Source organism: Gymnoscopelus braueri (assembly GCF_963280865.1).
Source record: "Gymnoscopelus braueri genome assembly, chromosome: 10".
NCBI lineage: Eukaryota > Metazoa > Chordata > Actinopteri > Myctophiformes > Myctophidae > Gymnoscopelus > Gymnoscopelus braueri.
Genome location: NC_137611.1, coordinates 49,408,931 through 49,481,019, shown reverse-complemented (window position 1 = coordinate 49,481,019; position 72,089 = coordinate 49,408,931). Strand labels below are relative to the sequence as shown.

Below are 72,089 nucleotides of genomic sequence, written 5' to 3'. Positions count from 1 at the left end.
CTCAGTGCAGAATTTATCGCCCTGTCTGAAGTATCTACTTTGTGATAGGGAGAGAAGTTTTGTATCCAGCGCGCTGTTATTGATTGGTATTGTATCTTTATTGTTTGTTTGATAATTCATTCTAATAGTTCATAGGCTCATAAATAATTGTATACTTAGTTAAGGATAATAAATGATTTGATCTCACAATTGTTAATCTCCTGTCACTTTCATTTTAAGGGTGTTAACGTCTCCCCATTTCACAGAACCTCTGAACTTTGCACCTGGGTTATTTCTTAAGTATTTCAACCTTATCTCTTATGGTGTGAAGGTACTGGTGAATCATTCCAATTGGTGACCCCGTCGTACCGTTCTGTGGGGGGACGCCATCCTTGGCAGGTGACCGCCTGAACATCATTTCAGCTGTGACGGTCGCGACGTTGCTTTCCGGTTGGGCAAACGTTCCTCCGGAGGTTTAAGAGAAAAGGTAAGCTGAAACCTGTTTAAACGAATTCAGCACATTGGGCACTCTAACCTAAGTTTGTTTACCTGTGATAAGCAATTGTCGTAATCCAAAAGCATTGATTTAAATTTAGCGATTGTAGGACATTGATTTATAACCAAATTTAAATGAATTGTCATTAAGCTGTGTGTTTTAACTGTGCAAAATCGGACTCAGGGAGTTTGACGGAAGACTATTATTTATGGGTATTAACAGTAGAGAGATTACCAGATTTTAACGCACGAGTGCAGCATTTACTTTGATCCAGTATCTACGTTGTCACACAAAGTGCGGTTAATATCAGGTATTACAGTTTATGACTGCCGAGATATAACAGCGATATAGCTGCCGAGACATTACAGTTCATAGCTGCCGAGATATTAACAGCGATATAGCTGCCGAGACATTACAGTTTATAGCTGCCGAGATATTAACAGCGATATAGCTGCCGAGACATTACAGTTTATAGCTGCCGAGATATTAACAGCGATATAGCTGCCGAGACATTACAGTTTATAGCTGCCGAGAGATGAACAGTGATATAACTGCCGAGATATAACGGATATAGTCTTGACATGTGGGTGGGTTCCTTATAGCGTGCCGCGCTGTAAGTTTGTTTTGGGGAAAAAGTATTTGGGGTGGTGTGTGCTCGCGACAATCTATTAATTGTCGCATCTCTTCTGTCTATCTCTTTCTAGTTCACTATTAAATCATTGTATAATATACTACAGTTCATTGCGCTAGGAAGTGTGTGCCTTTTTAGAAAGTTGGAAGTGTGTTGGAAAAAACTAAAGATTCTTAAAAAGCGTGAAACGATTTTTTGACACATCTAAATAATTTTGCAAGATAGTACGGTTCTGGGCGATAGGAACTGTGTGTTTTTTATACATTTTGGCCACTTATAGCGATTTGTAGAATAAAAACTAAAACGTGCACGGGCACTGTTTTCTCTGTGCGGCTGGTTAGCTTGTCATTGAAGATTAACAACATACTGCTGTGTGTTGGGGGAGCTTGTTTGATCTGTTGTGATAATTATACTTTTACTTGAGTATTTTTTTGTTCACTACTGACATATACGCACACGCATGTAGACTCATAGAAAGCCCCAGTAGTATATCATTTTAATCGCCATAGGGAGGTTCACACAGGGAGACAGAGAACAGACAGAGGTAGGGGCTGTCTGCTAGAGTTAGCTCACGCAGCATAAGAACACATGCACACACACACACACCCATTAAACTAGTGTGAGGTTGTAACAGTTAGAGTAAAAAAGAAACGTGTAATTTGGTAACAATATTGCGCAGTGCATCCTGCAACTCACACAATCAATAGAAGCATGGAGTCATTTAGGAAACAGTATGAGTACATAGTCTCTCAAATTCTGGCAGGGGAGACTGATAATAAAGTTAAAAAACTAAAAGAATCAGCTTTTCTCAAACTGAAAAGTGATCTGCAGCGAGCTGGGACGTGCCCGAAAGACGATGGAGAGCCAGATTGGGGTGGCATTTTTGCCCACCACACGGCTCTCACTCGTCAGTTGGGCAGTGTCACCGAGCGGTTGATAAAACCAGGCTTGTTGCAGAAAGGCAAACTAACTTCGGAGTTAAAAGACATAAATACGAATCTGTCTCTAGTTACAGCCCTTATGAAAGAAATACAGGCTATGAGACGTGCTACAGGGAGAGGTTCACACACCATGAAAAGAGGTTATGGTCAGCAGCAATATTTTGGTCCTCAATGGCCTCCGGTTCGCACCATGCATTCAATGTATCCTGTACTGGAAGACTTAGAAAAAACGCCCAAAGCACCGGAAAAGCCTCCTCCCTATGAGGATGGTGTAGGACTCCAAGCTCCTCTTTTAACAGGGGAAACTGGAGTGGTCAAAATCACTGGTGGTTTTCTTGAATGTAAGGCAGAAAGCAGGTCCCTAGATGCTCTTTTCCGAGATGACATGTATGCATTACAAGACACAACACAGGATATAATAAAACAGCACCCTCATGGCACGCACTCTACACCAGTAGCTAGAACAGAGGGGTGGGTACAATCACAGCAAAGCCAGACTAAAGACCAACAGCTACAGCGAGGACAGGCTCATGTTTTTTCCTCCCAGAAAGAAGTGAGAGAAAGGGAGGAAGATATCAATAAATATCCTTATACAGTTGAGGCACATATGGGCGCTTGTGGGGGCCGGTCTGATTCTGAGAGTAAGGGGTATGCGCTCTCATCGCCAGGCAACGAACACAGGTGGAACCAGAGCAGCCAGTATCTCGGGAGCCCAGAGCAGTATAGAGAGGACAGAGAAAAAAGGCAGGAGGGGATTAGACAGGCATGGTCAGAGGTGAGAAAGTTAGACCATAAAGATGAGGAAATAGCACAAGCCGGGGAAGAGGCAGAAAGACTACATCATAACCAGGCCATGAAAGTGCAGTTACAGGGGGGTGAGGATAGAGACGGCAGTCAACATTGTGCATCAATCACAGGGTCTCATCACTCAGGGGTAGGCTCTCACGTCAGCAGTATGTCAGACACAGGCCAACATGTTCAGATCTCGGGAGCCAACATCACGGGATTCATTCACGCTGTCACGACACCCACACACGCTACACGTGTCACTCGGTCCCAAACCATGACTGATCCGACTCATCAACACACAAGCCTAGGTCAGACACTTACTGCACCACCCTCACACCAACTGCACCCATCCCAGGTCCACGCCCCAATAATAGCAGTCTCAAATCCTGTAAGCACAAACCCATTTCAATTGCCAGCCATGACAGGGCCTCAAGGTACTCAGATGCCACTGTACTCTGTGGCTGGCCACCCACTCCTAGAGCATTACATTCCATTTAAACAGACCACATTTGAATTAATCAAGCAAAGGCTCCCTGACATCAGTGCTGGATTCTTGGCGTGGTATAGAACCTTTGACTCAGCTACTCAGGGTGAAAAATTAGCATTGGGGGACATGAGGCACGCTATTGCATCTTGCTCTTCCGCAGGTCAGTTACAAGCCATTGAAACAGAAGCATTCTCCTCCATGGTGCCTAACACCACAGCCTGGCATCACTGGAAAGCTCTCTGGTGTCAGATTATGACCCGCATTTGGCCCAACAAACACGTATCGGGGGAATCTGTTCGTATGCAGCCAGGTGAGACAGCTCAAATTTTTTTACTGCGCTCCACAGACGACTGGCTAGATCAGACAGGGGCTCAACCCACAGATAGCCCAGCCAGTGAAATCTTATTTAGACGCGCTGTGCTCTGCCTAAAGAGGCCCAAGAAAAACTTGACGACACACCAAACATGGACACATGCACCTTCACTGACTGGAAAAACATTGTGATACACCATGTTGACAGGTACAATGCCAGACAGCTCAAAGAAAAGGGTTCCATTTCTGACATGACCACGAGACTTCTTAAACTACAGCTCAAACAGATAGAGGAGCAGACTACCACGGCAAAGAAAAGTGCAGTTAAGACAGTGCCTACGCAGGCAGTGGTACAGGAAGCAGCTCCAGTAGTAACACCAACACCACCAGCTCCAGTAGCAACACCAACACCCACCTCCGTACAGCAGCTACAACCGCAGACACCTACCACACACTCTACACCCATGTTTTCATTTGAGCAAATGCAACAAATGTTGTCACAGCAGCAGAATAACGATTATCAACAGGGGTACTATAGAGGTGGAGGAAGAGGAGGAGGATATGGGGGAGGAAGAGGTAGAGGGCGTGGGGCTCCGCGTGACATATCGCAGGTCAGGTGTTTTAACTGCAATAATATGGGACACTTTTCTCGCGATTGCACTCAACCAAGACGAAACACACAGGGTGCCTACCAGCAGGGGGGTCAGGGCCAGCAAAATGATCAGCAGCACGGGGGCTATGGGCACAGTCAGCAGCACCTGCAACAATTTCAGCAGGGCCAACAGGTCACTCAGCAGCAGCAACCGCAACCACACTCTGCTCCGAACCAACAGCTCATGCCGGCGTTTCAAGCACCGCAGCACTGGTCAACATAGGGCTGCCTAGAGGTTCCTAGTGCGGGGGCATTGGCAGAGCCCCTGCTGGAGGTTGAGGTGGGAGGACGCATTGTGACTTTTATGCCGGACACTGGCGCTCGTTTTTCTACGCTGAACAGCGGTGTTTCCACAAGTGATCTATCCACCACAAACATTCCTGTTACGGGTTTCTCAGGACAGCAACAAACAATGCCAATGACTAAGCCTCTACTCACTAAAGTAGGCTCACAAGTGCTTCACCACCCGTTCATGTACTCACCCAGTTGCCCAGTCAATCTACTCGGTCGGGACTTGTTGTTGGCTCTAAGAGCATCTGTTTTGTGCTCACCGGATGGTATTGTGCTACAATTTCCAGATGGAACGATTATACATTGCTCTGAACGTCAAATGATTCATGCCCAAATGCCCCTGATGTCCTGCCCCGGTGGGGGAAATTGTTATGCTGCGGATATATTTTGGGGCCTTTTACAACCAACGCTGGTAGGGACCACTGGTCTTTTGACACAATTCTGCTATTGGAAAACATGGATATGTACTATAGCCCCATATTTGACACCCACATGTCACACTTAATTATGAACGCGATGACACAGAGGAAAGTCTAGATTACATAGCACAATTTGATGAAATACTGCACAACACACACCAAACCATAACATGCACACACATATATGTGGGGAAACAGGGCGTAGTCGCCAGTGTTGGGCTACCACCCCTCCTCCAAGAATTCTACAAATTGTCATCTTATGCAAGACCACATGTATCACTGCTACTGTCTGCTGGGCATGCTGCCAAGGAACTAGGTTCAATGACTAAAGAACTAGATGACCTGCTTGACTCTGACTGGGAGCCACTTGACCATCCTTCACTTAGTTATAATCATAAAACCCAGGCTTATCGCATACAGTTTGACACAGTGACTGACGAAGTTTTTATGGACTACACTAGCCTGGAGAGGCATCATGGTAGAGAACTGGACGACCATGATGATGCTAAAGCGCTCATGGCCTCTCTACCTGAGCGTCTCTGGTCTAAAGGACCAAATGACTTAGGGTTGTGTGACATGCCTCCAGTCACGTTCACAATCAAAAAAGACGAACCACCAGTAAATGTAAGGCAATACTCCATGAAGTATGACGCATACGAGGGCATCAAGACCGTCGTGCGCGACATGCTTCAGGCTGGAGCATTAGAACCTAGCTTTTCTGCGTGGAATACTCCGATTCTTCCTGTCCCGAAGGCGGGTAGGCCTGGACAGTGGAGGATGGTACATGACTTACGACGGATTAATGACATAGTGACTACCCCACTCTCATCAGTACCTAACCCTTATGTAGCTATGGCAGCTCTGACGCCGGGACATACATTTTATAGCTGTATCGACCTGAGTAATGCATATTTCTCAATGCCACTTGCGGAGGAAGTACGTGACATATTCTCTTTCACGTTTGACAATCAGAAATTTTGTTACACTGTGACACCGCAGGGATTTAAACTGAGTCCTGGCCTTTTTAACCAGCTTTTGAAACATCAACTGTCTCGGTTTTCCCTTCCACCTGGTACGGTATTGATAATGTACGTCGATGACATTCTTTTGGCTTGTCATACGGCACAGGAATGCTTAGACACTACTACATCTTTGTTGGCATACTTGTGTGAATGTGGTTATAAAGTTTCTGCTAAGAAATTACAGTTCTGTCGTCCCCAGGTCTCGTTCCTGGGTCGGATTGTTAACTGTGCGATAGCCTCGGAAACCCAGGCTTTTTTTTTTGTTACAAAAGAAAAAAAGCCTGGGGGAGCGATGCATGAACGATGGTCTTGGACCTTGTTATCTCCTAACCAATCAGAGTGCAGAGGGGCGTCGCTCTAAATTTGGTGACGTCAGCGTGCTCCGTGCACAGGCCGAGGGGGGGAGGGGAGGGGAGGCGGGGACATAGATTGGTGAAGCAATAGGAAGCCACGCACAAATCCAGGCGGCTGTGTTTGGGTCCGCCCTTCAAGACCATGGATTGAGCTCGTAGCCTCAGGCTAACTGTGCGATGACGTCAGTGAATCCCTCACAGTTAGACTCCATTTTGCACCACAAGCAACCTGTAACTGTGAAGGACATGATGTCCTTCTTAGGTCTAACGGGCTACTCGCGTCACTATGTCCCCAGTTACATAGATAACACGTGTCACCTTCGTGCCTTAATCAAAGAACATGGTATGAGAAATGGCCATCTTAAACTGAACTGGACGCAAGAGGCAGAGGAACAGTTTATTACCATCAAACAAATGTTGACCTCTAGTACCACTTTGGCGGTCCCAGATTACCTGGAGCCCTTCTTTCTAGATGTTTCTGAAAAAAGGGGGGTGGTAAATGCAGTGTTGTTTCAGAAACATAAGGGGGAGAGAAAGATCTTGTATTATTTTTCCAAAACACTTTTAATACCTGAGATGGGACTCCCTCCTTGCGCACGATTCGCCACAGGACTTGCAGAGTCCGTTCAAAAGACAGCACACATAGTTCAGCTCCACCCACTTACTGTACTCACTGATCATGGCACTACAGCATTCATTGAATCCAAATCTTTCACACTGACATCGATCAAACGCACACGGTTGGAAAAGATTTTATTGGCACCTCATATCACATACCAGCATGAAGGGGTTAACATGGCAGATCATATGGACTCAATGCCACCACACAACTGCGAAAGTCAAACATACACAGATCTCAAACTCAGACCAGATTTGGAAAATGACCCATTGCATGACGCTACACGCACACTATACACTGATGGTTGTTGCTACCGAGATCCTGACACTGGCCTAAGAGCAGGTTATGCTGTAGTAGAACGACGGATTTTGGAAGATTTGACATGATTAACAGTGGAATAGTTGAATATGCACCATCAGCTCAGAAAGCAGAAATTATGGCAGTCACAGCAGCTCTTAAAGCATCTATAGGAGACAATGTAAACATCTACACAGATTCTGCGCACATGGGGTATGTCATTATGAGCTAGCAGTGTGGTATCGAAATGGATGGTTGACCTCAGCAGGCAAAGATGTAAAACACAAAAAAGAAATCCAAGACCTAGCATTTGCTCTAGCACTACCCAACAGAGTAGCAATAATGAAGTGCAAAGGACATGACAAAAGTGACACAGACATGATGCAGCAGATTTAGCTGCAAAAGCAGTCACAGGGTATCAAGGGCCAGCATTAATAATGTCATCCAACCCATCTAAAGTAGCCACCCTGCCCACATGTTCTCTAACAGATCTAATACAGGCACAAGCTGAGGCACAAGTGTACGAGCAACAGGCTTGGATCACAGGGGGAGCTACAAAATCAGTTCAGGGACTGTGGCGATCACAGTGTGGTAGAGTAGTACTCCCGGCAGGGTTAGCTCCAATCATTATTAAAGAAGCACATGGGTTAGCACATTGCTCCAGAGCTCAGACTAAGAAGAATCTTGACCTATGGTGGCATCCTTATCTGAAGGACATGGTAGATAAACAGTTGTCTGAATGTCAAATATGTGTTGAACATAACCAAAGAGCAACGTTCAAAACTCCTATGGGATATTTCCCAGTACCTAGTGGACCTGGAGAACATATAGTGATCGATTTTACTGACATGGGCAAAGAAAACCGCGTCGGTGGTTATCGATACATGCTGGTTGTAACTGATTCGTTCTCTAAATGGCCAGAAGCCATACCCTGTAAAAGAGAAACAGCTGATGTGGTAATTAAGTATTTGATTAACACACACATACCATTTCATGGGTTTCCGTTGGTCATACGATCGGACAATGGAAGCCATTTTAAAAACGAGGACTTGGCAACAGTAGAACGCTTGATGGGAATAAGGCATAAGTTTGGTACCATCCAGAGTCTCAAGGTCAAACGGAGGTAATGAACACGACTCTTAAGAATAAGATAGCTAAGATATGTGCTGACTCATCTCTCACCTGGGTGCAGGCGTTGCCTATAGCTCTGGCCAGTGTACGCGCTTCTGTTAACGCTACTACGGGGTTCTCTCCATTTCAATTGACTAGAGGTTATCCGTTCCCCGGCCCGGCTACTGCAGCCATCAGGGGGACAGAGGTCGATCACTCTAGAATCTCTCATGCAGGGTTTTATAGCGCACTAACTACCATGATAGCGTGTATCTCTCAACAGGCATTGGAAAAACGAGAAGAGGTGCACCAGAAGAGAGAGGACCTACCAGGCCCAAAAAGGACCGTTCAAATCGGAGACTGGTTACACATTAAAGTGATAAAGAAAAAGTGGGGAGAACCACGTTGGAAAGGACCATACCAAGTGATAAACAAAACAAAATACTCAGTCCTGTTAGACGGCAAAGGCTCCACATGGTATCACATAACTCAGTTAGCCCCAGCTGAACCTCCAGGAGAGAGGTCCCTGTCACAAGTCAGAGAAGACCTTAGGGAAACTTTGATAATAGATTGGAGAGACGATCCTGAAGCTGTCAAAGAAGAGAGAGAATCATTCAAGAAATACCCAATAGAGTCAGAATTAGAAGTGTCCAGTGACCAATTGTTCTAAGAGATTTTATTCTTACTTTTATTTTCCATGTTTATTATTTTCTAAGACAATTGAAATATTGTCTATTCTGTTTATTTCTGATCTTTTTGTTATAATCTAACCATACTAACCATTTATTTTTAGGCATCTAAGACCTAACCAGATCCACAAAGATCTAAAACCTATATTATTCATGCCTCTTTTAGCTAGACTAACACTTGAGTTATTTGGAGAAATACTTTTAACTACTTACTATAGTGAGGACTGGCGTATAGAATTAGTCATCTGGGATTGCGTAGTAGAGGAACGAATTTGTGGAACTCAGGAATTGTGGCAACAGGGAATCCAAAATATCTACGATAGAGACATAGTAGACGAATATTTTGAGGATTAATAATCACCTAAATTGGGACAGATCAAAGGGGGACTCCAATATGGGGGAACCTGATGTAAGGTATCAACCATTTGTAACCTATGACAACAGAATGAAAAGACTTAAGAAAAAAATGTGAAGCCAAATTATGTACCACAAAGGGAATAGCTTTACTGGGTGGGGGAACAGCACTGGGAATAATGGTACTTGTTATACTGTTGATGGAAAATAGAACTCTTCCAGAGAAGACTCAGAGCCTAACGACCCCTGCTAGCCTAAAACAAATCGAGAATGACCTTCTGACTAACCATGAGACTGATTCTACTGCTAACTTAGGATTGCATTGTTCCAGACGCTATGTACACCTAGGAGCCTCCAGTGATTCCCACACCCCTGTTACATCTATAGAATGCTATGCAGAGGAAACATGTACATTCCTATTCCCTGACACGCGCTCTTGGTACTCTTACTATAACGGACCCTCTGTGTCCTACCAGGCCTATGTATGTGTTTCCCCATGTGAGTTCGACTGTGAAGTAATAGCACACTCCCAGAAGTTACCCGCTAATACCTGTAAATTTGCTCCACAGGCCCAAACTCTTGCACAAGACCATCGTAGAAAATGGCAAATTAACCCTAAGGCTAATCCAACCTCTTTTATTGAGCAGAGCATTAATCAACCTAGGATATTGTTAAACCGTTACAATAAAAACCTAGGAGTCACTATCCTAAACCCAAAACAGTCAGATTCAGGAACTCTAATGGCAGGGATAGAACGATCAGGGAAAGATTCCCTGTCTCCAAGACTTAGACTTATTGTTTATCCACCTAAAAGAGTTGTTTATCCACCTAAAAGTACCCGATTAGAGAGACTCTTAGACGATGACTCAGCTGACCTGGATGAGTCCCAATTAGAGATATGGATGAGCAGAAACCTGGACGAAAATGTAAGGACAGGTTTTGGGTTATCCAGAGCACATATAGCCCTAGCTATATGTCATAGTAATCTGGCATGTTCACAGGCTTTCCTACACGCCAGATCCCATGGGAACATGGCCTCATGGGTGGGTGTCCCTATGGACACACGTCCTCGTACAATCCCACTGCATTACTTAGACTTACCAGAACTGATGGCTACTAAGACTTGTCCAATCCCAGTGGTTATGCTACAATTCTTAGACGTAGCACAGACTATGCACTACATTCACCAACACACCGACTCTGTACATAGTATGGCTAAGTGGACTACAAGTATTAAGTGCAACCCGGCAGTTACCTCAACTAGGCATGCTTTAGTTATACAGGTCACTCAAAAGATTGCACCTACCTGCCTCTGCCAGAACTCAACAGGAAAAGCGTCCATTGGATTTTCCCTCTGTGACAATTTTCTTCATATGAATCCAAATGTTAGCCCGAACTGCTCTTTCTCTGCTGAAAACACTACCTACAACTTTACCTGTCCTTTCCTTGCTAATTTGTCTGCTCATTCCTCCCCAGGCGTGGTGTGGGTGTGCGGGGACAAGGCGTTTCACCATCTCCCTGACGAGTGGATGGGCTGTTGCTACCCTTCTCTGCTTACCTCTGGCTATGACTATCGCTTGGCATATTCCACCCCGTTGATGACTCCGGAAACAGATAAAGTAAATGTACCCCTTGTTCCCTCTAGCCTCACTCTCATTCCCCCAGGCAACCACACTTCCGCTAACCTCACTGGGGTTATCTGGAGACATGGGCCAGACAAAGTAGTAGAATGGTACAAAGGTTATGGTCCAGATGTAGACTATTATGGAACATACAAGAACCGCACAAACATGTGCCAGCGTACAGGTATTTTAACCATATCTCCTGTATTTCCCTCTGATGCAGGTACCTACTTTGTGGAACTGAATGGACAAGTTCAGAATACAGCCATAGTAGTTATGTTTAATCACACCTTGGTTTCCCAAGCAAATGCCCACGAGCCCCAAGTGTCCTCAAGTGCATCGGTACACCGAGCTGCCCGCTCACTGACACCTCCTCAGTCCACGGTACCGGTCAAATCCTTGATTGACCAAGTCAGATACAAGTACCCGAACCTAAGGTTCACGGACCCATGGACCACAGTAGGTGAGTCTGTAGGATATGCCATATTTCCCCAGATATCAGTACCAGACATTTATCGTAAGATTAACATGGTAGCTGCTGAACTCTTAGAAATAAAGGGAGCACTCACTGACACTGATCAAGCTATTGCCTTGCTTAACCAAGAAACTCTCCATGAGCGTGATGCCATATTCATGCTAAAGCAGACCCTTGACCTGCTTACTGCTAAAGCCGGGGGAATGTGTAAAATGCTGCTTAACCACTGCACTTTTTTCATTCCAGATGTTTCTACTAATGTAACCTCTCTATTAGCTCATTCCAAGGCCATTCTTGACTCATTGACCCCACCACCAGAAGGCAACGACCCCTGGGGTTGGTTCTCCTCATGGGGCTCTTCCTGGATGGTTTGGGTGGCTAGTGTGATACTTCCCATTCTTATCCCAGTGGCTGTCCTCCTGCTTTGTGGTCCTCCATTGATTCGTTGCTGTGTAAATCGCTCACTAGCTAGCATCACCTCACATGACTCCACTGCCCGACAACTTGCTCTGACTAAGGTATTGACCTATGACACTGACTTTGATCCAGCCAACCTTAGAGGGTTGCCTAGAAACTTGAGAAACCTCATACCACATGACGGACAGTACATACAGACCCATGATGATGTGCATGACGACCCATTTGCAACTTGTGACACAACACTGTAAATCTAGGTGTAATAGGTCCTTCTAATTTCCCTTCTAGATTCCACCTACCACTATGGGAGGTGGAAAAGGGGGACTGTTAGGAAAATTAGATTTAAAGTCTATAAGTATGATAAATGTGTCTGTAGAAAACTGCATAAATGTAGGAGTTTACAAGAGTAAAAAAGGGGGAACTAACACATAAATGGTCATATGATGTTTTGACATTTTTTATAGTGGCTCATGTTTATATCCTGGTATTTACACATATAACTGCTCTAAGTTCAAATATTCTGATCACTTAAGCCACACATTGATATATAGACCTTTATACTGTGTGTATATTTTAATCACTGGTATGACTAATAGTGTTGAGTTTTAGTTTAACTATGTCATTATAACCTTATTCAAAGAAAATGTGTTTACCAAGATCATAGTATCAAGAGGCCCTGTCTCTCCATCTCTCATTCACTCCCTTTTCTTCAAAGGAATGTCTCACTGGAAATACAAGCACTAGTGGTGCTTAAAAATTAATATTGGGTCATAACAATCGTATACTCTTGTTGTAATACTCTTATAGTAATATACTAAAAGCTTTATATGGATAACAATATGACATACAATTACACAGCAGTATTCAGAGTGTTAGTTCCCAGGAAATAGAAATTAAAAAAATGCCATAAAGCTTGGCCAAATTATCAGACAGAGGTCTCATAGAAGCTTATCAGCGCCTAAAAGTTAGGGAGGGTAGCCATCGAGGATGAAGAATGCCAAGGCTACGGCGTGAGAACTGCAGGAGGAGTGATCAACCAACTTCTGCAACCAACAGCGACACCCATCTATTGATAATGTTTTTTATGAAAATGTATATTATCGCTGGATAGGGAAAGGATGCTCAGTGCAGAATTTATCGCCCTGTCTGAAGTATCTACTTTGTGATAGGGAGAGAAGTTTTGTATCCAGCGCGCTGTTATTGATTGGTATTGTATCTTTATTGTTTGTTTGATAATTCATTCTAATAGTTCATAGGCTCATAAATAATTGTATACTTAGTTAAGGATAATAAATGATTTGATCTCACAATTGTTAATCTCCTGTCACTTTCATTTTAAGGGTGTTAACGTCTCCCCATTTCACAGAACCTCTGAACTTTGCACCTGGGTTATTTCTTAAGTATTTCAACCTTATCTCTTATGGTGTGAAGGTACTGGTGAATCATTCCAGCATCCATGTCCACGTAACGCGTGTGGACAAAGACATTGCATCCCCGGTAGGCACAACGCCAGTAGATCCGATTCTGCATTGTTTTATTCCGCAGGTAGCGGAACTCATCAATGATTAGCGCTCTCCCTCCTCGACTACTGGCAACTTGTAAATAAGCCATTTTGTAAAGAACTTAGGTCAAGTTTGTTTGTTGAAGACTGAATCTGTAGTTGGCAGCTCACTCTTGCGAATTCACTGTCAAACTCGTTATGGTTGATTGAGTCCTTTTTATAGTAGCTGCTTTTTCATTGGCCATTCAATTAGTGTGCTTTGAAGTTCCCCATGTACAGAGCTGGTGTTAGGTTGTGGTTGATTAGGCTAGGCTACTTGTTTCCTCTAATTCAATGGACATCGACACTTTCGCAAGACATTTTGCCCCCCGAACCCCGACTTCAGTAACAAAGGCTACTGTAGTTGTCACGGGACCGTACCTATGTTCCCCAGGTTCTATGTTCCCCAGGTTCTATGTTCCCCTCCCCCCCCAAAAAAGGTTCTATGTTCCCCGCTCAACCAAAAAAGGGTTATATGTTCCCCACTCATCCAAAAAAAGGTTCTATGTTCCCCACTCAACCAAAAAAGGTTCTAAAAAAGGTTCTATGTTCCCCACTCAACCAAAAAAAGGTTCTATGTTCCCCGCTCACCCAAAAATGCAGGAAATGGTGAGACATTTAAAAAGGTTTAAATACATGTATTTATACCCATTAGTTATTTGTAATTTTTCAGTTTTTAAAGTGTCAAAATATCATGTTTTGAAAACTTCTTTGACATGACTCAAAATCTATTTAGGGGTGTCACGATACATTAATTTCACGGTACATATGATACGATACACGATATTGGGCTCACTATATCGATACGATATTATTATCATTTTTACTATCATCAACATTGGCCATCATCTTCAGTTTCAAAGTGCTTAATTTAAAAAGCATATAAAAAAAGTTACTAGAAAAAGTGCTCCTCGGAGCACAGGTCTACGCCAGGTCAGGTACGTTATTGTGGCCTCCTGGTGGCGGTATAATAGGCCAATGTGAAAAGGGTGCCATTTCTTCCTAGGCCTTTCACGGCAATCGGACACTGCATTTATGATTTGTGGCATTTTGTTCCAAAAATGTGTTTTGCTAAATTAGACCTGCTGGTGGCGCTATAACAGGCCAATGTGAAATGGGTGGCATTTCTTCCTCGGCCTAGTGGGAATGTGCGTGTGAAATTTCACGGAAATTGCAAGCTGCGTTCATGATTCGAGGCATTTTGTTCAAAACGGACCAATCCTGCAAACTTTGGAAGCCAACCTTAGCCAATCAGGATGGAATATGGGAAATCGGACAGATCCGGGTTGATCACATGACTATAGAGATACTGTGTACCGATTTGCATGACGTTTGGATAAAATCTGTAGGAGTAATGTCAAAAAATGGGTTTTGCACAAATTGGCCTCCTGGTGGCGCTATAACAGGCCCATGTGAAAAATGGTTCTGAATTGGTATCGAGGGAGTGTGTGTGCACAGTTTCGCAGCAAGCGGGCCAATGGTGCCGGAGATTAGCTGGTAAAACACGGACAGGACACACACACGGACGGACGGACGAACGGACGGACAGGGGGTAAAACATACTCTCTCGCCATGCCTTTCCATATGACCATGATCACATGGTCATATCATATGACCATGATACTGACATGATACTGACTTGATACTGACCATGATACTGACATGACACATGATACTGACATGATACTGACCATGATACTGACATGTTACTGAACACGATACTGACATGATACTGACCATGATACTGACATGATACTGACATGATACTGACATGTTACTGACCATGATACTGACATGATACTGACATGATACCTCATGTTTAACCGCAATACAATCAGGGCCACAGAGATCTGCCTTCATACTGGAGGGCTGTCAGCCGTATCATTTACATGGGCTAGACCGTGTACATTTTTGATTTTGCCAAATTTGATAGGCATATCTTACATTTTTTACTGGAATTTCTTCAATTTTAGTGTAGTTCTGGTGTTGTTTTGCTTTTGTTGTTGTTGTTGTTGTTAATGATGCATGTTTTTTTATTGGCTATATCCCCCAACCCCCTTGCCTTTTTGACAGGCATTTCCTCTTGTCTGACAAGTTTTTTTTTTTCCCTACATTTTGGTGTAGGCCTTTTATGGTGTTTATATGATGTTACAAAAGTTGATACTGTCATAACATGGGCATGATGCTGACATGATACTGACCATGATACTGACCATGATACTACCATGATACTACCATGATACTGACATGATATTGACATGATACTACCATGATACTGACCATGATACTGACCATGATACTGACCATGATACTACCATGATACTGACATGATACTGACCATGATACTGACCATGATACTGACCATGATACTAACATGATACTGACCATGATACTGACCATGATACTACCATGATACTACCATGATACTGACATGATATTGACATGGTACTGACATGATACTGACATGGTACTGACCATGATACTGACCATGATACTAACATGATACTGGCACTTGCCATGAAACTGAGCATGATGCTGACCATGACACTGACCATGATACTGATACTGATTATAAGATGTAACACTTTTCTCAACAATTTGACCAGTTATGGCCCGGACGGCTGGCGTGGCGGTCCGGGCACAGCGTGTCGCGGGTTCGACTCCCAATCCCGACGGACTTTGCTGCGTGTCACTTCCATCTCTCTCTCCCCATTTCCTCTCAGACTACTGTATACTATCTAATAAAAGGCAGATAAAGCCAAAAACAATTATATAAAAAAGAAATCTTAATGTAAGAAATTATTACGTTATTATATTATGCAAAAACCTGTTATTGCGCTATCGCTCATGATTTTATTACATTATGACCTTTTATGACATTTAGTTTATTATATTATGAACTGTTATTACGCCGTTATTACATTATGAGTTGCTACAAGGTGCTCTATATCACCAAGATGGCCGCCAGGGGAAAGGGGCGGGCAAGTTTTGATAGTAATTTTTCCCCATTATGTTCAGTTGTGTGTGTTCAGAGATGTTATTAATAATTGGAAATTAGAAATGTATGTTTCCTGCATTTTTGGGTGAGCGGGGAACATAGAACCTTTTTTTGTTAATGGGGAACATAGAACCTTTTTGGGGGTAAACGGGGAACATAGAACCTTTTGTTAGGTAAAAGGGGAACATAAAACCCAGGGAACATGGAACCTTTTTTGGTAAGTGGGTAACATAGAACCTTTTTTGCGGGGAACATAGAACCTGGGGAACATAGAACCTGGGGAACATAGGTACGGTCCCGTTGTCACCTCTGTCAAGTGTGGTTGTCAGATGTTTAACAATTTCACTATTTGGTTTAATTTTACGCTCAAGAGCTTAATTAGCAAACAAATTGGTCCTGGAAAAAAACACACCAGGAGATATTTTGCGTTAATTGTTTCTGAGAATACTTTTCTGACAGACTGGATATATATATAATTAACAGGACATCCAGACCGGTTGGCAATGACCAGTGGTGGAAAAAGTACTCAAATGTTTTAGTAAAAGTACCAATACTGCAATTTAAAAGTACTCTGTTACAAGTAAAAGTCCTGAATTCAAAATGTACTTGAGTAAAAGTACAAAAGTATTGGTATCAAAATGTACTTAAAGTACCAAAAGAAAAAGTATTAAAATATTTGATAATAGCAGAAAATAAAATAGCAGAAAATAGCAGATCTACAAGCTCACAACGCCTCGCGATGCGACGCGTTGTAAGCTTGTAGATGTGCTATTTTCAAATATTTTTGTAATTTTACTTTTGGTACTTAAGTATATTTTGATGCGAATACTTTTGTACTTTTACTCAAGTAAATGTTTAATTCCGGACTTTTACTTGTAACGGAGTAGCCTACTTCTACATTGCAGTATTGATACTTTTACTTAAGTAAAACCTTTGAGTACTTTTTCCACCACTGTCCACTTCAGCCAGTTATGAAAGTAACTAACTACACTTTAGTTAGTAGTTAGGCTACTTTGCAGTTGCAGATGTCAACTATTAGCCATATTAACCACTCCAGACATATTTTATAGGCTTGAAAATAGCCGATCTACAAGCTCACAACTTGAAAGACAGACAGACGTTTACCACCGATCTACCACAGCCTGGGTGTCTGTATGTCTGTCTGTCTGTCTGTCTGTCTGTCTCAAAAGTCAGCGGTCATAATGCACACACAAACACACGCAGTTAACCCTGACGTTACTGCCGCATGCGTCCCCCCTCCAAGGTGAATAAATCATTTTAGAAATAATAAACGCAGGTGGGGGGGGTGAACAGCTGCGCCAGAAGACTTTAATATTGCGCGCGCAAAAAAAATAATATATATTTTTTGTATATCTATTTTTCGGAATGGCAGGGTTTACTTCAAATTTTCAAAACCACCCCACTCCTAGGAGTGGGGGGGGGGGGGGGGGGGGGGGTTTCGGAATGGGGGTGGTTTTTCGGAATGGGGGTGTGTATAAGTGGGGGGGTTTAGGAATGCGGGGGTGCACCCCTTGGTGCCACCCACCCATACAGGCTCAGTAATAATATGTAATGAATGTTTAATATGTAAATGAATAATTGCAAGTATAAGTATGGATTACCTCTTCTTTGATTAATTGAGAGACGCAGGTAATGAAGGCTGTTTTTGCTGATTCGATTCCAATGAGTACCCTGAATAATTTAAGCCATTGGCTATGGCGTAAATAGCTGAAGGCTTGGGCTTTGGGTCCATCTCCCATGGGAACCCATGGCCAGTCTTGAAGGTTTTCTGGTTCACTCCCTGTTGGAACCTCTCCCTCCATAGGAGAATTTGGGGTTGATCTGATGTTTGGGTTGGGTGATGGAGTTGATGTAGAGGGTGATCCTGTTGGTTGTGAAGGAGAAGGTGATCCTGTTGGTTGTGAAGAAGAAGGTGACCCTGTTGGTTGTGAAGGAGAAGGTGATGAAAAAGTACTCTGTGGGGTTGATTTTCGTTTTGGGCTGGGTGATGCTGTAGATTTTGAAGGTGATCCTCTTGATTTTGCAGGAGAAAGGAATGTAAATTTACTTTTTTTCCCCCCTTTTCTGCACACATTTCTTTTCAAGGAAATAGGTACAGACTTTGCAGATGAAGGTATTTGCATCAGGAGAGACTTGTGGAAATACTCTTTTTACTGTCCTAGGACTTGCCAGGTTAAGTATTTTTCTTCTGCTGTATCCTCTTGAAGCTTTAACAAATTCCACTGCACAATTAGCACATTTTAAGTCACTAGCAGACTCCATGGTTAATTTGCATATGTAGTCCTTGCTGATGTTCTTCAACTGAGCTGTGAAACCTCTGTGAGGATGAGGTCAGCAGGGTAGAGATGTGTTGGTCGTGAACGAATCGAGTCCTTTGAACAGCTCTTTAAAACAAACGATGAGATAGGGAGCCGTTCCTTTACACACACACACACACACACACACACACACACACACACACACACACACACACACACACACACACACACACACACACACACACACACACACACACACACACATGTGTATGTGTTATTTAATGTATATAAATGTTAATATGGATATTATATGGATATTTATATATGAATTATATACATATGATATACATTGTTTGGTATAAATACATTATACATTATATTATTTTAATAAAATGTTATATATTATAATATTACATATTATTAAATGCAATAATGTATTATAGTATAATGTTGCATGTTGTATAGTATAGTATCTAATATGATATAACGTCAATTATATCATATTTATATAATATAAATATATATATATATATATATATATATATATATATATATATATATATATATATATATATATATATATATTTTTTTTAATACAAATGAGCCATAAATGAGCCAGCCTTTTCCTTTTCTCTTTGAAAGGAACGGATCCCCAAGATCCGGCTCCCTTAAAAGAGCCATAAATCCCAACAAGCAGGGTAATAAAATGTGTTTGTGTAAACTGGCACACACTCTGAACAATTGAGGAGATAAGAGAAATATCAGGTTACAGTGAAATTACCACAAGTCTATTGAATTGACACGGTGAAACCAGATGTTATCCTTTTTCCGACCAGGGGTGGCAGCACCGCTGAGAAGTTCCGGGTGGTATAAAAAAAAAAAAAAAATTGGAATATCATGGGACCGGTCTGAAGACCGAGGCAAATTAAATACTTTCTTCAACTCGTTGGATAGCTATTATGGTGCGCTAGAACTTAAAACATCTGAGAGAGTGGCGGAAATGCTTTACTTTTTGGATACGATGTGCAGAAAGGGGTAAGAAACATGTAAAGTGGAAAATGTGCGAAAATGTCTACCGCAGACGGCAGAAACTAACGAGGAACCTCATCTCGGAGCTACAAAGCGGAGGGAGAGGTTCCGTCGGAGCTATCACAGACCATGATAGCAGAGTCATACTGGTTAACAGAAACAAACTTACCCTAAAAGCGGAGGATTTCAAAATAAGAGCCGCTTGTAAAGATTAGTCGACAGTAGTTAAATTTTTTTGTCTACTTACAGGAAGTAGAAGTGACACATCAGTACCAGCGACGGTATGCAAGAGGTTTGCATCTGTTCTGCCACGCAACATTAAAACCAAAGCAACATATGTTTCTAAATATATATAATTCACACAGCAGGGCCCGAATGTATACATTTTTTATAAATAATAAGAAGAAGAATATATATAATATTATTATAAAATAATATAAATAATAATAATAATATATATATATTTTAAATACATAATTCACACAGGGCCCCTGCAGGCTGCAGGCCGTGGAACACAAGTTCCACTAAGTTCCGCGGTTAATGCGGCCCTGAGCGTCTCCTGGATGATAGCAGCCGTTTGTAAATGCTATTTGACCTTTCCACATCTGCTGAGTTAGTGACACAGTCCTTGTACCTCTTTGCCAACCTGGACAGCTGAGGTAGTGGCTCTTGCGTCTGGTTCAGAGAAAGAGTCTGTAATTACATCGACCAAAACATAATTAGTCTGATCTGATAGCGTGTGGTCTAGTACAAATTATGGTCATCTTACAAGTTAGCCTCAACTACCATGTTAATTTTTTCAAGAAGTGGGCAGAAAGATACGTTATTTAGTCCCCCCAGGAAAGCGCGGAGAAAAAGTCTAGATTCCACGGAGAGCAAGTCTTGATTCCGCGGAGAGCAATTCTTGATTCCGCGGCTTATCGTTAATATTCCGCGGGTATTAAAAAACAACCTGAAATTACCAGTTATGAAGCAACGTTATTATTTCATGTAATAATGAAGTAAAAATACATCATCTTATGAAATCAATCGCAATACCAAAACACTGTGAAACATTGTGGTTTTGAAATAATTAAAATAAAAATGTTCTTTGTCCCTCTTGGGCAGATTTATTTGCAGCAAGTTCAAGTGCATATGTGTAATAAAAACATACTGTTATGAGTTTGAAAACAGTAAAACAAAAAAAACCTGCTGGCACTTGGATTGTTAAATGCAGCAGTGCTTTCTCATTCCCTGAACACTGGTAAAACCAGAAAATAACAATGTTGTAGCCTACTGTGTAGCACAGAACAGGACACAGAGTAAACATGACTGCATACAGCAGTCAGATAGTAAATGTAAACAATTAACATGCAGTTACAGCAATGAAATGCTGACATAAAAAGTGCAAACCAAACTATGGGTGCTGTACTGTTATGAATTTGAATACAGTAAAACAAAAAACAAACAAAACACCTGCTGGCACTTGGATTGTTAAATGCAGCAGTGCTTTCTCTTTCTCATTCCCTGAACACTGGTAAAACCAGAAAATAACAATGTTGTAGCCTACTGTGTAGCACAGAACAGGTCACAGAGTAAACATTACTGCATACAGCAGTCAGAGTAATGTAGTAAAGTAGTAAATGTAAACAATTAGCATGCAGTTACAGCAATGAAATGCTGACATAAAAAGTGCAAACGTGTCACCAAACTATGGGTGAAGGCTTAGGAACCGAACAAGTGCCTGGAGCTGACAGGCAGGGCTGTGTACATATAAAATACTGGTTTCAATAACCAAGTTTAAACTATCCACTGTATCCAGTGGATATGGAAAACATTACTGCATACAGCAGATAGAAAATGTAAACATTCAGACAGTTCTAGCAATTAAATGCTGACATAATGCAATCAGTCAAAACTATATACATTTCACAGTTTATTTTCTTTTTTAAACACAACAAAAACAAATCTGAGATACGATACTTAACACAACTTAACACAACAGTCTACCCATCCCTCAGTGTGAGCCAGATGCCATTACAGCATTTCATCAACATCCTGCTCACTATCTGAGTCAGGAGCACACTGCACTTTCAAATTAAAATACAGGAACACCAGTGCTTTGACGTTGGGCTCAGACAGTGAGCGTCTCCTGGATGATAGCACCAGTTTGTAAATGCTATTTGACCTTTCCACATCTGCTGAGTTAGTGACACAGTCCTTGTACCTCTTTGCCAACCTGGACAGCTGAGGTAGTGGCTCTTGCATGCTGTCCCAGAATAGATCTGTGTCAATCACTCCAGAGACTGAGGCCTTGACTGCAGCTGGTCCAAACTTTGTGAAGTAGAGGTGGATTTCTTCCTTATGTATATCTTGGAAACCAGGGATGCTGCTCAGATCCTCAACCTCGCCGAACAAGACGACACATCTGGGATTGAAAACCCTGCATTCTCTTAAGAACTGCATGGCCGGCTGGGCACCATCCATGTACTTAGACAACTTTGTAACAATCGGCCTTTACCTTGAAAGGGAAATTCTTAACTAAAGGAAAATCAACAGGATCGACAGGTATTTAACTTAAATTACTTTAATAATTAAGCCACAAAATAAACAATTGACAAATTAAATGGTAAATAAACAATACACTTCGGCTTTAAATCAACTTCTGTCCCTAACTCTTTCCCTAATAAACAAAATAAATAAACAGATAAACAAAAACAGTACTTCTTTCAACAACCCCTTCCCACCCAAATCACAGCTTCCCCCGTAAACAATAAACAAAGGTACAACAAAAGTTACTATAGTCAGAGCGCCGCACAGACGGTCGGTTACCCGCTTTCCAAACAATAACAAACGTCCCACGTTATAGTCCGAACGGCTTCTTGTAACCGCGGCCTCGAGAGTGTCTATTATGTCCTTTAATCCAAAACGGAACGTAAACGGTCTTCCGCACCGGCGATCCAAATGATAACTTAAGTTTGGGGTACCCCGTGAATTGTAATCCAACAGAACAGAAAGCTTGGTTTTATCTCACCGCGGCGGCTCCGTCAGAATCCTTCCGCTCCTCTGCGTTTCATTCATAAAACCGTCACTCGATTCCCCACGGCGTCGCAACGACTGTCCGTTGTCCGCAGGGCTCGTCTGTTCTTAATTCTTGGCTGCAGCTTACACCCGAGTCTAAACTTTGTATAATTTAAACACGGTAACGCTGGCGCCCAGGAGATCTCCTCTCTCTTCCTCCTGTCGCTTCTGATGCACAGGTTGTTTGTTTGATTCCCTCCCCCCTGAACCGCACCCTCTATTAGTAACGTCGGGTGGCACAAATCATTCAATCACCCACTGATCAGACCCATTACCTTTCACGTGAATAGGAAATGTTCATATTGCTTATAGTGTCCAACATGTTACATATCACTCGTATATAATAACATGCATAAGTCGGGCCTATGTTACATATCACTCAGATAAAATAACACCCATAGATCAAGCAGATAAATATAATAATATAATGTGCATTTTGTCACAACTTCTCTTCTGCAAGTTGGTAGGCCTGTTCAAATATGGCCAGGGTCTCCTTCTTCTTGGCATAAGGGACATTTGGACCAAAGAAGTGATCACATGATTCCACCTTTAGCTCTTTGTTGGCTGCAAATGTGATCTGCAAATCTTCCCATATGTCAAAAACCTTCATTGTGACAGGCCTGTGTCATAGAGAGATCTTCATCTTGTGTAATGGCATACAGTTGCTCCAGTGAGCCTGCAGGTCTCCATCTCCTCTTTGATAAAGGACTTGTACAAGGGATAGTGTTCTGCATGGTAAGCTGCTGCCCTGTACCACGAGTTCCATCTTGTGCCACAAGGATTTGGAGCCATTCTTGATGTTGTGTCTGAGGTTCTGAGAAAGCTCAGGTATCTCCTCTTCCTTGCACCTGCCATGTAAAACACCTGTGAGGGAATATCTCATGAAGGTGTTCACCTCCGCAAAAGGCTTCCTAAAAGCTTCTCCAATAAGATTCATGATATGTGCTAGGCATGTCACATGGATGGAATTGGGAAACAGGGCTTTGAGGGCAGTCTTGTAAGCCTCAAGCATATATGCAGAATTGTCGTTATAAAAATAAATCACATCCTCTTGTTTCACTTTAAAGTCACTTAGAGCATTGACTGCTGCATTTGCCACTGTAGAATGATTGCATTTGTCTAGGAAAACAGTGTCAACTAGAACAAGTGCTCCTCGGAGCACAGGTCTCCGCCAGGTCAGGTACGTTATTGTGGCCTCCTGATGGCGCTATAATAGGCCAATGTGAAAAGGGTGCCATTTCTTCCTCGGCTTAGTGGGAATGTGCATGCATTCATGATTTGAGGCATTTTGTTGCAAAAATGTGTTTTGCTAAAGTAAACCTGCTGGTGGCGCTATAACAGGGCAATGTGAAAAGGGGGGCATTTCTTCCTCGGCCTAGTGGGAATGTGCGTGCAAATATTCACGGAAATCGCACGCTGCGTTCATGATTTGAGGCATTTTGTTCAAAACGGACCAATCCTGCAAACTTTGGAAGCCAACCTTAGCCAATGAGGATGGAATATAGGAAATCGGACAGATCCGTGTTGATCACATGGCTATGGAGATACTGTGTACCGATTTGCATGTTTTTTGGACAAAATCTGTAGGAGTAATAGCAAAAAGAATGTTTTGCAAAAGTCGGCCTCATGGTGGCGCTATGACGGGCTGATCTGAAAAATGTGGGGCAGAGGTTCTGCTGTGGTATCCAGGGAGTGTGTGTGCACAGTTTCACAGCGACCGGGCCAACGGTGGCGGAGATTAGCTGGTCGCAGACAGAAGGACGGACACGGACACACACACACACACACACACACACACACACACACACACACACACACACACACACACACACACACACACACACACACACACACACACACACACGGACGGACGGACAGGGGGTAAAACATACTCTCTCGCCATGCCTTTCGGCCTGGCGGAGACAACCAGGTAGCTGCGGATTTGACCAGATTCATCCTTGACGAGAGGAGACCCCATTATGTTGAGCACGCAGCGTCCTTCTGCATCAGGCGTTTCATCAAACATGACAGAGACAGGCATGTCTTTGATAAGGTCTTTGATGACATCTTTTTCCACCTTGTATACCTCTGGTAGATACCTCTCTTGTAGTTGTGTATGGCCAGGGATGGCTCCACCATTCACTAATCTGTTGCGCAAGAAACTTCTCATCATGGGATTGTCAGATCTGGACAGTGGTGTGTTTGTTGCTGTACAAGCCTTGATCCATTCAGTGCAAACCTGCCAAAACAGAATGTAAAACACAATACATTGATTAATTGTACATCATGTTAATTGAATGAATAACTAACAGTTTTCAAATAGTACAGTGGTACAATTATACACTGGTGCTAAAGTCAAAGTATTCCATTCCTGTGTATTTCATACATAGAGAGACATTTAATTACATACAATAAAATACAATAATTTACCCTAGAAATAATCAATACTAGTAGCAATAAAAACATGTACTGTAAATAAGTAATTTAAAGAACATTATTTATCAAATGCACTGTAAATATATCTGCCTACCCAGCCTGATCGCCAGAGATATACGTATGTATGCACGGATCGAGTGCACTTAATTCCGTGGATAGTCGCCTAGAAACCCCGAAATTGCGTGCATATGTACGGCGAGTCCCACGGTGGGCGTAACCAGTCGCAACCCGCAAAAACCCGGAAGCAGAGCAGTCCCCACAACAAAATTTACGATTCTGTGCCTATCGGTACATAACTCAAACGGCGCTGAGTAGGCACAGGCGAACGTCACACCGTTCAGGACGGCAACTCGGTCGCCTTAGCTCCCTCGGTGGTCCTTCACGGGGTGACAGTTCGCCTGTGACTGCGCGCCTCCGAAATGGTTTTGTCAGAAAGGGAGCGCCGTACATATGCACGCAATTTCGGGGTTTCGAGGCGACTATCCACGGAATGAAGTGCACTGGATCCGTGCATACTTACGTAGTTCTCTGGCGATCGGGTTGGCCTACCTTGACTAATTCATGTTAGATCAGAGACCATCTTAACAATAAACACTGACTTTCTCTCTCACACACAGAGAGAACCAGAGAAGTTGATGTGACACAAACTACTGACTGTATTGTACTGACTTTCTCTCTCTCTCACACACACACACACACACACACACACACACACACACACACACACACACACACACACACACACACACACACACACACACACACAGTCCAGGGAAGTTGACGTGACATAAACTACTGACTGTATTTTGTATAGCCTATAGCCGTGGTTCTCAACCTTTTCAGGCTGTGACCCCCAAAGATAATCATATTTGAACTCGGGACCCCCCACCCACTTGGAATTGTAGGATGAGGCATTATATTTAGTTTGACTCAAAGATATTGTGAAAATAGCAGATCTACAAGCTCACAGCCTCGCCACTTGTAGATCGGCTATTTTCACAACTTTTGCCTCTCTCATATTATTTGACAATTTGGCCATTGTTTGACAATTTTTTTATACTATAGTTTGTTGACTAATTTTGATGGAGTAATGGACTTTTTTTCATTTATCCCCCCCCCCCCCCTTTTTAGGTATTAAAATTGTCACTTTACTGAATTGTCAAAGTCATCTGGGGACCACCTCAAAATCATTTGGGGTCCCGACCCACAGGTTGAGAACGGGGTCATACCTATGTTCCCCGGACCTATGTTCCCCCACTAAGGTTATGGTTAGGGTTAGGTTTAGGTTAGGTCCTATATTCCCCGCTCTCCTAGGAAAGCGGGGAACATAGAACCTGGGGAACATAGAACCTGGGGAACATAGGTACGGTCCCGTTGAGAACTATTGGTAAAGTAAGGCGCAGTCAAGTCAAGAATACATTGCTTAAAAAAATTACAATACAAGCAGCCACGGATTTACTGGCGATAGTTGTTGTGATAGTTTTCTGTCTTTTTAAAGCTATGTCCGCAGGAGTTGCTTTTTTTCTCTTCAAATGTTGACTGGAAGACAAGTGATCTTTGATTGTAGAATTTCGTCGGTGATCAATGACTTTATTGCAACTTGTGCAAAAGAGCTTGCCTCCATCCTCATGCAATTCTGCATACGATTTAGCTCTTCCAGCAGCTGTAATGTTTCCTAGCTTTGATTTATTTACCGTCGGGTGATTCGGTCGGACAAATCTCTCCATTATTATGTCCGTCGCTATCGCTGTCAATCAAAACACACAGTGTCTATTCCATTTATTAATCAGCACCATCCGCTGATGCACAGCCCGCCTTCTCCAAAAATATATCTGGTAGACCTGATAAATTCGTCGCACACAATACAGCACTTGCACGTCAAACAGCCATTTACGTATCCGGCCGCCGTTCCCGTATCCGGCCGGACCGGCTGTGATTAGATCCCGTCTATCTGACCTCTAGCGGCCGGGATGAAAACTACATGTAAAATGTAATATTCTGCACTGCACGTTGTATTCCGCGGATGGCTTTGAAATCCACGGACGGCCTCGAAATCAGCGGTAATTTCCGCGATCGCGGAATTGCGTATTCCTGGGGGGACTAGTTATTCCCTCTGGTAAGGAGGACTCACCAGTGTATTCAGCTGCGGAATTGTCCATGTACTCGACGACCACGCCACCCACGTTATCGGAGGAGGAGGAGTCTTCCCTGGCCCGGGCCCTGGCCTTGGCCTTGACCTGTGCCTTCGCCTTTCCTGCTGCCTGCTCTATCAGGGTCCTTGCTTCCCAGGACTCCTCAGCGTTAATGTGGGAGGCATAGTAGATGTCAGCGCTCTGTAAACTATGTTTCATGCCTTTGGCGACCACCCGTCGCTCCCGGTTGTTGAGGGTCCTCGATGTCTGTGAATGGAAGACAAGAGATGTAAGTGAAACTACTCAACTTACATTGACACTTAGCTGGGGACTTTGAAACATTTCTGAAAAAAATATTAGCGTTATGGTCAATACTTCTTGGAAGGGTTAACATGGGACTTGATCCCATATTATACTTCCAAGATGGGATCAGATCCCATTCTAAAATGTCCAATAAGTAGCAAATGGATTAGGGTTAACAAATCCTACTTCTTGGATATATTGACATGGGACTTGAAGCTGCCATGGAAATGTACCTTGGTTTGAAAGATTTACCTGGCTGACATTGGAGCTCCTTATCAGCGTTGCTGTCATGGCTCCATCCAGTCCAGCCTTTTCCCACTGCCGCTGTATCAGCTTGGTTAGGTCTGGGACCTGATGGCCCATCGAATTCTGGAAGACCCACGGCTCGTCGCTGTCCATCTCCTTGTGGGAGATATTGATCAGGGCCTCAAACCAGCTGAGTTCGGCTGCACTGACCGCCATGTTGGCTGGCCCAGAGTAGCCAGTCTTGTGCTTTCCGACCTACAAGAGTACACAGGTACAAGACAGATCACTATGAGTGGAAACAACATGGAGCAAACTGTGTGAAGACTATCAAGCATTCAATCTTGACTCACCACAATCACAAATCACTATGTCACAGCTTGGTGAGTGGTCACATCGACAATAGTCATGTTGGTCAGCACACAGGGCCGGTGACCGGTCTTGGCGATCATCAGGCCGCCCAGCAGGCCCTGGACGGCTTTGAGTGCCTCCACTGTGAACTCTTCCTCAAGTTTTTCTGAAAAGATATGAAAGATTAGTTTCAATTGTGTGGAACAAACTATATGAATGGGTGTTGGGTTAGGGTTATGGACACAATAGCATCAACTCCCATGTTAGAAGTGGGAAAATGGAATAGGTAATTCCTTTTGCCGCCTCTTGGAAAAATGCACCTGGGTGTCAAGGCTAACTTGGAAACAATTTTACTTACCAAGCAGTCTCCGGATCATTCTCTCCGCGTTTTACGGAAGGTGGCAAGGTACTCCAGATTCAGCTCCTTCCCTGTATATAGAAATATATTTAAGTACATGCTGTATTAAAAAAAATAATAACTGAATTCTCTATGGCATCAGGGTGTGGAAATGCACTCACTTGATTTTTCATCCACACTGAACTTCCGCACCTTCACGTCCTTAAAGTTCTGCACTTTCAGAGATTGCAGGGTGTAGAGCAGCTGTCCAACTGCCTCCGTAGACAGTTTTGTGCCCGGCTTGCCGGTAAATCTCACCCGCACGTGCTACAGGAAAGACTTCATGTGTGTGTATATGGCTTTTTTGGAGGTGGGCTGGAACTCTTTTTCTGGTTCCCCGAGATTAATTGACCATCTGTAAACAACAAGAGTCACATGAGTAAATGATCTCAGGATTTAGTTTTTGGTGAAAACTCTACCTACTGTCTCATTCTTTCAATGTTCCTAAGGGCGCTTCGGTTATTTTGGCCCTGGCAGCCCATGAACTTGCAGAATATTCCTTCTTCGTCGTCTTCTGATGGGCGTTATCAACCCCTCTCTTGTCACCTTTTTTCAACATGACTATGTGATCCAGGAAGTCCTCGACCACCTTAACTGTAGACAGAAACATATGCGAGTGCTTACAACTTTTAACTGTATTTTTTGCAATGAAAAGATGACTTTGTTGAGTCCTTACCCCACATGCCACTATCCCGCCCCTCCTTCCTCTTGGACCTGCTGGCGCGTCTCTCGCCTAACTTGGTATCTGTCTGTAATTGGTGAATTGACATGTGTTGTCTATGAGTCATTGTCATCTGTTACGACCCCCTGTCTAGGGTAGGGGAGGTGACATAATAATGGAGGACAAAGTCGCTTTCAAAAAATGAATTGATTTTATTTTCCTTTTTTTATGCAGAGATCTCAAACTCTTTTTGTCTTTTTTTCACCAGTGCCAGAAACTTCAGGGTGCCGGTTTACATTTGTAAAAAGGCTAACTAATAAAGAAAATTACCCCTAACCTAAACCTAACCAAAGAAAAATATACATTTACTAAACTCACTTACCTAACTAAAGAATATACAAAAACAAGTAGAGAAGTGGTTGAACCAAACAAAAAGACCAAACACCCCTACAAGGCGAGTGAACAGATAAATACAATACTTAATGGAAATGACAAATATATACAGAAAACTTAAAATAATAAACTGAAATAAGTCAACTGAAGGGCAAACAAAATAACTGATCGTATCAAAAGTCACTGAAGGACAAATGAACAAACAGAACAAAGCAAAAACAAAACAAAACACAGGCTACATGGGTTCGGGGAGACAGAGGGATTGAATCTCTGCTAGCTCTTTCAAATGAGAGCAACCAGTCCCCCTGACAGTCAGGGCAGAATGAGCTTTTGTAGGTGAGCTTCAGAGAACAGCCAACCCTGGCTTGGGCGGAGACAAAGGGACGACTAATGGGAGCAGGGTAACAGGGCCAGAGGCTGGACCTGTCAAGCTGGACAGCTGGAAGTCAATCACTCACTCACTCATACCAGCACCACACCCAGACTCACACTCACAGCTTCCACCACCACTCATGACCTTATATGGAACACAGAAACACAACAATATAATACAAGCCACACATAGCACAAAAATATACCCAAAATATAACCACACATAACATAACCATACGGCTAGGGCCGTAACACCCCCCTCCTTAAAGAAAACCCCCCCCCCCAAAAAAATAAGTTTTTCAAGCTGGGGCATAAACACGAGAAAGGGCATCTGCCAAGACATTATCAACTCCTTTCTTGTGACGAATCTCTAAGTTGAAATCCTGTACCAGTAATGACCATCGCATGAGCCTTTGATTCAAATTTTTCATCTGTCTCAGAAAGACCAAAGGGTTATGATCAGTATAAACAACTACAGGCAATGGGCTAGATCCCACGTAAACCTCAAAAAATTGCAGAGCAAGCAATAAAGAGAGAGCCTCTTTTTCAATAGTACTGTAATTGGTCTGAGGTGCATTACATTTCTTTGAGAAATAACAGTTTGGATGGTCAATACCTGCGCCATCCTCCTGCAGCAGTACTGCTCCGGCTCCACTTCCACTCGCATCCACCTCCAACTTAAAAGGCATTTTGAAGTTTGGGGCAGCCAGGACAGGAGTGCTGCAAAGGAGAGCCTTACAGGACTCAAAAGCATGCTGGCAAGCAGGCGACCAGACATAAGGCTTTTTCACACTGGTCAAACTGGTAAGGGGAGCAACTACATCAGGGAAATTTTTACAGAAGGCACGATAGTAGCTCGACATTCCTAGAAAACGGCGAAGACTACGGCGTGACGTAGGTACAGGGTAGTCCACTATGGCCTTGACCTTGGCATCGATGGCCCGAACTTGACCCTGACCTACCTCTTTGCCTAGATACGTAACGGTGGCACGACCAAATTCACACTTTGACAAATTTAGAGTTAGATTAGCGCCCGCCAACCTACCAAAGATTAAACCAAGAGTGTGCATGTGCTCAGGCCACGTATCAGAAAAAGCAACAACATCATCGAGGTACACCTCACAATTTTCCACCCCAGCCAACACATTGTGCATAAGCCGTTGGAACGTAGCAGGTGCATTACGGAGTCCGAATGGCATAACAGCATACTGATATAGACCATCGGGGGTAACAAAGGCAGAGATATCTGAAGCACGAGCAGTTAAAGGGACCTGCCAGTACCCTTTAAGTAAATCAAGTTTTGTAACGAATTTAGCAGCACCAACACGGTCTACACAGTCCTCCATGCGAGGCAGAGGATACGAATCAGGTTTGGTAACATTATTTACCTTCCTGTAATCTGTGCAGAAGCGTTGACTGCCGTCTGATTTTGGCACGAGCAGACAAGGCGAACTCCACGCGCTAGAGCTGGGAATGGCAAGGCCATTATCTAGCAAATAATCAACCTCCTTTTTAAACAATGAGCGTTTAGTAGGATTCACCCGATAAGCATGTTGTTTAATAGGAGGATTCACACCTACTTTCACATCATGTGATAGGATAGTAGTGCGGGAAGGTATGTCTGAAAATAAAATGGGGTTATTTTCAATCAAATTAACTATGTCTGCTTGAGCTACTGAATCCAAGTGCTGCAAATAATCAGGCAGATTTTTCAGAATTTCAGAATTTTGCATACGAGAGCCAGCAGAGCTCTTTGAACGCAAGCCATCACTCTCTGGGGAATATAGAGAAGGCGCTATGGACACAACTGAAGCTACCGGGGTGGGTAGAACTGAAGGCGCAACACTCTCAGAACGATCAAAATAGGGTTTGAGCATATTAACATGGCACACTCTGGTCTTACTCCGGCGGTCTGGGGTCGCAACTACATAATCAGTCTCACTTAGCTTTTTTTCTATGACATATGGGCCACAGAACTTAGCCTGAAGGGCTGAAGTGAGAAACGGAAGCAAAATTAGCACCCTATCACCCACATTAAACGCACGTTTAACCGATTTGCGATCAAATTTTTTTTTCATTTTCCCCTGGGACGCAGTCAATGCGCTGCGTGCGATGTCACAGGCCTTGTGCAGGCGGTCTCTAAATTTTGACACATAATCCAACACATTTGAGGATGGAACAGTGGATTTCACCAACAAACGATCACGGAGCACCCGGAGAGGACCACGTACACTATGCCCGAACACCAGCTCAGAAGGGCTAAAACCAAGTGATTCTTGTACACTTTCCCGCACCGCCATGAGCAGAAAAGGTAAACCCTCATCCCAAGACTTGCCAGTTTCAGAACAGTACTTTTTCATCATAGACTTGAGCGTTTGATGGAACCGCTCAAGAGCGCCCTGAGATTCAGGATGATAAGCACTAGACTGTTTGTGTTCGATGGACAAGGAAGCGATAACCTGAGCGAAAACTTTAGAAGTGAAATTCGTACCCCTGTCCGATTGGATGGACTTGGGTAGACCGAAAATAGAGAAAAAATTAACCAGAGCTTTAATCACAGTTTTTGCCTTTAATGTGCGCAATGGAATCGCCTCAGGATAACGAGTGGCAGCACACATTAAAATCAACAAATACTGATGACCCGACTTCGTTTTGGGAAGTGGGCCAACACAGTCAATAATGATATGTTCGAAGGGCTCTCCCATCACCGGAATAGGTAATAAAGGAGCAGGAGGAATAACCTGATTAGGTTTCCCCATCATTTGGCAAACATGACACGAACGGCAAAAATTTGACACATCAGATTTTAACCCTGGCCAATAAAAATAACGCAAAATGCGGTGATACGTTTTATGAATACCTAAATGACCAGACAAATTGTCATGTGCGAGACTAAGGACTTGAGAACGAAAAGGTTCAGGTACAACTACCTGCTGAACGGAGTTCCACCCGAGGTTGCCAGCGCCGGGCGGGAACCAAGTGCGCATCAAAATGCCATCCACTACCACTGTACGCACTCTGCGCATCCTGCGCATGAGCGGCTCCCCAGCAAACAGTGAGGGATGGATCATTTTGCTGTGCCGAAACGAAAACGTCTTTATCGACATCAAAGACAAATTCAGTCTTTATTGGCATCACATCAACCATCTTCTGCTTAACCATGGCGGCAGGAAAATTCACTGGTTGCTCAGAACACATAAAAGTGTCCTTCAAACTAATGTTCTCATCACAGCCCTTCCTTGCCTGTGCACGGGTCACAGCGCAGGCAGGGAACAATACCGAGGTGCCCATAGACTGATCCAAATCGATCACAGGATTCTCGACAATTTCTGGCGTTGGGAAAACTTTCTCCCCTGCCAAGTCATTGCCGAGAATTAACGAAACGCCGCCAACTGGTAACTGAGCGCGAGTACCCACATGCACAAAACCGGAGACCAGGGGCGAACGCAAAAACACAGAATGCAACGGAGCGCGTAATGAATTCATCTCCACCCCCAACAGTAGAGCATCAGATCCACAAAAGGACTTATTCGAGAAAGGCAACACATCATATAAAATGAGAGATTGTGACGCTCCCGTATCACGTAGGATTGTGATCGGCACCTGATCTATATCCTGACCTGATAGGGACACTGAACCTTTCAGAAGGAAGGGCCCAAAACATTCCTCCATTTCGTCTGACACAGGCGCCCCTGTGCCAGAGGAAAGGAATGGACTGAATGAACCCAACAGCTTTTGCTTTTTTCGGACTCTGAGTTTCTTTTCACTGTAGAGTGGGACATGCCGAAATGAGGTGACCCTTTTCATGACAATAGAAACAATCACGAGTCTCCGAACCAGAGACAACATTAGATCCAGAACGAGGTGGGCTTTTTGACACAGAAAATGTTTGATTCCACCCCACTCTGCCGCCCATAGGATTGCGGCGTGCAGAGGGAGCAGAAAACACAGATCGGTGTGTCAAAACAAACTCATCGGCGCACACCGCAGCTTTAACCACATTATCTACCTTCTGCTCGTTTAAGTAGACAACAATACGCTCAGGTAGACAGGATTTAAATTCCTCTAATAATACCAAATCACGAAGCTGGTGAATAGTCAATACCTTGTTCGCAGTGCACCATTTGTCAAACAAGACACTTTTCTCCCTGGAAAATTCCACATATGTTTGGTTGGCAGTCTTTTCACAAGACCTAAACCTTTGGCGGTACGCCTCCGGCACTAACTCATATGCCCGTAGTATGGTTTCTTTTACAACTTCATACTTGCGGCTCTCTTCAACAGTTAAGGCGGCACACACATCCCGAGCTTTTCCCACTAATTTGCATTGCAGTAATAGACTCCACATATTCTTAGGCCATTTCACCGTGGTTGCAATGCGCTCAAAAGTGTCAAAGTAAGAATCAAGTTATGTCTCTTTAAAGTGTGGTACCAGAGGAATATGCTTACTGATGTTGAAATCTGGAGGGCATCCCGAAGTTCCAGAACCACTTGTCCTGCTTAGCTGAGGGGCAGGTGACCTGTCGAGCTCTGCGGCCCTGATGCGAAGTTGCATCAGCTCAACCTCCTTGGTTTTTGTTTCGAGTTCCACCTCTCGGAGGCGGAGGGCCAGCCCTAGACTATGTGAGTCCCCCCCAGCAGTGATGCGAGCTATAAGCGGGTCTGTTTCTGAGTCCTGAGGTGAGGCCTTAGCCATTCCATCCTCAAGCTCAGTGAGCGCAGGGGAGTCTGTGTCAGCAGCCGCCTCCACATTCTCACCCGAACGCCCAGCCATATTCTCCGCCAGCCCGGTGCTTATACGGTTTATGAGCCCTTTCTCAGTAAGTTTTCCCTCCACTAAAGACCTTAGTTCGGCCTTATTGGCACCCAATGGGACAGAAATTTTGAAGACTTTTGCAATCAAATTTAACTCAATTTTAGTGCATTTATCTAATTTCTCTAAAGTGGGAGAAGTTGGGAAAGTGAATGCGACCTCATCTGTTTCTACAGCGGACATTACAATGAATCAAATACTCTACCTAACCTGCCAACCAAAAAATGGAACAAAGCTTAATTGACTACTCACCAGAACCAAAACGAACCGAACCAAACCCATGAACCTGTTAAAACGAATTAAACCGATTTGAACAAATACTCAAAAAGTAACTTTTCCAAAAAAGGAATACGTTTCAGGGGTAACATTTTTAAACCGAGCCGAGTCCCCAAATTATGTTATAATTTGGATCGATATTACGCTATAATTTGGAACGGACGAGCCCCCAAATTATGTTACGACCCCCTGTCTAGGGTAGGGGAGGTGACATAATAATGGAGGACAAAGTCGCTTTCAAAAAATGAATTGATTTTATTTTCCTTTTTTTATGCAGAGATCTCAAACTCTTTTTGTCTTTTTTTCACCAGTGCCAGAAACTTCAGGGTGCCGGTTTACATTTGTAAAAAGGCTAACTAATAAAGAAAATTACCCCCTAACCTAAACCTAACCAAAGAAAAATATACATTTACTAAACTCACTTACCTAACTAAAGAATATACAAAAACAAGTAGAGAAGTGGTTGAACCAAACAAAAAGACCAAACACCCCTACAAGGCGAGTGAACAGATAAATACAATACTTAATGGAAATGACAAATATATACAGAAAACTCTTAACTCAAAATAATAAACTGAAATAAGTCAACTGAAGGGCAAACAAAATAACTGATCGTATAAAAAGTCACTGAAGGACAAATGAACAAACAGAACAAAGCAAAAACAAAACAAAACACAGGCTACATGGGTTCGGGGAGACAGAGGGATTGAATCTCTGCTAGCTCTTTCAAATGAGAACAACCAGTCCCCCTGACAGTCAGGGCAGAATGAGCTTTTGTAGGTGAGCTTCAGAGAACAGCCAACCCTGGCTTGGGCGGAGACAAAGGGACGACGAATGGGAGCAGGGGAACAGGGCCAGAGGCTGGACCTGTCAAGCTGGACAGCTGGAAGTCAATCACTCACTCACTCATACCAGCACCACACCCAGACTCACACTCACAGCTTCCACCACCACTCATGACCTTATATGGAACACAGAAACACAACAATATAATACAAGCCACACATAGCACAAAAATATACCCAAAATATAACCACACATAACATAACCATACGGCTAGGGCCGTAACATCATCTTACAAGTTAGCTCAGCAAGTTATGTTAATATTGTGTGTTTTTTCCCCCAATAACTTACGCCTTTTTCAAATCCATGTCTGGCGGCAAGGTGCTTGTCCAGCCTCTCGTTGGAGTAAACGCACCGTGGCTCGATGCAGTTCAGTACCATTCTGCACCTGCACAATAGGTGAAGACAGGTTAAACAACAGCAGCGTAGGAAACCATTGGCATTGCATCCTCAGGGAAGAATAAACATGGGAGCTGATTCCAAATTTGAAGTAGAGTGGCTTACGCCTTCTCCTGCGCTTTAGCAGTATTATAAACAGGGCTCCAGACCCTCAGGTTATAAATGACTCTACCTCAAAACACATGAAACACACACCGTCAGAGTGAAATTGACCTTCCTTTGGCGTACCCGGCCAACAATTCCCTTTCTTCACTGTTCCTAACACAGTGTTTCTTGCGCAGGTGCGAGTTGAGCCACTTATCTTTGCCACATAATGGGCACTCTGCTTTATCTCGTAACAGTGGAATTAGATAGATATAAAGATAGAAGTAATCAACAAACTATACTATTAAAACTGGTCAGACATTGTACAAATTGTCAAACTACATAAGAAATAGTCAAACATTGTGTAAATTGCCATTCTACAGCTTGCAGATTGGCTATTTTCAAAAAAAAAATCTGGGTTAAGGTTAAGAGTTATTGGACAGATTACCATGGGAAGTTGTTGTGCATATTTTCCATGTGGATTAGTGAGAATCAACAGGTTACATGATGGTGAAATACATAAAGAAGTATAACTTGCAGTAGGCATGAAAACAATACGCCTTCTCCTGCGCTTAAGCAGCATTATAAACGGGGCTCCAGACCCTCAGGTTATAAATGACTCTACCTCAAAACACATGAAACACACACCGTCAGAGTGAATTTACCTTCCTTTGACGTACCCAAAGGAAGGTAAAATACATCTAAAAACTTGTATTTTATTGATATCCTTTGAGCAGTTTCTATAATATTATTTTCTAAAAACACGACTTACAATATGACATCACATCCCATAGTAATAAATCCAATAAGTAAATAACCGTAACTCTACCCCTTTCCAATAAGTTTCGGTTAGGGTAAATTGGAATTCTAGGATGGCAATTAGAATTTCCAAGGATGGCAATTAGGGTTATTGCACTCAACTTGGTCGCTTGCTGCTGATTGGCTTAGCTATTTGGGGCGTTAACCAAAACGTATATAACAGGGTTAGGGTATATTTGAATTCCACGTTAATATTTAGCAACCCTTCAAATTTATCCAATAAGGTAGCAAACCCTAGCCTGGTAAACCCCCCTCCCTCCGGAAATCTCATTTGCATTTGATTTCAGGAAGGAGGTTTGGGATTGCTCAGGGAGTAAAGCTGCCCGGTCGGCTGCGTGTTAGAACCAATCAGCGGTTGCTAGGGGCGGGATCATCCAATCACCTGCCAAGTAGCTTGAAAAAATTAAAACGCCTTCTGTCATCGATTCTGCTACCGGAGTCTCAGATGGAAGTAGCCTGCTTTTTCCATTTGACGGAGTGAGGTTAAGCAAACCCTAATCCTAAAATTTTAAGACTCACCTGAATGTAATTGTCTCCGCCAGTCCGAAAGGCATGGCGAGAGAGTATGTTTTACCCTCTGTCCATCCGTCGGTGTGTCCGTCCATCTGTCTGTGAGCGGCTAATCTCCGGCACCGTTGGCCCGGTCGCTGCGAAACTGTGCAAACACACTCCCTGGGAGCCAATTCAGATTCTTTTTTTGCACATATACTGTTATTTTCTCTGTATTTTTGGTGTTGATATTTGAACTGTTCGGTTGCTACTATATATGTCATGAAATGAATACCAAGGACCTCAATGGAAATAAGACCGACCGCAAGGACTTTTTTGGACGGACCTTTTACACAAAATATTATTAATGTAATTGTGATGTTTGACATTTTTTGCCTAATCAAAATGTCAATCAATCAATCAATCTAAAACACATTTTTGCGCCTGTAAGTAGATTGTGGGTCAACCACTTTTGTTATCTTATCGGCGAGATTTTGTCCCATGTTAAACTTTCCAAGAAAACCCGAAACACACTATTCCCATTCCCTGATATATCCTAGAAATGATGACTCAGATTTAATTGAAAACACACATGTATTACAAATTAGGGTCACTTTCACAATGAACACCAGCCTCCTAGGAAGGTTGGGTGGCCTCGTAGTCTGGGGAACTAGTCGTCTGCCTAGAGAGTCGATGGTTGTGGGTTCAAGGGTGGCTCGGGTTAAGGTTAGGGTAGGGTTAGGCCCGGTCAATGGGATTTGATTACAAGTTGGCAATTACTTTTTGCTTCTTGTCCATATCCTGTGTGACCATTAAGTAAGCCCCCCAAGGGTCCCTACGGTCCACGCTTCGCACCCAACGGACCCTCAGCTTTGGCCTTTAACCGGTTCCGATTGCTATGCAGTCGACCGTCCAGGGAGACCACACGACCCGAGGGAAGTTAGAGGCCACAGAAGGCCGCAGATGAAGCCTGCCGTCGATTGTTTTTTGCAACCAGACCCATAGGGCTTGTCCTCTGCACCCCAAAAAGGTACACACGTGTTCTCTGAATCCCAGGAAACGTTTTCTGTAAAGGACATACCCCAACGACCCTCGGTTCCGGACTGATGAGCTTTTACGTTTGAAAGTTGTCAAAGGTCACCGGGTTAGGGATTTTCAATGTGTTTTCATTCCAAGTTGGAAATGTAATCTACTTCTCGTCCCAACCCTATCTTCATTCTCTTTTTTGCTACCATTTGCGTGCGGCTCATTCTCTGCAACCCAAATTCTACACACGTGTTCTCTGAAAAGGGATGTGCTCTGTAAAGGACAGATCCCCACGACCCTCGGTTCTTCACATATGAGCTTAAATGTTTGAAGGTCGTTGAAGGTCAACGGGTTAGGGATTTTCAATGGGTTTTGATGACATGTTGGACATGTAATTGGAAATTCTCTCTTCTGCAACCATTTGTGTGCGGCTCGTTCTCTGCACCCCAAATTCTACACACATTCTAGGGAATGTGCTCTGCAAAGGGCGGACCCCTTGGACCCTCCGTTCCCGACTTAAGAGCTTTTGGACAGCAGAAGGCCGTAAACGAAGCCTAGCTAATTGTTTTGCCCTTGCTCTTTTGAAACCACGCGACGACCGTGCACGCCACTGGCTCGAGGCCGATACCGATGGATTCGGATCGGCTGTCCGATTCCAAAATCGTCACGTTTGTGCAAAAAGAAAGCACCGTTAATGAGATTGCCAAGTAAGAATTAGACTCCAATGTTAATTCTCCCAAGAAGAGTCAAACCCTATCCCTAAAATACTATCCTGTCTTTAAAACACCCCCTAGGGGGTCCTGGCAGTTTCCGACACAGCTCGTCGCCGCGAATCCAACGGTCCCGACTCAGTCTTCCCCGGACCTATCGTTCTCTTAATTGGCTTCGATTTTTCATCCGGCCATTCACGATGGTCTTAGAGTCGTACCCCCTATGAGTGCCTTCCCATGCCAGATATGAAAGTTGAGCGCTCCACGTAGGAATGTCGTACAAGGACGCCAAAGACATCCACGCGTGCGCCTTAACAAGCTGTCTGACATATCCTAGAATAGCTCACATCCCAACTCCTTATCGTTTTTGAGATATAATGATGAATAGCCAAGGGCCAATTAAGAGAACCGAAGGTCCAGGATCAACAGGGTTGGGACCGTTGGATTCGGGGCAACGAGGAGAGCCGGAAACTGTTTTTCCACCTGGACCGTAGGAAACGCATTTTAAAGACAGGATAGTGTTTTGGGAGGTCTTTGATATTTATTGGAAATATTCACATAGGCTTCTATTGTAACCTTGGAAAGCTGATATCTCATTAACCGTGGGTTCTTTTCACAGAAGCAAAACAGTTTTGGAAAAGGAGAGCCGAGCCAGATCCCTCGGTGTAACGCACACTCGTCCTCTGTAACCAAAACTCCCCCCCCAAAAAAAAACAGTAGTCTCGCTAGAGAGATTGAAATCTTGAGATTTCAATCTCGCCTAGCAAGACTTACGTTTACTTATATTTTTATTATTATTATAATTTTTCCATAGTGTTTTGTCACTATGAACGTCAGATCTTGCCAAAATAAAACCAAAAAAAGCTATTAAAATATGCAATCTAACGCAAGGCCTATTGGCGCACATTTTTAGCTGTGGCGGACCCGGGATTGAGTTATGATTTTTTTCTACTGTACCATTCATCCTAAGATATCATAACATCATAGAAAAGGTAAGAAAACCGTGGTCCAAAATGTTCCTTTAAGCTGCCAGGGCAGGTGTAATATCCACAGTGTTTCCTGGGAACATGTGTAGACTGAACTGCTCAGCCATATAGGTGAAAGTGAAGATTCCTCTATTGATGCTCAGTATGCTGATTGGTGACGTGGGAATTTTTCTGCCACAGGCCGAGAGGCCCGTTGATATGATTCGCGCCCTACTTTAACCAGCACACATTCCTACTTCTCTTATAGTATTATGTGATAGATTTAGTCCGTGAGCCAGGACCCCAAAAATGGGGTCGTCATTACCATCTGGGGGGATTAATTCTCATAGTGATTTTTGGGTAGGTATACACCCCTAGAGCTAGGAAAAATGTGATAGCCTTGCATCGGTGGTAGCTATCTGTGTGTTATCACTCCTTTTATAACCACAAGCCAAAACACAGTTTTCAAAATCCGAATGAAGCATTCTACTTCAAACTGATGGTTCTCTCTTATTATTGACCCTCTCTCTCTGAAAAATGGTTGGGATAAAGCTCAGACTATATATTGTCCAGAAAGGTTGTTAAAATGTGCATATCTAGAATATTTTTCTATTACAGGCAGTGACAACATAGTGACTATATGTGACATAAGATGTACTTTGGTTTTAATGAAAGATGGAACACAAAGGGTTCCTTTGTAAATTACCTATAGATTTAAAACCATGTTTACATACATAGATTCTAAGGAAATGTATTATGAAATTCAATAAACAGAATATAGTGCAATGGGTAAGAAAATATCCAAAATGGCCACTAAACACACGCCTGGCAATTTTTTACTTTTAATCCGCTTGTCTTAGAATACCTCTGTTTAATACCTCTTTTTTAGGGTTTTCATTATGTAGAATCCATTCCTGATGTTATTTTTTTAATATCAGGTCAATCATGTCAAAGGTCAGGTCAAGGTTAAAATTGACCTCTGGGAGAACAACAAATGGAAACAACTTGATGAACATTCATGGTTCACTATTCATGATTTTGTTTTGTGAAAAGTGTCATTAACATGTCACAAGAATTGGTATTCATAATAACATGAATGTAAAATGATATAATCTAATGTCAAATATGTATCTTTTGCAACTACATCTGTATTCTCCAACCCACATCCTGTTCTACCTCATCCTTACAAGTATCCTCCTTATTAACATCACTCCTCATCTGTAGCTTGAACATATCATCAGTAACCATCTTCACCAGAGCAGTTACAGTACATCAGTGATGTACTTCTCACTCTCTGTGCCCTAAATTGATATTGCACCATGTCACATAGCTCTGACGGTGGGGTCACCCTTAGCAATGACAGGAACAAGAATATCCTAGATCTCCTATCCAAATTGTGTGACATCAAACGACTTGTCGGGTGTGGCTTGGTGGTCTGCCACTTTCCACAACATCACTTGTAAATAAATGAGCCCACATGTGGTGCAACAGGTTGGTCTGTGTTGGAGGAAGGGCCATTGACTTGTGGCACCCACCTCACCCAGCACATCAGGGTAGCTTGGGAAGTTCCCTGCCAGCAAAGTGTAGTGTGCTCTGATCTTGCCTTTGTCATACATATAAGACTGTCCCATCCCAATGCTCCATCTATACTTTACACTGTAGGTCCACCTGATACACCCCAATACACAGCATACAACAGGACAAGAACATCAGTGTAATCACTGAGCATGTGTATCACACCCTTTCCAGAGATGGCTGCATCAGGGATATAGGAACTCATGGTGATGTCTGCCTCATCATGACTAAATGCAGTATCTATCGTCAGCACTGAAGGTGTACAACATGCTCAACGGCTTCTGCTTAATGTTCTTACTCTTCATGATGACATCTCATGTGGGTAAAGGACATTACTATTCACAACAGCATGGGGGCAAATTAGCCAAGGATGGGATTGAAGAGATGATCTTTCTGTGTGTGAGGAATCCTACACCCCAATATTTTATGACCAAGACACACCAGTGCTTCAACTCTCCCTCTGTTTCTGCACATTTTGGGGAAGGCTTCAGTCCACTCCACTCACATGCATCATGACAGCATCTTTCCTGATCGTTATGGCAGTCTGCTCCCCAGACTGGTCAGCAGAGACAGTGATCCAGAATCCATCATGGTGCCGACAGACAAGGTCTAGCTTAGCCTCTATGCTATGGCATGGAGCACATGCATCTTCAGCAGGCACTGGGTTAGATATCAAGCACACTGCACATGGCCAGCATGGAAGACGTGCTTCAGTCATGTGCTTCATGAGAGAAAAGGTGAAGTTAATGTCAATGTGTCTCCCTGCACATTCAAACTGGTGGATGTGAAGTGTAGGAAGAAGTTGTCTACCCACTGTCAGCCAGTAGGATGGAGATGTGCAGTGTCCAGGTAGGCTACTGCTGTATCTGTTCAAATGTCTTTGGCCAAGTTGATAGAAACCACTTCAGAGTGCTGCTGATACACTCAGGACTGACCACTGAACTTGCCTGTCATGTTCTGCAACCACATGCATTTCCACTTCCAGTGCTGAACCTTGCATCAGTTTTGCAATGCAGCTGAAGAATATAAGATGCTTATATACCTGCAAGGTGTCAACAAACGGCTCCATGTCAATTGTGAGGTGAATAGGGCCTGCTGTACATGTCAACCAGTGACCATATCTGCTGCCTGCTTGGACACCTGGTTGGACGATAAGGTGCGAGAGAGACCTTGACCTGACCTTTAGCACATAGGCCAAAGACTGACCAGCAAGTCAAAATATAACATTAGAAATAGATTCTACACCTATGAATGCCCCCCCCCCCCCAGGTCCCCATATGAATCACGTTCACGAAGTTCACAGATTCCCTCACACAACTGCAATATTTTGTTGTTTTTAACATAATTTAGTACAATGGAACATCACCATGGGATGGACACCATCTTTGATTTGGCAATACAAAATTAACTGATGGTAATTTCACTGATTCAGCCATATTTCTTGAACCCTAAGACCTAGTTTTAGACACCAAAACCACCTTTCTAGGTTGAACAGTATCATAAAGCCATTTAAGCTCCTGGCAGTCATATTGGACGCCATCTTGAAAATGATGGCTTTACGTGACATATAATTTCCTAGATTTTTTTGTATGTTCTTAAGCATGCCTAGATGTACCAGAACCAATTGAAAAACCTTTTGTATATTTTGGGGGGGGGGGGGTTAATAGTATGTTTTCATATATTGACCCATGTAATTTCCGCCTAGTGTTATAACATAAAATGCATGATAGCACCCATAAAGCTACCATTGGTGCAAGGCTATCACATATTTTCTAACTCTAGACATGCATACCTTGACAAAAATCACTATGAGCATTATTCCCCTCAGATGGTAATGACCAACCCCCCTGGCTCACGGACTAATTCTGGGATTAGTCATAATGGGCCCAAGGCAGAGACAGTGACTCGAGTTTGAGATTCACACTCGAATCGCACACACAACGACTTCAGACTCGACTTCAGACTTGTCCTTATATACGTCAGACTCCACTCAGACTCAAGCTCAAGGACTCATGAACAATCTTTATTTTATGTTTTATTTGGTGCGTTAACATGAATGAAATGCCAAACATAATTGTCCCTCCCTTGGCATGCGCAACGGAAGCAATGTAAAAATCATGGCGAGCACAATATATACTGTATAGCCAAACTTTTAAGGGAGGGTAACCAACCTTTCGCCAACTTTTCTTTGCAATAGATAATAGATGTTTGCAACTCTGATCGGTTTACTGCTTGTCATTCAATCTGGTAGAAAACTACATATATTACTAGGTTATAATCAATCAAATATATCTATATATTATTGCTATAATATATCTATATATTATTGCTATAACATACCCAGAAAATGCATTATCATTGAATTTCTGCTTCTAAGTCTTGGTGGCACCGCGACCCATGATGGACTTCTTAGTGTTTCTCTCAGGTTTTAAAAGCATTATATAGCACTTTGGTCCAAACAGTGCCACCAAAAGACCAAAACTAGATGCTAAAATAGCAAATACCTCAGCTATATCTGCATATTTGCCAGGAGAGCTGATGCTGGTATGAAGGCTATCCACACGGCACAGAAGATCAACATGCTGAAAGTGATTAACTTGGCTTCATTGAAGTTGTCTGGCAGATTCCTTGCCATGAATGCTAGGATGAAGCTGAGGAGTGCCAGTAAACCAATATAGCCTAGTAGCACTGCAAAACCAACTGTTGATCCCACATCACACTCATAGACTATCTTATCACTGTGGTATTGTGTGTTTTTATAAGGAGCTGGTGACGCAGACACAAGCCAGGCTATGCAGATTATTGCCTGGATGGAAGTAAGAGCCAGAACTGTTCCTCTCTGCTGCATAGTACCAAACCACTTCATAATGTCTGCACCCCCAGGCTTGGAGGCCTTGAACACAGCCAACACCACCATCGTTTTTACCAGGATACACGAGACACACAGCACAAAGCTGATCCCAAATACTGCATGCCTCAACTGACAAGTCCAGAGCCTGGGACGGCCAATGAACAGAAGTGAACACATGAAACATAATTTGAGTGACAGCAAAAGTTGGAAGCTGAGTTCTGAGTTGTTGGCGCGTACCATAGGTGTGGCTCGATGATAGACAAAGATTCCCAGGACAATGGCACAGATAAGTGTGCCTAGCAATGAGATGGTTGTCAAGGACACACCCATGGCCTCGTGGTAGGAGAGGAACTCCACGCTCTTAGGGACACAGTTGTCACGCTGGGGACTGGACCAGAAGTCATCTGGACAGCTGATGCACTCTGTAGAGTCTACCAACGAGGACAATAATAAAGAGACAGACAGTACAGTATCATTCTTAAGATAACCTATTGTACATAGCTACGTAATGTATACCTACCAGTTTTATTGCTGATCTCTCCCTCAGAGCAAGCAATGCAGTCAAAGCAGCAGACAGGTTCTCCTTTCCTTCTGGCCACACGTGTTCCAGGGGAACAACTCTCACTGCACACTGACCGGGGAGGCTACAGAAGAAATTAATCAATCTCAGTCCAACCTGAATTACCTTCACATCTTGAGCTTGACATTAGCCATTTTAGAAAGCCAAAGAGACCTTTGTATATTCAAAGCTCCAGAAGATTCTGTCTTCATCAAGGATGAGTTCTACACCAGCGGAGGCTGACTTCTTGACCACACCTACATTCTGAACCTTTACACTTCCATCAGGGAGCCACACCCAGTTCATGACGTCAAAGATTGGTAAAGCATCACCATTCTCATCAAATGACACATGATCACCAAATGATGAGGTGAAGTTCACCTTTTCCAGGTAATACATGAGCTAGAAATTGTGAGTAAAATTATGAAGATCGAGTCTACTTCATACAATATGCACAGTAGTTGCATTGAGATGGACTGTTGCTGTATTTTCTTGAGTACTTGAGCTCAATATAGATGCATGGAAAGATAACACACAAAAAAACTGCACTGGCAAACTGAAATAACAAATGACCTCTTCCAGGTCTATGAAAGGGGCCTTACATCATTTGGCCACTGACCTCTTCCAAGTCTATGAAAGGGGCCTTAAATCATTTGGCCATTATGAAAAAGTGGGCAAATGAAAAACACGCTCTTCTGTGTCCCAGGATGCATCATTCTGAATAAAACTATGCTACTGCTCCAAACATGTTTATTTTTTGATTCATCCTACTATGTCAAGTTTTACCAATGTCATGAGACTCCGAAATATTAACAAGTAAACCGTAACTTCATATTACACCTGCCATGGCTGTATTGTCTGCAACCTGGCACAGCTGTGCCCAATGAAAGGTCCTCTTCCTGACACACATTGCAACATGTCATGTAGGGCATGGGCCAAAGCATACACAGCCTTGTACACACAATACTCTATCCTGAGTTCAGACACATCCAAAAATGTAGTTTCTGCCATTCCAAGGTCCTCTTGTCCAGTACACACCCTTCCTCCAGCATCCACCCACTGTGACGGAAGGGGTGCAAATCTACACTGAAATGTGTGCTCCCAAAACTGCCTAACCTACAGAAACATAGATATATTACCTTGTGAATATAAATCACTTTGTATATGCATTCACCACTTTGAAAGTGCAGCTTCAATACAAAATTCAACAAAAGACAGACTATGGTATTTTGATGGCTGCTGTCAGGATCATTGTCGGGACGTGTTTTTGACAAGAAGTCCTTGAGACCTGGTATCTCTCCATGGCGGATGACACCACCCAGGGTGCCTCTCAGGTATGGCATGTAGCGAGGCGAGTAGAGATTAGGCTCTCTTATCCAGCCCAAACCGGCGATCCATTGCAGACCTGTCACATTCTGCTTTACCACCTGTTGATTATATACGTTACAGTACGTCACGTATGTCGGAAACCAGTACAAGTGGGACAGCCGCCGCAGGCCGGGGGGGGCGGCCCAAAAAAAAGCAATAATAACAATAATGACAGCGAACGGTAGTGGTGTCAAAAATAATCGATTCATAGATTAATCACGATGTGGACATGGACGATTATGAATCGATTCACAAATGTCAAAAATCAATAATTATTATGACAGGGCCAGAGCTCAGCTCTGGACCTGTCTTATTATTGTACGTATTCTTCTGTTTCCGCCACTTTTCGCAGTTCTGGGTGAACCGTGCTGTCGCTTTTTACAAAACTCGGCCATATGGTAGATGGTCATGAAAAACTATCAAGAAATAAATCTCACAATCTTTCGTCAAAAGGTGGCGCTATAGCACTCAATTGAAAATGCCAACTTTGAACAGGTAGCCTACAACTCATGCCCTGTTTGACCTACAGCCATAAAACTTCAATACACACATGCGTCTACTCATGATGAACAACTTTAACCCTCTGACTTTTGACCTCTGACCTTTAGATCTCCCACCATTTTGAATTATATGAAAAACAGTTAAAACCTATCTCCTCCTGGGATTTTTGAGTAATCTGCACGAAACGTTTTACACATGAACTTTGGACCTATGCCGACAAACTGATGCAAAAGATTTTCCATAAGTGAAAAAATGAAGCTTTAAGGAGCCAATGAATATTGCAGTTTTATGACAATTATTCATCTGCCCCTAACACATACATGCAGACTCACATTTCTTTGAAACTTTGCGTTAATGTTGAGGGTCATTCCAAATATTACTGAAACCAATCTTACTCCAATTGGTCAAAGGGGGGTGCTATAGCGATTTTTTGAAAGTGCAAACTTTAAACAGGCAAAAGTCATGCCTCGTTTGGCCGACAGCCATTAAACCTGCTTACTGCTTATGTGCCTTGACTCATGAGGAACACATGTATCACGTTGACCAGTAAGCTCCCCCCTTAGATTGTCCGCAATTTTGAGCAGTTTGAAAAACACTTAAACCCAGGATTTTTCAGCTATTTGCGTGAAACTGTATCATCTGTGTGATCTCCTTTTTCACAGGTTCTTGTCTGTTGGTCCAATGGCTTCTCCCTTAAACGTGTGCCTGAAGGTTGCCAGTTCAAGCCTCACTTGATGCGGACTTCATTAAAGTTGCATTGCACACAACATGATTGTGTCAATTAATACATGTGCAATTGTTAAACATAACCTGAAATACTTATTTGAGAGGGTATGTTTTTGCAATGTATGACATACTTCATTCTGAAAATAGCCGATCTACAATCTCAAAACTTTTCAGATAGCAACGTGTTTCTGAGTTTGTAGATCGGCTGCTTTCACTGGTTCACTTTTATCTTCAACAGACAACCTCAGCCTGGTCAAAGCTATAGCACTATAGGTAATGTTGCAGCCCGTCAATCCGAAGGTTGAGGGTTCGATTCCTGTTAATGGCAATAGGTTGACACGTCCAATCAATCCATTCTGCTTCCATCCTTCTCTCTCTTCAATCTATTGTTTCCATGTCTCTCTCTCTTCAATCTATTCCGTTTCCATGTCTCTCTCTCCGCCCTTAGATTGTTCGCAATTTTGAGCAGTTTGAAAAACACTTAAACCAAGGATTTTTCAGTTATTTGCGTGAAATGGTATAATCTGTCTGACCTCCGTTTTCACTGTATCAGGTCTGTTGGTCCAATGGCTTCCCGCTTAAGTGAATGTTTCACAACATCAAGGTTGCCGGTTCAAGCCTCACTTGGTGGAGACTTCATTTAAAGTGCATTGAAAACTACAAGACTGTATTAATGAATACATATGCATTTGATAAAGATAACATGAAATGCTTATCTGAGAAGGTCTGTTTTTGCAATGTATGACATACTTCATTCTGAAAATAGCCGATCTACAATCTCAAAACTTTTCAGATAGCAACGTGTTTCTGAGCTTGTAGATCGGCTGCTTTCACTGGTTCAGTTTTATCTTCAACAGACAACCTCAGCCTGGTCAAAGCTATAGCACTATAGGTAGTGTTGCAGCCTGTCAATCCTAAGGTTGAGGGTTCGATTCCTGTTAATGGCAATAGGTTGACACGTCCAATCAATCCATTCTGCTTCCATCTTTCTCTCTCTTCAATCTATTGTTTCCATGTCTCTCTCTCTTCAATCTATTCCGTTTCCATGTCTCTCTCTCCGCCCTTAGATTGTCCGCAATTTTGAGCAGTTTGAAAAACACTTAAACCCAGGATTTTTCAGTTATTTGCGTGAAATGGTATCATCTGTCTGACCTCCGTTTTCACTGGATCAGGTCTGTTGGTCCAATGGCTTCCCGCTTAAGTGAATGTTTCATAACATCAAGGTTGCCGGTTCAAGCCTCACTTGGTGGAGACTTCATTTAAAGTGCATTGCAAACAACAAGACTGTATTAATGAATACATATGCAATTGATAAAGATAACATTAAACGCTTATCTGAGAAGGTATGTTTTTGCAATGTATGACATACTTCATTCTGAAAATAGCCGATCTACAATCTCAAAACTTTTCAGATAGCAACGTGTTTCTGAGCTTGTAGATCGGCTGCTTTCACTGGTTCAGTTTTATCTTCAACAGACAACCTCAGCCTGGTCAAAGCTATAGCACTATAGGTAGTGTTGGAGCCTGTCAATCCGAAGGTTGAGGGTTCGATTCCTGTTAATGGCAATAGGTTGAGATGTCCAATCAATCCATTCTGCTTCCATCTCTCTCTCTCTCTTCAATCTATTATGTTTCCATGTCTCTCTCTCTCTTCAATCTATTCTGTTTCCATGTCTCTCTCTCTCTCTCTCTCTCTCTCTCTCTCTCTCTCTTCAATCTATTCCGTTTCCATGTCTCCCTCTTCAATCTATTCCGTTTCCATGTCTCTCTCTCTCTCTCTCTCTTTTGAGGGGCGGCCATAGCTGAGTGGTTAGTGAGCCAGCCTAGGGAGCCAGAGGCCCTAGTTGCCCCAGGTACGATTCCAGGCCAGGCCAGCAAATGAAATTTGTCCCTGAGCAAGACTCTTAACCCCTAATTGCTCACAGGCCCTCATTGGAAACAAGACCGCTAGGACTTTCATGAACGGACCTGTTAAAGGAATTATCCTTATCTATTCCGTTTCCATGTCTCTCTCTCTCTCCGATCTACAATCTCACAACTTTTCAGATAGCAACGTGTTTCTGAGCTTGTAGGTCGGCTGCTTTCACTGGTTCACTTTTATCTTCAACAGACAACCTCAATCTGTACAAAGCTATAGCACTATAGGTAGTGTTGCAGCCTGTTAATCCAAAGGTTGAGGGTTCGATTCCTGTTAATGGCAATAGGTTGAGATGTCTATTCAATCCGTTCTGCTTCCATCTCTCTCTCTCTTCAGTCTATTATGTTTCCATGTCTCTCTCTCTCTCTCTTCAATCTATTCCGTTTCCATGTCTCTCTCGCTCTCCCTCTCTTCAATCTATTCCGTTTCCATGTCTCTCTCTCTCTCTTCAATCTATTCCTTTTCCAAGTCTCTCTCTCTCTTTCTCTTCAATCTATTCAGTTTCTCTCTCTCTCTCTCTTTCTCTTCAATCTATTCCGTTTCTCTCTCTCTCTCTCTCTTCAATCTATTCCGTTTCTCTCTCTCTCTCTCTCTCTCTCTCTCTCTCTCTCTCTCTCTCTCTCTCTCTCTTTCTCTTCAATCTATTCCGTTTCTCTCTCTCTCTCTTTCTCTTCAATCTATTCCGTTTCTCTCTCTCTCTCTCTCTTCAATCTATTCCGTTTCTCTCTCTCTCTCTTTCTCTTAATCTATTCCGTTTATCTCTCTCTCTCTTCAATCTATTCCGTCTCTCTCTCTCTCTCTCTTCAATCTATTCCGTCTCTCTCTCTATCTCTCTCTCTCTCTCTCTCTCTCTCTCTCTCTCTCTCTCTCTCTCTCTCTCTCTCTCTCTCTCTCTCTCTCTCTATTCCCTGGCCCCGCTTATCGCTGCTTGCAGCTATATTTATTATTTGTATTTTCTTGATATTTTTTTCTTCATATTACTAATTGCACAGCAGCAGCCAGATGTATATGTTGTTCAGTATATCTGACTGCTTGTATTGACTGATGAAAAAGTTGCCATGTTGTGCAGTAATATCAAAAAGTGTGATGCATCGTCGAATCGAATCGAATTATCACAAGGTTAATCGTAATCGAATCGAATCGTTACCTGGTGAATCGTAATCGAATTAAATCGTGAGGGCAGTGCCAATGCACACCTCTACCGAACGGGAGGCCGAAGGGCCGAACACCGATCACCGCTAATCGTCGCCCAGGCCCCGAAGGCGTGTTTTATACCGGCGGCCGGAGGGCATTTTGTTTCCCTCCAGGGGCCTAGCCTAAGAGAGACCCGGAAAAGCGCTCCTCGTCCCGCTTTTCTCACTACTGGTTTGCAACTTACGTTCATATATGGAGGGATATCTTCAATTCAATATAACTACTTTCTGATTTCGTATAGTTATGAATCTCTAAATGAACATGCATCCAGTGGCGGAAAAAGTACTCACATTGTTTTAAGTAAAAGTACACTGAAATATGGAAATACTCTGTTACAAGTAAAAGTCCGGAATTCAAAATGTACTTGAATAAAAGTACAAAAGTATTGGCATCAAAATGTACTTAAAGTACCAAAAGTAAAAGTACTCATTATGCAGAATGTCCCATTTCAAGTTTTCAAATGTATAAAAATCTTTTGAAAATAGCAGATCTATCGCGACGCATTGTGAGCTTGTAGATCGGCTATTTTCAAATGGCCGAAATGTATATAGGGCTGAGGTAAATGTATGTTTTGTAATTATAATCAAAGTATACAAAGTAACTAGTAACTAAAGTTTTCAAATAAATGTAGTGGAAATGTAGTTTCCCCAATGGAAACAAGACCGCAAGGACTTTTTTGGACAGACCTTTTAGACAAAGCATTATTAATGTAATTGTGCTACATTTTTTGCCTAATACAATATTCAATCAATCAGTGGAGTAAAAGTACAATGTTTGGATCCAAATTGTAGTGGAGTAGAAGTAAAAGTATTGGAAATTGGAAATACTCAAGTAAAGTACAAATACCTCAAATACCTACCGTAAGTCAATTAACTTAGTTACTTTCCACCACTGCATGCATCATAACACAAACCTCCTCCATCAGATCAACTATATAGCTCCCATATGCATATGCAATGACCACACGAGCTGTGGACCTCTTCATCGCAGTGACAATCCTCTGAAGTTCAGCTGGGTCGTGGTCCCAAGGCAGAGGCTCCAAATAAGCCAGACAAGCCAGACCAGACTGGGTCAGCTCAGACTGGAAGAGTTGGGCAGCATCGCGGCCATAGTCATCATCAATAAACACCACTCCAACCCAAGTCCACTCAAACCGCCTCATTATCTGGAGCATAGCTTCCATCTGATTGAATAAAGAACGGAGGGATAATCAGTTAGGATGCAATGCGTTGTGAGCTTGTCAATCTTCTTTACTTTCTCTCCACCAATGTGTGTGAATAGCCTATGTGAATAGCCTAACACGTTGTGAGCTTATAGATCTGCTATTTATGAAAAAGTGTGTGCGTGTTAGCTCATTGACTGCCATGGACGAGATTTCTCGTCATATTCTGCTATGGCACAGCCTACCATGGACGAGAAAGACGAGATTAAAAAAAACATCTCGGCTCCTGTGTACTTTTTCTTTTGTGATATTGTTTTGACGAAACATGCTATTTTTAATGCTGCATAGCAATGTAAAAACAATGAAGTACAATACAGAAAATGGTGTGGAATAATGTAAAGTATTAGGCCCGTAACGATACAGTAACTGCATCGATGCATCGTTTTGAATTTTCAACGATCTACTATATCGATATGCAAACAGCTAAATATCGTATCGTTTGACTTTGAATCGTATCGAATCGTTTTGCAATGCAAATAATCGTATCGAATCGTTCTGCAATGCAAATAATCAATTATATCAATACTAAGTACTTTTAAGAAGAAGAAAAGAGAAAGAGGGGTTTATATCCAGTATCCAGGTATTTATTTTTCACACAGAATTTTTGGGTAAATAAATAGTTACTATATCGATTTTAAATCATTGAATCGAATTGTATCGTTCTAAATTAACCTGTCCTGTATCGTTCATGTATCGTATCGACTAAATCGCTGAATCGAAACGTATCGTATCGTTCTAAATTAACCTGTATCGTTCATGTATCGTATCGACAACCAAGTATCGTGATACGTATCGAATCGTTGTTAAAACGTATCGTTACACCCCTATAAAGTATACATGATTATAACATGTGTGGTACATCATTATCAGACCTAAATGTACCCTTCAAGTTGTTGTTTTGCCCCAAGATGAGTAGATATGCAGGTGTTGTAGCAATTTGTAGCATTTGTAGAAACATTGGGCCCTAAATGTACTGTAGCAATTTGTAGCATTTGTAGAAACATTGGGCCCTAAATGTACTGTAATTAAGAAATAAAAATTATATGTATTTGGCCCCTCATTTGTAAAATAAATATACATATAAAATTAAACATAAAATACATAGAACTGCCTCCCGGGTTGCCAGATCATGTGCGCATATCCTCCCACGGGTATGGACGAGTAATAATAATTAATAATAAACATCATCATCATCATCATCATCATCATCATCATCATCATCAACAACAACAACAACAACAACAACAACAACAGCAACTAAGTACTTCTTCCACACTGTTCAAGTAAATCCATTAATCTCCTTTACAAAAGTCTAAATGTTTAAGGATTCTCTTTTGCTGCTGGACATAGACGTAGAGCTGGGAAAGTTCAGCTAGTTTGAATACAGGTGCTGACCCATCATGTTGTCTGGTCTCTTTTATGTAAAGCACCAACTCACTCAGCAAACACCAGAGGTTGATGCTGCATGTCCCTGGCCATTATCTTCAAGACCTTCTTAGTTAGCCTTTGTGGTATATGAACAGTATGCAAGTCAAAACATATTAAGAAATGATACTATACTAATCTAAAAGTCAGAAGAGTAATAATAATGTGACTGGTGAATGTGTGAATGGGCTAGTTCTAACGCAGCAACAGCTGTGAATCTAACAGCTGAGCCAAATGGCCATTGCGTTGCTCTTATCTATAGTACATACCTTATATGGCTATTTAGAATGGCTTCTTTGGTGAATGTCTACTATAAGAACGGTGTGAGATGTTTGTTTGGGATGTGCTCGTGCCCAGAGGGGCTGCAGGAGAGGGCTCTGCCCTGGATTCTATGATGCTGTTTGTTTGATGCTGAATAAATGAACATGGGAACTTGGAAACCCTGACGTCTGCTCTCTGCTTCTTCTCCTCTTCATTATTACCACCAACGGGCCTGATAACACGCAGTTTAATGCCTCAAATACACGACACCTTTCTGGCACTATTATAGAGACCTACTACTTTTAGCACCTTTTACTACAGGGAAACACATTCAAGCATGGGAAACAACTAGGTTCGGATAAGAAAATTGCCCTACACCTAGCCCGATTGTTCATCCAGTACCATTTAATTCCTGTGCGATCTGTACACCATCCGGGTAACTATATGAAAGTCATATAAAGCCCTGTTACCCTTGGCTCGGCTGTCCCGCGCTGGCACATCCTGTCCATTCAGGTGTGGCTATCTAACTACATCTTAATATGTAAACTATTAAGTACAGATGTGGGGCTAACATTAGATAGCATTTAGGACACTAAACTACACTACCGCTAAACTATCACCACAACCAGCACATTAATTACAGAAAATATGGCATTATTAAGCAGAGTGTATTTAGCTGGCACTGAACCCGCATCAGTGGTGTCACCAGTGTGCCCTGGCTGTGCTTCAACATCCACGCTTACATTTCCATTCATCGAATAGTTCAGTTGTTTTCATTTTGCAGATATAAGGATTTTTTAGTTTATTGGATCAACATTTTAATTCCAATCAAATAGAAAATAGCTCTATTTTCTTGCAATTTTAATTTTGGCCATATGGCTGCCATCTTGAAAGAAACAGTGGTCATTATTCAGTTAATCAGTTGTGAGGTAGAAGGAAGCTTCTGGCCAATTCCAAAGTTCCAAATTTGAATTCTGCATCATAAAAAAATATTTGACACAGAGATCACCCATATAAGACAGTCGTACAAGTGACGGCTGCCACCTTGAAAAATGGCGGCCATCTTGAATATTCAATGACAATTTTCAATTATCCAAAAGACATTTACCAAGTACTATGTACAGTAAATAATAAATAAGAAAATAGTTATTGCTGGCGGGCATTTTGAAAAATGGCTGCCATGGGCGTCATGTTTAAAATTCATCTTGCCTCCATATCAAATTCTTTTTGGAATGCCTTTGGCTATAAGTGTACCAAATTTCATGCTTTTATCACAAACTGAACGAACGATCTGCTGCACTACTTTGGGAGAGATGGGGAGTGACTGTTTGTGAAACGCTGCTTTGAAGGACACTGATTTTCAGCCTATCTTCATATCATTGGTCCTCACTAATGCTCATAAAAATATTGTACCATGTGTGTAGTTCTACTAAAATACAACCCAGGGGTTGTATTTTATTTTGTAGTAAGTCATTGTGCTTCCTGTCTGCCCTAGTACCTACCTGTAGCCTGTCTTGTCGCACTTTCCCGTGTTACTCACCCATTGTCTTCACCTGTGTAGTTATCCCTGTTTGTGTGTTAGCCTATCCCTGTATTGATTGTTAGTTGAGTCACCTGCGTCCTGTTAGTCCCTGTGTCTATTTAAACTCCCCTGTGTCCTCACTTCACCATTTTGCCATGTCATGTTGGGACTTCTAGAGAACTTCAGTTTATTGTCTACGTTCCGAGTTTTGGTGGACCTTTGTTGATAAAACCCTTAAGTTGATATCTTCGGCCTCGGTCTTCTGCGTTTGGGTCCTACTCAAGACTTGTCATAACTCAATTCAAGTTTTATTTATAGAGCACATTTCAAATGACCGAAACCAACCAACGTGCTATACAACACAACAGTAGAAAACAACAATGTCACAATACATACAATACATAAATGCATGCAGCAATTGAAAACCTATTTTAAAATGCACAGCAGAAAATAGTAGAATAGTAGGTAGAGTCAGTGGTCATGGAGTATTCAGATTAGCTGTGCTCAAAGGCCAGAGAAAAGAAATATGTCTTCTATGGACTGAGAGGCTCTTAATATTAAAGGGACTACGCCATGGATTTAAAAAATATATATTTTATATAAATATTGGCCCTTAATACATTTTATACAGGTTTAAGCCTAAAAAAAACATCCATATATTTTTCTTTCATAATCTGACTGTCATTCCAAGCCTTTTCAGCTGCAATACCAAAACGTCCTCCTTTGGGGCAGAGGGGCGCTACTGAGGAAGTTTGTCTCAATCATAAGCTAAAGCTAGGCTAAATTGCCAAGCCAAACAACCAACGGCAAAGGGCCAGGCACAGGGGCAGGGAGAGGGCTTGGCACCGGGACGGGGCTACCTGGCTCTACGTCCTCCTCCTCACTTTCCTGGGTGTCTGGAATGGTAGGCGTAGGGCCAGGCACAGGGGCAGGGAGAGGGCTTGGCACCGGGACGGGGCTACCTGGCTCTACGTCCTCCTCCTCACTTTCCTGGGTGTCTGGAATGGTCGGCGTAGGGCCAGGCACAGGGGCAGGGAGAGGGCTTGGCACCGGGACAGGGCTACCTGGCTCTACGTCCTCCTCCTCACTTTCCTGGGTGTCTGGTAGGCGTAGGGCCAGGCACAGGGGCAGGGAGAGGGTGAGGACTGACTGGACTAAATTTTGTTGTTAGCGGCACGTACATCCGCACGCGCAGTGCAGCCTCTTCCCTCAGTATATCATCAATGGCAGTCACAGGGGGGGGACAGGAGCAGGGGTTAGGGTGTGGCGTGTAAAGAGGGTTTGTGGCAGAGGACGCACGTGGAGTGCGGCCTCTTCCCTTAGTATATCCTCCATTATATACTAGTTTGTCACTGCGTATGTTAATTGAACAAAATTAGGTCAGAGCTCCCGCAGGAATTTCGATATTTAGACCAAAACCCAACAAAAACTCGAAAAAAGGGCCAGAGCTCACGCAGGAATTTCGATTTTTAGACCAAAACCCAACACAAACTAATTATAAGAATAGTTTCATAGGACAGTACGTGGCACCAACTGGAATCATGACATATTTACAATGGTCTTTGTAAAAAACACATTGATGATCAAATAACTATTTTTTTGGGCGGTGAAACCGCCCCTATAAGTGAGGTTTGGATATTTGTACACCAAATCCTGCGCTGTGATTGGCCAAAAATGTACCCCGCCTAACCCTGCACCGTGATTGGCCAATCACAGTCTATTCAGGACTGTGATTGGCCAGTGTCACATGACACATGTGCATAGCCCTATATAAGAAACCATAACTTTTAAAAAACATAAATTTGTATTTTTGAAGTTATGGTTTCTTCCATCATAAAGAGTGTTTCAATAAATGTATTTATTTTTTGTACATGATTGGTTGACTCATTCAGTATTGTGATTAGCTAGCAAGACACCGCCCACTTCACACAGGGTGTGATTTTTTGATGCAGGGAAATTTAACTCTGTGTTGTGACAAGACAAGTTTGAGGTGTGGCATGGTAGACTCCTCGCAATCATCATCATGTTCACATATTTTCACCACAATATCTGATGTAGTGCTGAAAGATGATTTAAAGGAGGAGTTCACCCAAAAAATGACTTATTTTCTATCGATTGCACACCCGATGAATCCTTGAATCCATGGATTTATTTTTGTTTTTGTGGCATTCCTAAGCCAATAATTTGATTCCCGTCTCCTACCGGCTAATGTATCCGGTAGGAGACACAAAGTAGATTATTTGTGTCTCCTACCGGATACACACCCGGTCATCAAATTATTGGCTTAGGAATGCCACAAAAACAAAAATAAATCCATGAATTCAAGGCTTCATGGGGAGTGCAATTGATAGAAAATATGTAATTTTTTGGGTGAACTCCTCCTTAAAGTACTATTATTTTTCACCCATTCAACAACACCTTTACACAGATACTGACAACATACTGATAGACCAGCCTCATACCCGAGTCATGGCATGTTTCACTTCAATGTTACAGTAGTCGGAAGTAAGTTGCTAACTGTATACAGTCTTTGTCAGCAAATATGTACCAAAACCAATAGGTTGCCATTTATTTATTTAATGCGTATGTACAATTCCTTTAGCCATTTTTTTCTCTTCCTCTTTCTTGACAGTCTGTTGACCAAAACTATTGCTTAGAAGAGGCACACAATGTCCCAGATATTTGTTTTTCATCCTAGAACCCTTTAACTGCTAGTATTGCAACCGTAGCAGAGAGCAGCTAGCCTATAGATTCGTGACATCAGTGATGGGACATAATTCCCGGCTTCACCCATTCAATCCGGGAACGCATCTTGTGTCATCCTAGACCCCCTTGGCTATTCAAAAATAGCAGACACACAAGCCCACAGTGCGGCTATGAGCCTGTAGATCTGCCACCCCTTCTAAACCGCGAAAACTCGTGCAAATCCCCGAACACACATATCTATCAAAGCGAAAACCCGCAACTCAAATCTTTGCTTCTGGGGGGTCCCTGGAACAAAATATATTACAAATGTTCGCTTTAAAAATATACACATTCAAAGATAAGCACAAACCCCCACGAAAAAAAACACAAAACAGATCCACAAGCCCACAGCGCTGCACTCGGCGCTCTCAGTCTTCAATGGATCAAGGAAGAAAACCCAACTTGAAGTGCTTTTGCAACTTGACCGACAGTGAAAAAATTGCATTCATACAACATGACCCCAGGTTCCGCTGGGCTGGAGGGAAAAAGTTCAAAAAACTTGAGCTTCGGTGACATTGATAACATGGCGTTGAACCTGAGGCACTTGTGAAATAAAGTAACGCTTTGTTTTATCTCCAAGTTGTCGGACATTTCAAATAATTACACCGCTACACAGAGAGCTGTCAGGACCAACCGACTGACTAGGATAGATCAGTGTCAGTGTGCGTGCGTGTCTCACTCCTCCTCAGTCTTTCTCTCAGGGTCTAATCAATGCACTGACTAGTCTAACATAGTTTACTAGCCTCGACTCCCTCTCTGGGTCTGCTCCAGTCTGTTGAGGATTAACTGGCTGGTGTCGATGAATCGCTCCACACAGTTCACCAAACACACTTCTTTCCTGGAGTCCATCTTCGGGCCAGGCTTGTCCACGCATTTGTCCCAGCAGACTTCAGTCATCTGGTGGACCAGCTGCTGGAAGCGTTGTTTCTGAGACTCTATCTCTATGAAGTGCTGCAGCTGGGGGTCCGCGGAGGGTCCGTTACCGTCCATCACTCAATGGTACACAGGTTTATTTAGTTAATGGCTCAGTCAGTCCCTGACCTTCACGTGTGTAACAGTAACGTAGTGGGGGTGACACGGGAAGTGTTGACCTCACATATTGTGAATATTTATTTTCATTTCTAGAACCTTCATTTTATACTGGAAGTCAATGGAGGTCGGATTGTGCGGATACCTTGACCAAATATGGAGGTGCCTGACGTCATCCTACTGACGTCATAGTACTGATGTAATAGCACACATCATGAACTGGCTACATAATGTCCGAGATGCCACGCCAATATTGGACCCTTCATGTTTTTTTCTAAATACGTAGACTGAGCCTAGTCACCATATTGTAGCTATTATTTTGTCATTTTCTTCTACTTTCCTCACACACTGACTGATGATGTCCTTGTCTTGCCCTTCCTGACTAAAATGTGCCTTTAGGTATTTGGTCTTAATAGGAGAATGCTGACATTTGAGGAGCTTGTCTTTAAATATAATATTCCTCATATTATTTTTTTCAAATATTTGCAACTGAGGAATTTTATTGGAGTTAACCAGGATCATTCCATGCTGGCCCCTCCCATGTCTGTGTTGGAGAAAGTTTTGGTTAAAATTATTTCTGCTAGGCCTCTATCCAGTTGGACACAGAATAAAGCGCAATGAGAGAATATGTATAGATATTTGTCTTTTACAAGCTAAAAGAATAATAGCATTGACCTGGAAGAGGCCGGACAAACCAAGCATTGCACAGTGGTTCAGGGAACTGTCTTTATGTCTACCTCTGGAGAAAATCACATATAACCTTAAGGACAAACAAGAGTTGTTTCAGGAGGTGTGGGGTCCTTTTATACAGTACATGGAAAACAATAATCTGTCACATTTTATGGAAGAATCTGGAGAGGAGTAGTGCTGATGTCATTGTGTGTTACCCTTTTTGTTATTTTGTGATTGTCTTGTAATGTTTGCCAGACCCAAGGGCATGAGGCTTTGTACCTGTTTCGTCCATACATGGGCATGGTCACTTTGTCCTCCGGCCCCAGCCAAAAAAAAGTCTGTCACCAAAAAAAATTCTGTCCCCCAAAAAAGTCTGTCCATACATGGCGTCCCAGCCATAAAAGTCTATCCCCCTTTCGTCCATACATGGGCATAGACACAGGCTGACACGTCATGTGAAGTCTGGGTCTGGCAGAACCAGGTCTCCTGGTCTTGTTAAATGTACTTGTCCATTTTGTTTTCTGTTATGTATGTAATGTAATGTTGTATTAACTCATTCAGTGCCACTGGACGTCTAAAACGTCCGTTGTAATAAGCCCTGTGCCACTGGACGTCTAAAACATTTTAAAAAAAAATGTTTTTTTTTTTTTTTGAAGAAAATGTTCAGAACCCAAGATATGAAAATGTTCTGCTCCATTCACTTCTTGTTTAACTTCTTACTGAAAAAGGCTGTATCTCATCTCCTAAGCACTTTTTTTTTTTACAATTAATTTTGGCTGTGGCACTGAATGGCACTTTTTTACAATGAATTTTGGCCAGTGGCACTGAATGAGTTAAATATAAATATATTGTTGGGGGGAAAAAGTGCCTTCAGTGTAATGCTTGAACAAAAGCTATAATTATAATAAAGACAAAAATGGTCACGTTACAGAGAGAGGGCACACTGATATTACATGTAACCAACATACAGACTTTTGTCTCTGCTGTGGTGATCCAACTAAAGGCCTTTGGCGTGGATTTTGTTTAAATAAAACATACAAAGGTCCCTTTTCAGACCCATCTTGCTTTACATATCAACACTGAGAGCTCTGGTGTCTGGTCTACGAAGCCTACATCATCCTGTTCCTCCTCAATATCGAGTTCCTCCTAGAGTGTATCGGTCTCATCTGAATCCAGATTCATATCTTGAACTGTGAGTGTCTGCCGTTCTGTCTGATGGTAGGCCTCCATGTAACTCTCCTGGGAAATGAGAGCAATATCAGGAGGAGAATAAGCATGTTTGCATACAAATAGATAAACCAATTCAGTTGTTTAGTCACACTTATTAAAACATTTGAACAAAAACAAAGGAAACAGGGAGAGAGACATGGGGAGAGACATGCAGTAAAGATAGTCAGGAACGGGACTCAAACCCGCGATGCACTGTCTGGCTACATTAGAGCCTAGGTGCCCGAACCGCTGGCACATAGTAATGCTTATTGCCTAACGTTCCAGTGTAATGAGGCAGGGTATGGAAAGAGGGGATATACTTCAGATCCAGTACTTTCAAGCTGTTGGTGTTTACATTCTGGACAAGGTCTCTAGAGTAGCTGAGGTGGGTTGGTGGCTTGACAGCCAGTGATGCGGCACCCGGTCCTGATCTACCTATCCAGACCTCCCAATTGTTAGGCTGTTGACCTGTGTCCCTGAAATTGTGAAAAGTGTGCACACTCTTTGAGACACACATACGGGTATTTCAGGGCATGGCCGAATGCGGCATTACTTTTACGGGTGAAACAACACAGCTTTCACCATTGGAATGACACCACGGAAAGTACACGTTGTTACATTTTGTGGGTTTATTTAGTCATACCGCAACATATGGTGAAGTATTGCAGTGCAGGCCATTGCAACAATCACCGATCTTGTGAAAAATTTAAACAGGACCTCCAAATTGAATATTATAATGAACCATTATAATTCATAATAATTCCAAGGTATTTAAAACTATGGACGGCCTCTAAGTCGTCTCCATTACAAACAAACTTTAGTTTACTGGTGTTAGCTTTTCTACACCCAAAGACTGTGACCTTTGTTTTTTTCACTATTCATCTTCAATTTCCATTTCTCACAAAAACCATGCATCAGGTCAATTCCATTCTGTAATCCCTGCTTTGTATTAGACATGACAATTGTGTCGTCCACGTACAAAAATAGCAGAAGCTGGAAATAGTTATCAATCATTGTATCACAAAGGTTGATAGACTGGCAGCCATTGTGTATAAGGTACAGGTCATTAATACATAATGAAAACACTAATGGTGAAACATTTTCATTTCTTAAGGCTTTTGAATGTTTGCTGGAGGAGACATAGTACTGTAGACCAAAATGACACATAATGCTCACTCAGACAGTTGTGCACCAAGAATCGTCCTCTACTGTGAGTGAGAACAACAGCCTAATATATTATAATAAGCAACATGAAGAACAAGAAACATGTCCCTGATGGTCTAGTGGCTAGGATTCGGCGCTTTCACATGCCGCGGCCCGGGTTCGATTCCCGGTCAGGGAAAACACCAACGATAGACCTTGACCATTTCTACTGTGTGGAACTCTTCCAAAGATTGTCAATGCACTTTAACATGAGCCACAAGCTACTGAGATTGGAATGAATACATTTGGAAGGCATAACATCACAAGCATCTTTCTATCAGCCTAAATTGAGCTTTACAAAATGCACACACACACGACACACTGAAACAAGTGGCGGAACTCGGCCTCTTTAAGCCCGTAGGCATTGGTGGGCTTCTCAAGTAGGTTGTACAGACTGCCGTCAGGGCAATATTCCAGCACCAACACCCCCCGTCTGTTGTCGCTCAACATCTATATATAGATAGAGATAGAGATAGAGATAGAGAGAGATTATCGTCTGTCTACGCTGGGAAGACTGTACAAATGGAACCAAATTGACTCTGAGGATTATGACTGGGTATCGTATCGTCGCTGTCTGGTGCAAAACTCCTATCTCCATATTTCAACTTTTTTCTTTTATAAATCAGTGGTATTGAACACCCTTTACGTCTGTGTGTGTGTTTCACAAATATTGAACCAATGAAAAGTATTAAAAAGCACTTCTGACTAAACCTCCTAACTCCATTGGATCCTCAAACTGTCAGTCAAACCTCCTAACTCCAACTCAGGTTTTTTTTCCTGAAAAGTTAATATTTTGGACATAGTTGGTTTCTGCCCGACAACAGAGATATATTGTGGGTCTTTACCTCCTCCGCGGTGTGTTTTCATGTAGGTTCATGACATTCATGAGTTTCTTATGCATGGCATACTCTTTGTCCTGCTTCTCTCCCCACGGATCATTGAACACCTTGACGGCGCACTGATCCCGTTGACTCTGGACAACACACACACACACACACACACACACACACACACACACACGTTGGTATTACTATACTTGTGAGGACAATTTTATTAATGACAACATAAAAGAGCACCTGTCTGCAATTCACAACTGGAATATTTTCCTAATTGTAAGCCTAACTTTATAAATATGTTTTAACCATTCAAAACAACCACTTCCGTACGACAACTTGACGTACATGTGTGGATGCACCCACTGTGGGGAAAGCTTTGGCAGGAAAATAGCCGATCGACAAGCTCTCTCTATTTTCCCAGTGTTTCGCCCAGGTGGGCGGGGTTTTGAGGTTAGGTTTAAGCATAGTGTTTGTGAGGTTAAAGGTTAAGGTTAGGTTTAGGCATAGTGCTTGTGAGGTTAAAGGTTAGGGTTAGGGTTAAGGTTAGGTTTAGGCATAGTGTTTGTGAGGTTAAAGGTTAAGGTTAGGTTTAGGCATAGTGCTTGTGAGGTTAAAGGTTAGGGTTAGGGTTAAGGTTAGGGTTAAGGTTAGTGTTTGTGAGGTTAAAGGTTAGGGTCAAGGCTAGGGTTAGGCATAGTGTTTGTGAGGTTAAAGGTTAGGGTTTAGGCGTAACCTGGGCGACACACTAATGAAAGAGCGAGTCCCGTCAGATGACAGATGATCTGCTGGTATGAGAACAAAAACAACATGGTTACCTTCGAGCGAGCCTTGTAGACACTGCCTTGTCCCCCTGCCTAACACCTCTAAACATACAAAAAACTCTGACATACCACTCAAAGTTGCCTCTCCCCAACTCAACAAGCAAGCGAATATATTGTGTCATTATGTGTCAGATTTGTTGGAAGTACTTTAATACTCACATGGTGGTCTTGTCACTGCGGGGTCCTCCGTACGGCGTGAAGGGCAGGCTCCCCGTGGCGGCGTGGTATAAGGTCACGCCGATACTCCACAGGTCAACGCTCACACCGCACTCCTTCGGGAGGTAAAGGAGCGAACGGTACATGTCTGGATGCTAGACACACACACACATCACACACACACACAAGCACACACACACACACACACGCGCACACACGCACGCATACGCACAGAGCTCATATCTCTGCTGTTGGGCAGAAATCAGCTATGTCCAAAATATTGATTTTTCAGAAAAAGAAAAGAAAGAAAACATGTTTTTAAAACAACACAACACTGCCTCATCAGAGTTGGTATGGTGACTTTATACATTGTCAGATACTTGAATGTGTCCATATATTAACCAACCAAGGAGGTTGTGGGTTCGAATCCACCGTGGTGCAGCCGGCTTTGTCGAGCGTCTACTCGAACACATTTGGCCCGTGTTCAGGGGGAGGGAAGCCGGGCAGGGATGGTGATTATTGTCGTTGCACGACTGCATGTGATGTTACGGGCTGGGAGGCGCTGGGCGGGAGGAGTAGGACGAAGGCTCTATGTCCTCCTGGTGGGGGCTCCTCACCGGCAGGCGAGTCAGTAGCAGTGGTGTAAAGTAACTAAGTACATTTCCTCAAGTACTGTACTTAAGTACAGTTTTGAGGTATTTTTACTTTACTGGAGTATTTCCAATTTTCAGTACTTTTACTTCTACTCCACTACATCTCAGAGGCAAATATTGTACTTTTACTCCACTACAATTATTTGACTTGTTACTTTGCAGATAGAAATGATTCCATTATAAAACATACATTAACCACTTTAGCCTTATTTTATACCTAGGCTACAAGCTCACAACGCGTCGCATTGAGCTTGTAGATCTGCTATTTTCAAACATTTAGTACTTTTACTTTTGGTACTTTAAGTACACCACTGGTCAGTAGGATAAGACAGCAGTGACAACACAGAGATGTGTGTGGGGGAGGAATCAATTGGCATAACGACTAAATTGGGGAGAATTAGCAATGATAAAAAACTGAACAGACATACAAGGTTTCCAGCGATGGAACGTTCTCTTATCTCATCTTACCATGTACTCTTCGGTCCCTGCGGGCCCGGGGTACTGGTACTCTCTCTCGTTGTCCTTCAGCTCTTTAGTACAACCGAAATCGCACAGTTTAAAAATGGACCGTCCGTCGGCGCCGACCTGGCGCATGATGTTCGCGGGCTTTATGTCCTGGTGCACCACCCCAAAATCGGAACGGAGATGGCGCATCGCATTCACTGGAAGAACAAGAGGAGGAGGAAGTATTAAAGGAAAAATATAAGACTCAACCAATCACAAACTCACCTCAATCTCAGACCACTCTATTTAACCATGGGCGTTACACTGCCCATTCCTGCAAGCTGTTTAGCTGCTGCTTATGCCTGCTACATCAACTACTACTCTGCTCTTGTTGCTCACAGGGGTTAAAGCAAGAAAAGATCTCAAAACTGAAAACCTTTGCCCGGCCAAGTCCCCATCTGCAATTTGTGAAATGGTATGAAAGGGGCCCAGTAATAGCACCATTTTCTGGGGTGGCAATACCATAGGGTTAAGCTATAAAGGTTTGTTCTCATTGACTAGAACATTCTCTATTGCTACTCTCTACTTTGGCATCAGACAGTGACACGGGGCATTGAAAGCTGCTCTTAAGGCTTTTGAATGTTTGCTGGAGGAGACATAGTACTGTAGACCAAAATGACACATAATGCTCACTCAGACAGTTGTGCACCAAGAATCGTCCTCTACTGTGAGTGAGAACAACAGCCTAATATATTATAATAAGCCTGTACATTTACCAGTCACAGTTTGCTGAACCAGTAGGCTACTAACCCCATTACAATAGTAATCTTAACTACTGATATGGATATGGCAAAATGATCACAAGCATGTAACAAATCCTTTCATTAAGATAACATTCATCACAGCAAAACATTCACGACTGATCCTCTGCTCCTAAACTCAGTTCAATTATTTGTTCAATTATCCACAAAAAATATACACCTGATAATACCTATCCGTCTCCTTGCCTTTTCCTTGCATCTCTAAAGGCCAATGTATGTATGCTTGGAGCGACAAGTTTCGAACGACACGTCGCACAACATTCCGAGTTTTGAGCATCCATAATGTCTGTGACTCGCAGACACAGTACCATTAATCAAATGACATTGAAAAATGACATTTACAAGAAATAAAAAAACTAAAACCAGACAGTATACTGACAGACATTTTAGAACACAAAACACATTACATTAATAAAATGTACCTGTCGTTTTGGATCTGCTTTTAAATACGGGGCCATGAGAGTCAACATCTGTCTGTGCGTCCTGCAAATATAAATTGATGTTAACATTATCATAATATATGTTAACACTTATGTAAGTATTATTATATTTGTATACGTTTTTGAAATATTGCAGCATGTGGTCATCTCACCTGCTTAGTGGTCACTGCAATCCTAGAGAGTAAGGCATTGCATTGCTCCACCTCCTCTCATAGAGTTAGTCCAGCTCTTCTTGAAAATATCCACTCCATTTCACCTGGGTAAATATACAACAAAAATAAAATGCACAGATGATGTTGACTTCCATGTGCTGGTAATACTATCGCATGATAATGTTTACCTCACATTTGAAGTCATGGCCTTTGGCATGAAAGGGCTTCACGTTAAGCAGATGCTTCAGCTCTGGACATTTCTCTGCATCTTTTTGGAGGTAGGGCCAATATTTGCAGGTCACGTCCAAGCAGAAGAAGTTGATCTGCCTAATAGCCAGCTTTTGCTGCAGGTATAAGGGGTATGCAAATCTTTCTCCGCTGTACATATTGAGAGCACTGAGGTAGCACTCCATGGCAACACACTGCAAGTTCCAGTCCCTCTTCATCGATCTTTCTAGTAGACCTTTTGGAGGTCTCTCTGGCTGCTGACCACTGCCCACCACAAACACCTCTTCCAGAGATTTAGCTTATTGTAGTTGTGTACATATAACTATACTATGCAATCTTACATGTTTGGTCGTCTGGTGTATGCATTCCACAAAGCTGGTCACATCTTCATCCCTTGCTATGAAGATACCATCAAAGATGGCCCGTTCCTCAGATCTAAAAAAAGAAAGAAAGAAAGAAAAAGTACTCAACATTTTACAATATCTGAGATGTCTTGGTGCATCTAAGTCTTTTGTTTTCTTGGTAATATAAATGCTGTTTGACATGCTGTTTGACTCATTTTGAAGTACCTGGCTGCGTTCTTAAAATGATAATGTTTGCGATTTCCATCCACCAAAATCGCAACCATTTCTGGTGTGCACGCAGGACACATGAAGGGCTCCTCCTTGCATAAAAGCAATGTATGGAAAATCAACTTTTTATTGCAAAAAACAAAAAAATGAAACAAACGCTAAACAAATATATATGAATATTAAAACAGTTTAAACAACGTTGTTGATATTAACAGTAACAGTACATTTTACAGGACAACGTATCGTTGCACCGCTCAAAAACTAAATAAATAAAACGACCAGCCTCTGGTGACTATTTGGTGGAAAAAAACAGAGTTTTTATTTTGGAGCAACAGATCCCTCCTGTGATAATAGGCCTTCTTGGAACGTGATATAGTTCTTGTGTCCAGGCAGTTTTTTAAGTAGCCCCTCCAGGCCTCATCATGGGTCCCTTCCAGAGGGATCAACTCCTCTTCCTCCTTGCTCCACCTCTTTCTGCTCCCGGCCGGGAGGCACAGGGCGCGGTCCCTTAGTGGTGTGTGGACGAGGTCGGGGTCCAGTGCCTGATGGTCCACCTCAGACTCCCTCACCATCTGCTCCAGTCTCTCCTGGTCCTCCTGCAGGTGGTCCTGCAGCTGCTCATCCGCCTCCGCCTCAGCCTCCGCCTGCCTCTTCCTAGGAACCTCCTCTGACAGGGGAATGTCGCCCATGAGTTTCTCCAGGTACTTCCCCCTGCCCATGTCCCGAAGCCTCTCATTTGTGGTGATTCTGTACTCCCTCAACTTTTGCTGAGGGATCAGGCACCTGGGCAGGAGTGGAGCCACCTTGTCATAAGGAATGAAACCGCCGCCCTGCATTATCGCCGTCGCACTTTTTATTGCAAAAAACAAAAGAATGAAACGAACGCTAAACAAATATATATGAATATTAAAACAGTTTAAACAACGTTGTTGATATTAACAGTAACATTTTACAGGGAGAGGATTTTTGTCATCCAGGGGAGTCCGTTCTCAGTGTTAAAACTCGCCCTTCCCCGAAACAAGCACCCTGTGTCCACCAGGTTAGCGTTCACCCTGGTGGAGAGCGACATCACCTCCTTGATGCTGATGTGCGGTGTGATGCCCTGCCCGTGAACCACCACAAAGGCAGGCGAGACCCAAAATGCGTCCCTCTGACGGCCACGGCTCCACCAACTGGGCATGGGGAACCACTTGAGCTCCAGCTCCTCCATACCCCTGACCAACAGCTGTTGTGGATCACGTCCGGCACTCCTCACCAGCTGTGCCGCCTTACCAAAGGTCAGGCTCTGCTGGAAGTGCCAGACGTGATCCATGACCTGCTGGGCCAGCAGGGTGTATGTGAGGGAGTCCCTCACCTCAGCATTGGGCTGGGGAGCAAATTGATTTGATTGGACCTGTGCAGGTCCTTGAGGAGGACGTTAACGAGCTCCACCCTAAGGACCTCGTCAGCATCCACCAAACAGTCGGACAGTGTCCAGATCCGAAGGATCTTTTCCTTTAGGAAGGCATTCCCCAGCCAATTGCTGAGGGGTGGTGGTTCCCTCCCGACACCGGCCGACGAATAGGGGGCCAAAGCCAAGAACCCCCTGTTCCTCGTCGAGCTGTTCCAATGGACAGACAAGGTGCCCAGGGTGGAGGTGTAATGCCAATCCTCTGGGCACCTCGGCATGCCATGGAACAGCTCTTCAAGAGCCAACTCCATTTGATAGGCCGTCCAGGTGGCCTCGTACCCACCCCTGTACTTGTTTGAGTTGAGAAGCTCACCCAGTTTCCTCAGCATGTATTGTGCAGAATCCTAGGCAATGCTGGTCCACCCAGCATTGTCCACATTCATCAATGGGAGAAGCATCCCCTGCTCTTCCAGGAGGGTCTGCAGTTTTGCGATGTCTAGGTAGTCCACGGCGACAAGGCCTTCAGGGATGCATCCTCTGAGGCGGATCACCCCTTCCAGCGTTGCCGCCGTCTGGACTTTTAGCAATGAAGCAAGGTCCTCAAAATGTTTGTGGGCCCTCGACAAGAGGCACCTTTCCCTGTTTGCATCAATCATGCCCATACTTATAATCACCCCACTCACAGGGTGTTTGAAGAAAGGGGTCTGGTGCTGGTGGGCGCTGTCTGCGTACAACTGCAGGAAGTTGAGCTGTGGTCCATATGTTGATGCCTTAAATATGGACCACAGATTCTTGTGGTGTTCAGGCCTGTGGTGGTCAAGGGGGGATTGATAGTTTGCGGCCTTGTGTATGGTCAGGGCAGTGAAGATCCTGCCCTGCTTGCCTGTCACCTCATGGAGTCCCGCCCTGGACCACAGCAGGTCCACCTCCGGGTCCTTGTCCCGTACGGAGACGGCCACGTGGACAGTGACCGCCTCCACATCCTCCAGCGTACTCACAAGACCCTCCTTCAAAATGACCGGAGCGGGGTCCTTTTGACCCAGCCAGGTCAAGGTGAGCATTATTTTTAGCCCCCTCGGGACCTCTGTTTCCAAGATGACCTCGTCGAGGAGACCCTCCTTGACGATGTTCACCTTGGAGAGGTCCGTCATAAGGGACTTCATGACTGTTGGAAAACCCTTGTATAAGGGTGGCAGGGTTTGCAGCTTTTGCTGCATAGCCTTGGCCAAGGCCTCCTGCACGCCCTTAACTAGTGTCCTGCTGACCCTGTGGCTTTCCAACTGCCCGGAGGGTTGTGTCAGGCTTATTGGTACCAGGGACCAATTAAGCCTGTAGCCCCCATCAATATAGCCCAGGGTGGAGCCGTGGACATGGGTCCACTCTTTTATTACTCCTTGGCTCATTTTTGCCAGTGGCACATGCTTCTTTAAAAAGAACCAGTGGCAGTCGTGCCCGTCACGCACCCATTCAGGGAGGAACATATAGTGGCAGGGTAGGCGTAGGGCCAGGCACAGGGGCAGGGAGAGGGTGAGGCACAGGGGGAGTCTCGGCCACTGGCATGGGGTCGCTGACTTGGGCGGTGACTGGGTGACTGACTTGACCACATTTTGGGCCAATTATTAGCTGCACGTACATCCGCACGCGCAGTGCAGCCTCTTACCACAGTATATCATTATTGGAGGCAGTCACAGTTGGAGAGACAGGGGCAGGGGTTAGGGTGTGGCGTGTGCAGAGGGTTGGTGGCAGAGGCCACATGTGGAGTGTGGCCTCTTCCCTTAGTAGATCATCCATTATGTACTTGTTTGTCACTGTGTATGTTAGTTGAACAAATTTAGGCCAGAGCTCCCGCAGGGATTATTATTATTTTTTTAATAAACAAACAAAATGGATTATTAAATTTCCACCAAAAAAATAACAGGGCTTCCGCAGGGATATTTATTTTCTACAACAGGCAACGCTTGGTTTTGGTGTTTGGTGGAAATTTGCCGTAGCATCCGCAAACAGTTGGTGACTAAGCCCTTTAAGGCCAGGGGATTAGGTGTTACAATTGTGTTTTGTTCTACTTGTTCAGGAAGACCTCCTCTGTCTTCCCGTATGTTTGTTTTATTTTTACGATGCCGCGTTAGCCATCGATGACGCAGAGAGTTTTATAACACATATTAATTAATATCTAATGAACCGCTGCATCTTTTTTCAAAATGTAAAACTCTCACGTGATCTGGGACCTCCCCTCTACCTAACCAACACTTCGTTTGGTTCTCGGCGGTAGTTATTTTTCGCCTAACAGTAACATGCTATCTTGATTGTTTGGGGGTCATACCTTTGCTACGCCACCGAACGCCAACGCGGGCAGTTAGCAAACTACCGAGGGCTGGGTTACGGAGAGGAGGTCTCTCTGGTACGTGGGTGAAAGAATTTCGAAAAACGGACCAGCGGTCACGGAGATAATAGTTAATTTAGCTACTTCCTGGTTGACCTCCTGGTGTAGTTGCAACATGAAGTGGCCTAATTACATTTTTCGCGGATTCTCTGCAGGTTTCTGAGCAATTAATGTCGAGGGGAGTTTTCCCCCAGACCACCCTAAATGGGTGGAAAAAAATGGTAATGGTTTGAAATAATCACCGATCTACAAGCATGTAGGAAATAAACTTAGGAGTGTCGTACAGGGCAAGTTGTACAACCACATTTTTTAAGAAGATTTTTTAAAACGTATCGTTATCGAGATAGAACGATTTATTACGCGTAAAAAGTTTAGATTTGAGCCAGCCAATTAAGGAGAACCGTAAAGCTGTGTGTGAGGGAAGTTATATGGGTGCGCTCGGGGCGTCGCGCTGATTTAGAATCTGTTTTTTTATTTTATTTTTTATTTATAGGGTTAGGGTTAGGGTTAGGGTTAGGTAGGGTTTGGAGGACTTCAGTAAACTGTTTTCAGCAAAGGCGTCTTTACATAAGTAAGCAGATTAAGGAATTTTGGCATTTGCCATCTTGATTTGAAAGATAGTCTTAACACATTGCCTGCTTAA

At 43.0% G+C, this 72,089-nt stretch overlaps 1 pseudogene across 1 annotated transcript; it reads right to left on the bottom strand.

The window, feature by feature from the left end:
* Positions 1-44,520: 44,520 nt before the first annotated feature.
* On the bottom strand, positions 44,521-59,430 carry LOC308093661 (extracellular calcium-sensing receptor-like; annotated as a pseudogene). The gene is made up of 7 exons: positions 59,184-59,430; positions 56,497-56,795; positions 52,179-52,448; positions 46,399-46,617; positions 45,733-45,960; positions 45,520-45,643; positions 44,521-45,430 (listed from the first exon to the last, which is right to left on the bottom strand). The product of its transcript is annotated as an extracellular calcium-sensing receptor-like (transcript).
* Positions 59,431-72,089: the final 12,659 nt, after the last annotated feature.